This window comes from Euphorbia lathyris, chromosome 8, assembly GCF_963576675.1.
Source record: "Euphorbia lathyris chromosome 8, ddEupLath1.1, whole genome shotgun sequence".
NCBI lineage: Eukaryota > Viridiplantae > Streptophyta > Magnoliopsida > Malpighiales > Euphorbiaceae > Euphorbia > Euphorbia lathyris.
In genome coordinates, this window is record NC_088917.1 from 17,638,078 (window position 1) to 17,699,025 (window position 60,948).

The following is a 60,948-nucleotide window of genomic DNA, read 5'->3' on the forward strand; positions in this document are numbered from 1 at the left end:
TTCACACATGTTTCTTGTAGGGAAGGTGGTTGATGAGGAAAAAGTCAATGGAGACGAAGATAACGATGTCGCTGAAGCCGATGTTGCTCCTGATGAATCTGAATCTCCCGACCTCGACGACTTCCCTGAAGCAGATTTTGCTTTCCTTGCTCAAGTTAACTTTGAAGATTTAGATTTAGATTAAGATGAGAGACTCTTGGAAGATGATTCTCCTCCTTTAAAAAGGCAAAGAATAGACAAGTCCCCTGATATTCCGGCTGACACCGTTGACCTAGGTGATGAAGGCACTCAGGCAGAGCATGATGACGTACTTTCTGTAGCACAAGTTGATTGTACTTCACCATCAGTAGGTGAGATCCCTGCTTCAGGCGTGGTCAATATCCCTCAACCTCCATCTTCTTCTGATCTAGCCATCATAGACCATGTAGGGGAACTTCCATCAGGGAATGACACTCCCATTGTTTCTAGATCTGAGGTAAATGAAACCAACTTCCAACTTTAGGATTTTTTTTTTAATAGATTTCTTTACTTTTGATCAGGCACTCCTGGATAGAATTGCTGGAGTGAAAGCTTTTCCCCTTGAGGATCCTTCTTCTAACATTGACTTCTCCTTTCTTAAGGATGACCCTCATAGTGATGCACCTGATAAAGACCATACTTCTGCCTCTAAGAATATGATATGATCCATACTTGATCTTGATATATCCTCAATTTGTACTCAACATTTGACGATGCTCTTCTCGATTATTGATGATCTTATTCACTGCTCCTCTTCTGCTGAGTTTAAGAAACGCCTGACTAGATTCAAGACTCAAGTTCACTCATGGCATTCTGATTACTCTGCTGTGAAACCTCAGTTGGCCCTTTTAAGTGACAAGTTAGATTCATGTGCCTCCGATCACCTCCTTTACCAGAAGTTGTGTGAAAGTAACTCTATTGATGACCAAGAAGTTGAGTCTTCCATTGAATTGATCGACCAAAGGTATAAAAAGATGGAAGAAGTCAAGAAACTGTTGAAGACAGTTGAAGATGAACTGATGAGCTCAATAGTCCAAGGTGAAAAGTTGCGCCACCTCCAGAAAGATAGGTGTGAGAACAAGAGACTCATGGAAAACTCTTTGAGATCAAACTATGACCAAGCTAAAGCATGGGCTGCCGAACGTCAAAAACTTCGATCTGCTTCTCGGGCTGGTTGGGAAGATCTGAAGACCATAAATTTAGAGGATGATTGATTTGATTCCCTTCTAGATAGATTTCTTTGTTAAACATATTTGATAGACATTGCTTGATGAATAAATTGCGGCCTAGAGGCCTGTTATTATTTTATTGCCAACAGAATAGCGGCTATAAGCCAGCTTTACAATTTTCAAATTGAAATTGCTTTGCATTACATCAAATACATATTGCCTATATCCTATGGCTGATGCTCCCTCAGTTCCCAAAGGGTGGGATAGAATTTCTTGAGGTACTTTCCATTGATGAACCTCTTATGTGGCTCCCCTTGCAAGCTGGCTAATCAATAAGAGTTTCCTTTTAGAACTTGGAAGACTTTGAATGGTCCTTCCCAATTTGGAGACCATTTTCCATATGATCTATCTTTACTTCCAACTGGTAAGATGAGTTTCCAAACCATGTCTCTTTCTTCAAAGGTCTTTTTCTTCACTCTCTTATTGTATGCTTTGGTTATTTTCTTTTTCTGGGCAATCATTCGATCAAGTGCTTGCATTCTAGCTTCATCAGATCCTTCAAGTTCCATCGTCATAGCTTCTGTGTACTCTGCTGGAGTGAGTTCATTTTGTCTGGCTACTCTGAGGGATGGCACTACTACCTCCATAGGAAGCACGTCATCATTTCCATATGTTAATGAGAAAGGACTGATGCCTGTGGCACTCCTTTTTGATGTTTTGTATGCCCATAAAGTTTCTGAAAGTAAGACGTGCCATTCCCTGGGATTATCTTCGATCATCTTTTCAAGGATGTTGATGAGAACTTTGTTGGAGGCCTCAGCTTGACCATTAGCTTGTGGATAATGAGGAGTAGAGTGTAACAACTTGATTCCATAATCTTCCATGAAGTCCTTCATGTCATCTCCGGTGAACATGGTTCCTTGGTCTGTGGTAATTGACTGAGGGATCCCGTACCTGTGAATGATGTTCTCCTTGATGAACTTCACAACATCTCTCTGGTCCACTTTCTTCATTGGTAAGGCCTCCACCCATTTCGTGAAGTAGTCTGTTGCCACAATCATAAAGTTGTGCCCTTTTGATGATGCAGGATAAATTTTCCCTCTCAAATCAATTGCCCATCCTCTGAAGGGCCATGGTTTGACGACTGCGTACATCTCATCTGCAGGAACTCTTTGAATCTGCCCATAACTTTGACATTGGCGGCATCCTTTTGCATAAGACATACAATCCTTTAGCATAGATGGCCAGAAGTACCCATGTCTCCTTATGAGCCACTTCATCTTGATGCCTACCTGATGAGCTCCACACACTCATTCGTGGACTTGTTTCATAACTTCCATGCTGTCTGGAAATCCTAAGCATTTCAGCAAAAGTCCATCTACATTTTTGCGGTACAAGTCACCTTCCATCAATAAGAAGTTCAATGCTCTAATCTTGAGGGAATAAGGTACTCGTCTTCCTGGGTTCGACAAATACTCCTTGATGGGACTCCTCTAGTCACTAGCTAGATTGACATCTGTATTGAATGTCTCCACTTGAATTCCCCTCTCCATGATGGAAGGATGTCTGAGCTTCTTGATCATTATCAACTTATGGGTGAGTTCTTCTGACATTTTCAAACCAGAGGCTATTTGAGCTAGCTCATTAGCCTCCCAGTTCATCTCTCTTGGAACATGAAGAAAGGAGAAGTCATTGAATTCTTGCAGTAGTTGAACAGCGGCTGTATAATATGGAGCCAAGCTGATACTAGTGCATTTGTATTCTCCCGATAGTTGTCTCAGCACGAGTTGGGAATCCCCTTGGATCAAGACCTCATCTGCTCCTAACTCCCTCAAGATCTCCAGGCCAATGACCGCAGCTTCATATTCAGCCTGATTGTTCGTACATTTGAAATCCAGGTTGAAAGACATTGTTGTTTTGGTTCCCATAGGGGATATAATGACTACTCCTGCTCCTGCAGATGTCTCGGTGCTAGATCCATCAAATTTCAAAATCCAGCGGGATTTTTCAACACTGAAGATTGGTAGATCTTGATCTATTTCATCCTTCACATCAAGACATGGGTGATCTGCAAGGAAATCTGCAAGTGATTGGCCCTTCACAGATTTTTGAGGATAGTACACCAGAGTAAACTCTGCCAAAGCCAGCGACCACTTTCCAATCCTCCCAGTTATGAGCGGCTTATTCAACATGTACTGGATCAAGTCAGTTTGAGATACCACCAACACCCTTGCCCCAATCATATAATGCCGCAGTTTGGTACAAGCAAAATACAATGTAAGGCAGAGTTTCTCAATTGGTGAATATTTTACCTCAGTTGCATTCAAGAATCTACTCAAATAATATATTGCCTGCTCATATCCTTTGGAATTGTTTTGTGCTAACAAGCATCCAATGGAATCATGAGCGGCAGATAGATAAAGTTTCAGAGGTACACCTGGCCTTGGAGGCATAAGTACAGGAGGTTGGCATAGATACTCTTTGATACTCTGGAAGGCTTGCTGATGGTGTTCCTCCTATTTGAATTCATCTTCCTTCTTTAACCGCACCAAATCAGAAAATGTCTTAGATTTTCCAGCCAAGTTGGAGATGAACCTCCTGAGATAATTCACTTGCCCCAAGAACCGCTGAAGCTCCTTTTTTGTTTGAGGGGATTTGGACTCCATGATCGCCTTAGCTTTGTTCTGATCTATCTCCACGCCTCTTTGGTGCACCAGGAACCCAAGGAAGTTTCCAGCTTTCACCCCAAAAGCACACTTGAGGGGATTGAGTTTTAGTTGATGCTCCCTCATCCTTTGAAAACCACATCTCAAGTGATCTATGTGCTCCATTTCTTTTTTGGACTTTATGACGATGTCATCAATGTAAACCTCAAGATTTTTTCCAATCATGTCATGGAAAATGGCATTCATGGCTCTTTGGTAGGTAGCACCTGCATTCTTCAAGCCAAAAGGCATGACCAGCCATTCAAATGTCCCAATAGCACCTGGACATCGAAAGGAGGTCTTTGAAGTATCTTCTTCAGCAATGGCGATTTGATTGTATCCTGCCACACAATCTAAAAAAGATAAAAGCTCATTGTTAGCTACTGCATCCACCAACATGTCTGCCATGGGCATCACATACACATCCTTCGAAGTTGCTATATTAAGGTCTCTGAAGTCCACACAAACTCGTAGCTTGCTATTCTTCTTTACCACCGGTACAACATTAGATAACCATTGAGCATACCTGATGGGTCTTATGAATCCAGCTTTCAGCAACTTTTCAATTTCTTCCTTCACCTTCAATTCTACCTCTTTGGACATTCTTTTGGGAGGTTGTTTATAAGGATTGAATTCTGGCTTCATTGGCAGACGATGCTCCACCAACTTTCTACTAAGTCCAGGTATCTCATGATACTCCCACGCAAAGCAATCCTTGTACTCTTGCAACAATGCAATGAGTCTCTCTTTGATGTGTGGATCCAAAAGACTACTGATGTATGTACATCTTGGGTTCTCAGAAGTTCCCAAGTTCACTTCCTCCAATGGATCTCTGGCCAATGATTTGTCATCCTCCAGTGGTGAAGGAGCTGGTTTCAATTCATCTATCTGGATGACATTTTCACTTTCTTCTTCCAGAGGCTCTTCTTCATAGATTACTTCAGCACCCAGAGCCTCCAGACCTTCTTCCTTCTGCAATTCCTCCAACACCTGCTGCACTTGGGCTTTTTGTATGGCAGCGGCAGCTACTGCCATTTCCTTCTCATTATGCTTACTAATCATCGATTTCTTCGATGATCGGTTCTCCCAACGCTCCCCAAGCTTTGGATGGAATGATGGATGATGGTTAGAGGATAGCTTTCCCTTTGTTCTGACATTGCTTCTTCCAAGTGATACTTTTGGGTCCTCCTCTCTTGCTTTCACCCCTGAACTCTATTGGACCCACAACTCCATCATAGTACCTTGACTCCACGGAATCAGCTTGAGTTGTAAATGGTTTCCCATCTGCCCAGACAACTTCTACTTCATTTCCTTTCCAAAAAAGCAAGAATTGATGGAGTGAGGACGGCACACACCAATTGGCATGAATCCAGTCTCTCCCTAGCAAGATTTGATAACTTGCTGTTGAATCAACAACGAAGAATGCTGTCATAGATGTGTTGCTTCCCACAGTAATATCTACTGGAAGAACTCCTAAGGTTTTGGTGGTTTCCCCTGTGAAAGCTGACACCATAACCTCTGTGGCAATTAGATCTTCTATTGACTTCCCCAAGGTCTTCATCATCCTAAATGGCATGATATTCACTGCAGAGCCATTATCGATCAACACCTTTGATACTGGCTTGCCATTTAGATGTGCCTTGATGTAAAGAGGCCTGATGTGTTTGGTCATGCTATCTGCAGGTTTCTCAAAAACTACTCTTTTTTGTTCTCCTGGGCCACTTGATTGAATTGAGACCCCACTGGTGAATGAATATCTATTCTCAGGAATAGGTGAACTCTTCTCCTCTTCAGCATGATGATCCTTTGAATTTCCTAGGAAATCAGCTGGCAATGTCACTGATGCCATTGCACACCTGATCGGTATCACCATGTCACCTATTCGCATATTTTGAATGATTTCCTCCGGCTCCTCCTCTGAAACTATTGGTTCTGGTTCACCAGCTTGCACTTCTTATTTTTCCACCGGTTCCCTTACTTCATCTTTCTCATCATGGTGTCTTTCAACAGCTGCCCTCTTACGTTGCATCCTTCTCTTCTGTGTTCTTGTAAGAGGTTGGGGGAACTTTTTATGGCGTACCACGCGCCACTTACCAGAAGTTTCTGCTTGAGGCACCACAAAACGAGGTCTTCTCTGATTGGCAGTTGGGGAATACTTCTCTCGGTGAGATTCACTTTTTAGAGGTTTTTGATTCCTCTCAGTCTGAACTCTTCTTTCATAGTGATTCCCTCCGATGCTCTTCACTTCTACTCGAATTTTTGATTTCTGCCCCCCTTGCTCCTTGATGTTAGCCTGAAGTTCATTAGGACCTCTGAGATACTCCTTAGGGATCCAAGTATGATAACTTCTGCCTTTCTCCTTCTTGGACTCTGTGAGTCTCAAATGAAGGTCCTCTTTCTTCCTATTGAGGACATCTCGCATATCTACTGCCACCATGTTCATAGTTACCACCGGTGGAAAAGGATCTTCATCAACCAACATTGCTTCTTTCTTCTCTGGGAACTTAAGAATTCCCTTATTGATTCTTTCCTGAACTGCATTCTTGAAGCCCCAACAATTGTTGGTTGCATGATTCCAGGAATCATGATACTTGCAATATGTCTTCCCTTTGGTTTCTTCTTTTGTTGGCATTTTATGACCTGCAGGCAAAGTAATAAACTTCTCCTTTAGGAGAAAGTCAAAGAGAGCATCACTCTTGGACACATCAAAGCTGAATTGCGGAGGTTTATCATTGAAAGATTTCTTTGCTGCATCATGTCCTCCGGTGGACTGGAGTAAGGGGCAAACATGAGTCCCTGTACTTTTAAGATCTGCCACTGCAACCTCGTGGTATATTTCTTGGCAATAAGTTCCCATGGCACTCTTCTTTCTGTGACTCTCTTCCCTCAACAGATCTTCGTACTCTGTCACCTTGGCAGCTAACTCATAAAAGTCTCTGAACTCCATTCCTTGGAACTTCTTCCTCAGCTCGATGTCAAGTCCTCTCTGGGCCATCTTCACGTACTCCACCTCTGGGAGATAGACATTGCATCTGTTCCTCATCTTTTTGAAACGAGCAATGAACTGGTCTGCTCTTTCACCTCCCTTCTGAGTAAGCCTAGAAAGTTCTGCAATACATACTTCTGGCTCTGCTCTGAAGAATTGAGTGTGAAATTGCCTCTCCATATCGTGCCAACCATGGATGGAGTCCCTAGGGAGAGTAGCATACCAAGTGAAGGCTGGTCCCGTCAGAGAATTTGGGAAGAGCCTCAACTTGAGATGGTTGAAATTAGGGTAGTTGGCAAGTTCCCCACACTGGATCGTGAACCTTGCTACGTGCTCCAAAGTTGACAAACCATCTTCCCCAGAGAATAGGGAGAAGTCAGGTACTCTGTATCCCCTTGGGTAAGGATTCTCCATGTCAATCGCATGAGGGTAAGGCTTGTGGAACTCAGGACGGCCAACTTGATGAAGGCCAGGCCCATACAGCTCTTGGACAACTTCTCTCACAGCCTCCATATTGAATGTTGGAACTTGTTGAGGCATGCCATTCTGATGGTGACCGTAATGCATATGAAGAAATACAGTGTTCCTTCCATTGCCTCTATAATTCCCCCCCCCATGTCCCCAGTGATATGGTGGCCTCCTGTCTCCTCGTGATATGAAGCTGTGTGGGAGGTAGGATTAGTGTTTCCAAAATATTGAGAAACGGGTGACTTACCAGTATTTTCCCGGCCTGCTGAACTAGCGGCCTTCTGCAAGACAACTTCGTCCCTCAAGGGTGGAATTTGATACTTCTCAGCGTCGGACACCCCACGTCTCTCGTTGGACTCCGGGGAGCCTTGAGGAACATGGTTTTCTCCATTCTTGATTACCCCTGGTTCAGACAGCTTCTGGAGTATTCTATCCATCTTCAAATCTATGTCACTCCGTAGAGCTTCCATATTCTTCTCGATGGAACTGAAACGCCTCTCCAAGAATGGTGAATTTTGGATCTCTGTAGAGATCCATGATTCTCCTCTGGGGCTAGTAACCTTTTCCCCTTCGATTCGTCCCACCATCTGTGGAACATTGCCTGTTACCATGACCTCCTCTTCTTCAGAACTTGCAACTACAGGATCTTTGTTGCTCTTATCACTTTTCTTCGGCGGCATTATGATTGGGTCCCACCGAGCGTGCCAATTTTTGTTTGGCTCTTTTGTGGGAAATTGCGGGCGTGCTAGAGAATTATAGTATTCTCGAACTATGGAATGAAATTGAGTTGCGCTTTCTAACTTCTAATTATCAAAACGATTGTATGGAATAAAGAGACCGAAAAATTTCTAAAAGATTCGATTATCAAAACGATACCGACCTTACAGAAAATGATTGAACAACAAATAAAATAAAAATTGTACTGGGAAATGAATAGACTTTAGATCTGAAAATTAAATCTAAGGGAACAACTAGGAATTGTAAAACTGCTGAAGTCTAGAGATAATTTGCTAGAGTTTTGGCTTGTATGTGTTGAGTCGTTGAGTTGGTTGATTGGGTGATTGGTTTCTTCCTTTTATAGACGTTGGAGGTAACTTACTGCTTCTTTCCACTAATCCACGTTCTCCATCACATTGAGTAACCGCTTCCACTTTGAGTTCCACGATGAAATTGATTTTCACGCTTTCTATTTTTCCTGCTTTTCAATTGGCTCAAAAATACACGTTAAAATATTAATTGGCTATTGGTTCCCCTAAGTTTACTTCAAGTTTCGCCTGATGTCCACCTTGAAAAAATATACTTAGACGTAGCCAATTAATATATTAAAAATAATTAAAAGCCAAAAAATTAAATTATGGTGCAAACACTTTCCTTTATTTTCCTTTCCTTTAAACTCTAATGCATCTGAAATCAACTTTGTGTATTCTTCTTTTTTATTTTCTTCTTAATCGTTCAAATTCGTAAGCATTAGGTTTGTTATTTTTCTTGTTCTCCATACAAATAGCTTCTTCTTCTAAATTGGATTTCCTCTTCTAAAGTTTGAAGGTAAATAGTAAAGGGTAATTTAGTCATGTCCAAAGTCATAAACGGTAAAAAATCTAAGAAACAAACGGAAGGACTAAACAGTTCACTGAGAAAAAGATTAGGGACCTTACCATGTGTTTTTGAAAATACAGGGACTAAACAGTGTGTTTTGTCAAAATATAGGGATTAATAAATTAGTTACCCTATATATCTACTCTACTTATATAATTAATATGAATAATATAATTATTGAATAAATATTATTAGTAAGAAATAAATAATATTTATACTCCTAATTTACCATTTATTCCTAATTAGAATATATTTTGATTAATTAGATATTTAACTATAATCTACTCCCGCCAAAAAAAAATTTATATGTCGTTTGAGATTTTTCACTAAGATCAATGCTATATTAATGAGGCTACTAAAATGACTGATGTACCCTTAATATTTTTCTCCTAAATCTCTATTTTCAATACAAAATTTCTCTCTCTTATTAATTTTTATGGCTATCACCCATTTCAATACCGAAAGAAGTGCCAACGCCTCACACTCTTGCACCGACGGTAATCCAACCACAGTTGCGGTTCTTACAGCAACAAACCTTCCATCCTTATCTCTTAAAACAGCGCCCATCCCAAGGGATGGGCGCTGTTTTAAGAGATAAGGATGGAAGGTTTGTTGCAGCAAGAACCGCAACTGTGGTTGGATTACCGTCGGTGCAAGAGTGTGAGGCGTTGGCACTTCTTTCGGCATTGAAATGGGTGATAGAGGAGGGTTTTAGCTAGGTGGTTTTTGAGTCGGATGCGAAATATGTGGTCGATGCTATTAATTCCAAAGCTGATGATGTATCGGAGTTTGGTTCGTTAGTGTTCTATTGTCGTTCTCTTCTTCTTAACAACAATTATTCTGTTTGTTTTGCAAGGCGACAAGCGAACGGGGTGGCTCACTCTTTAGTGAAGTCCTCTTGTTCTTATTCTTGTCCCATGTTTTTTGATGTTGTTCCGTCTTTCTTGCAATCTGTACTTAACATTGATTGCCCGGTAGAGGCTTATTAAATGCATTTTTTTCAAAAAAAAAACAACAACTATACCTTTCTCTTACCATAAATAAGAGCAAATTAGAGAAAGCACTGTAATTTTTTTGTCTCACTTTATCTTGTATGAACACTTTATGTACTCCATAATCTATGGGCCTTTTATCTTAATCTATGTTATATGATAAAAGAATGTCTCTTAATAGTAATTCATAACTATGTAATAAATTAAACAAGTATGAAATGAACACTTTATTAATAAAATATCCTAAAACATATTGTCTTTTTTTTTTACATAAAAAATGCTTATAACTTCATTAGATCAAAACATATTGTCTCTAAGACATTACACTAACGGTTAGAAATAGAACGGGCAAAGTCGGTGACTTAGAAGCTGTCACGTCCGTGTCTAAATTTCTAAAATTTATATTTTGGTATTAGTATATATTATAATTATTGAGTGTGTGAAGTTAATTTGGTGCTATTAGAAAAGTTTTATTAATTAATATTCTTAATTAATAAGAAATTAATTAATAATAATTAATAAAAAAATATATATATATTATAGAATATATTAAAGAATATATAAATAATATATAAATCGGAACTTAATATTAATATATAATAGATTAATTAATAATCTAATCAATATTATAGTAAATAATAGAGTAATATAGAAAATAATATATAAATTTAGTAAATCATATACTAATATAGAAATTAGTAAATGATATAGAAAACTAATATAGAAATTTCTATAGAAATTTTTACTATTCTATAGTAATAAAAGAAATTTTAAAAATATTTAATATACAAAATATTTAATAAATTGAAAATACAAATTAAGAAATAATTAAAGTAAACATAATAGAATAAAGTCGATGGAGTTAAATTGATGGTTTTATGTGTAAATTAAAAGTTAGGATAATTTTTAAAAAGATTATATAAAGATGGAGGATCAAACTGGATTTTTTCTAGATTTGGATATATATACCAAATTATCTCGTGATGATCATCATCATCATCTCAGTTTTTTTCTTTTGTTTTTTTTTCTTATCTTTCTCTGCCTCTTCGTCTTTTTTATCGTTCCTGAACCGTTTCTCCACCGTTTCTTTGATTTACGGAGATTCAACCGTCCTAATCACTCGAAATTTAAAACATAGTATCCTTATGCATAGATCTAAATTCTAACCGAAGAGTTTTTGAGTTTTGACAATGTTTGGAGGGAAACGTCTTAGACAGAATTTAGAGAATAATCGATCGGGTCAATTAGTAGCCAAGGTAAGTAACTATCAACTATATTTTGAGTTTTATGTATATAGATATATAGTCCCGCTCAATTGGACCCTAATGACCATGGACCTTCACCCTTAGATCTAACCAATAATAATCCAACGGTGATCAAATTACTAATTAAAATATTAGTAACCACTTTAGAGAGAGAAATTCTCAAACTTGATTTTTCAGCAATAGCCAAACTCGAACGATTTTCTTCTTGGACTTCACCTCAGACCTTTATTCGTTCAATTGGAAGAACAGAAAGTTGATTAAAAGAATTTGGGGATGAAAAATCCAATTATCTCTGTTGGATAGGTAGAATAAGGAGTATGAAAAAGAGAAAAAGACATTACTTGGTGAAGATGAAGATGAGAGTGAGATGAAAACGCAGAGATAAGGTTATGAAATTGAATTGAAACAAACAGCAGGAAATCAAAGAAGAAGAGAACCTTTAATTAAAGTATTGATACAAATTCAAGAAAGAGAGATTGGAATAAACAAACCAGGGAAATCAAATCAAATCAAATGAGGCATCTCCACTAAAAGTGGAGAACATCACCCAAAAAAAACCTTAGACCTTCTTCATCTTCATCTGCTTTTTTTTTTGAATTGAAAGCCAAATAATTAAAGTGGTTAAGTAAGGTCTGATTAGTTATTGGGGAATAAGGAGAAAATAATATGGTTCGATTTTGATCAACAACAAAAGAACAAAAACCGAGTTCTTCAAATTCAATACTGTTTATGATTATAAATTCAAATTGATTTTGTGAAACGAAAATACTCAATTGAATCGTGGTTGAACGATACTAGTTGTCGAACGGAGAAAAGCTTATAAATAAAAACCAGCATCGGAAAAGTTGAACAAAAATTCCAAACCTTTTATCTTCTTTAGGGCCATAAGGATGTAATGAGTAAATTGTGCATTTCTTCCTATACTATGTTTTTTCTGTAATTGCCCGACACCGATTTCTCATATTAATTAACCAGTTTAATTATCTGGTGTTCAAAGGGAGGAGTGAATTTTTCACAGGCCATCTTAGCAGAGAAAGACGTGTAATCTGGTTCCTTTTTTAGGAATAAATTAAATATTAATACAAAAAACAAGAAAATAAATCTGTTAATTAATATTTTAATTAAATAATATGATGACCGTAGGATTCGTATTAGACTAAATCTAAGGGTAAAGGTCCAAATTTCACTTGGTCATCAAGGTCCAATTGAGCGGGACTGATTGAACAAAATGAATTTGATGATTTCTTACGAATTGTTTTTGGATTGAGAAATCTGTTGCGGTTATTGTTGTTATTATTTTGGGTTGAAGTCCAAATATGATTTTTATGATACAAAAGGGCTAATTGAAGCCAAATGATTTATGGTTATGAAATAGTTTGGAATTTGATTGTGAAAGGAAATTTGAGCACGTTATGATTTTATGATTTTATATCCATCGAGAGTTATCCGGATCGGTGGTTTTATATTTAAAGACCATGTTCAGTGAGGGATATGGCCTGTGTACACAGTCTGAAGACCTATTGGGTATGGCATCAAAGTGTTGGGTAAGACCATATGGGATAGACAATGTTAAGAGACGTCTCGACTATATATGTGGTTATGGATTGATACTTAAGGGGAGAAACTCGAGGATGGATACAATGTTTTAAGTTCATTGGATTATGTTTTCGGTTATAATTGATTTTGATATAAGGTTTTACGTTTGATTGATTACGAGTTGATTTGATAAAACATTTATTTGATTACAAGTTGGTTTGATAAAAGATTTATTTGATTATGAAATGGTTTGATGAAACGTTAAGTTTTGAGTATATTTGAGCTTTATAAAGGTATATATGTAGCTATGTTAAGTAAAGTTAGTTTTTATAGCTGATAGTTTCTTACTGAGATTTTTGTCTCACGTAGAATTATGGTTAGAACTTTGGTATTACAATTGTAATATAATGATATTTGGATAAACTGGAGACTCCTAAGTATTGATTATGATCTTTCTATTTCACGCCCGATGCCGATTGAGGTCGTTTAGGGTCGGGTGTGACAGAAGCAGTGGAATTTAAATCTTTCTTATTCATGATCAAGCGATCTCGTTATATTCATTAAATGGTAACAAATATTATAATCAACTGGGTTTTATCGTGTTTACCTCTTGAAACGTTGAACCTTTGAATCTTTCAAATGTTGAATCAACTTTGCAAAACTCCCACAAGTAAAACTTATCTGATTATGATTCACACGAACTAGAACAAAGAACGCTATTAGTGAAACCGCTAAGGATTTTGGCTAGGGTAGATGAAATTGGTGTATGATTTTTTGTCTCACAAGAAAAATCACAAAAACCCTAATCTCCAATAGTGTTATTTATAGATAAGCCTCCATATCTAACTAGGAAATCTTTTCTTCTAGGAATTTAATTCCATTTAATATATTAATTACACATATGTACAAATAATATAATAAAAATTGAGTTTCAAATATTTATTATTTTATCTTTAACTGGTTATTTAATCTAATTAAAGTTTTAGTTTCAAACATTTAGTGCTTTATGTGTAATTGATTATTTATTATAATTAAATTTTCAGTTTCAAAAATGTATTCTTTTTTATAGTTTATCATTTTGACATAATACATTTTCTTGGCGGAAGTCTATTAGAATATATTTTTATTTTAAAAAGTTATATTTACAAAAAGTATATATATATTTTTTTCAATAAATTGTAATCTATCTATATATAATATAAAACAGTAAGGATGGAACTGAGGTGTCACTTCCTTCTTTTTTAGTGATAAAAAATTTAATATATTAATTTTAATTTTATTATATATATATTTATCTATAAAAAGATTATTTTATCCGTACTATATCTAAGAGTTCTACAAAATTTAAATTAATCCCTAAAATCTCTCTAATTCTCTACACATCTATATATAATATAAAACAGTAACGATGGAACTGAGGTGTCACTTCCTCCTTTTTTAGTGATAAAAAATTTAATATATTAATTTTAATTTTATTATGTATATTTATCTATAAAAAGATTATTTTATCCCATATATCTAAGAGTACTATAAAATTTAAATTAATCCCTAAAATCTCTCTAATTCTCTACATATCTATATATAATATAAAACAGTAACGATGGAACTGAGGTGTTACTTCCTCCTTTTTTTACTGATAAAAAATTTAATATATTAATTTTAATTTTATTATATATATTTATCTATAAAAAGATTATTTTATCCGTACTATATCTAAGAGTTCTACAAAATTTAAATTAATCCCTAAAATCTCTCTAATTCTCTACACATCTATATATATAATATAAAACAGTAACGATGGAATTGAGGTGTCACTTCCTCCTTTTTTAGTGATAAAAAATTTAATATATTAATTTTAATTTTATTATGTATATTTATCTATAAAAAGATTATTTTATCCCATATATCTAAGAGTACTACAGAATTTAAATTAATCCCTAAAATCTCTCTAATTATCTACATATCTATATATAATATAAAACAGTAACGATGGAACTGAGGTGTTACTTCCTCTGATAAAAAATTTAATATATTAATTTTAATTTTATTATATATATTTATCTATAAAAAGATTATTGTATCCGTACTATATCTAAGAGTTCTACAGAATTTAAATTAATCCCTAAAATCTCTCTAATTCTCTACACATCTATATCTATATATAATATAAAACAGTAACGATGGAACTGAGGTGTCACTTTCTCCTTTTTTAGTGATAAAAAATTTAATATATTAATTTTAATTTTATTATATATATTTATCTATAAAAAGATTATTGTATCTGTACTATATCTAAGAGTTCTACAGAATTTAAATTAATCCATAAAATCTCTCTAATTCTCTACACATCTATATCTATATATAATATAAAACAGTAACGATGGAACTGAGGTGTCACTTCCTCCTTTTTTAGTGATAAAAAATTTAATATATTAATTTTAATTTTATTATATATATTTATCTATAAAAAGATTATTGTATCCGTACTATATCTAAGAGTTCTACAGAATTTAAATTAATCCCTAAAATCTCTCTAATTCTCTACACATCTATATATAATATAAAACAATAACGATGGAACTGAGGTGTCACTTCCTCCTTTTTTAGTGATAAAAAATTTAATATATTAATTTTAATTTTATTATGTATATTTATCTATAAAAAGATTATTTTATCCCATATATCTAAGAGTACTACAGAATTTAAATTAATCCCTAAAATCTCTCTAATTCTCTACATATCTATATATAATATAAAACAGTAACAATGGAACTGAGGTGTCACTTCCTTCTTTTTTACTGATAAAAAATATAATATAATATATAATATATTAGTTTTTATTTTATTATTATATTTATCTATAAAAATATTATTTAAAGTAAATGTGAAAATCAAATAATAATATTTAATTTATATAACACATTTATGTCATTAATTGTAATTATTAGATTGTATTTTTATTAATATTTATATATTAAGATGAATCCGTGCATCGCACGGGCCAAAAACTAGTATATATATTATAAATATAACTTAAATTGTAATTGAAACCATTGATAGAACTATGATATCAAAATATAAAAAAAAAGAAAAATTATATTTATAAAAGTCATCGATAGAACTATGATATAAAAATTTAAATCACCAAGCATCATATGGTCTGATTTCTTTTTTTTTTTTAGCTGAAAAAAAGAAAATAAAATTTAAATCACAAGTATTTTAATATTTTAATTTGATTGTCATGTAATTCCTCTCTTCAAGTTGATTTTTTTTAGAAACTAACACTATGTCTGTTTAAAATAGGGCCTTTTTTTTTAGGAATTCCTGTCTTTTTAGAGATTCCTATCTTTATACATACATAATTATTGTGAAATTTTAAATTACTTAAAAAATTCATTTTTTTTATTTTTTTTAAGCCAAAAACAGCCATGCAGTATCAGGCTGTGTCGACCTTCGCCGCCGCTAGCCTTCTCTCCGTCTCCTTCGCTATTTCGTCGAGAGCGTGAGAGCGTCTCTTCGCCGTCCGCCGGTGTAAGAGTGTGATTGTCCTATTGTGAGTGTCGTTATCCCTGCTGTGCTTGGCTGTGTTTCTGTTTTCTACTGGTGTCTGCGATTTAGACATTGTGCAAGTGTTCCGGTTGCGAGGCGCTCCGGTGGGAGAAAACCATTTCCTTGCGAGGCGACGGATCTGAGGTGGTGCTCCCACTTTTCAGGTGCATTTCATTCCTGGTTTTTGAGGCACGGGTTTCTTAAGGTTCCTCCTTTCTCCCCTGCTCTTTTAGTTGGATTGTCGCATCGGTTGATTGGTTCTTTTGCTTTGGCTGTTTCCTGCATTTTTGTTGGGCTTGGTTGTGTGATGTCCTTGTGTGAGTCTTTATTCCCAGTTGGGTTCAATTTTTGTGTGGGTTTCTTGTGTGGTTGGATACTGGCGCTCTGTGCTTTGGTAGCAATACCAGGAGCAGAATTAGGAGTGGTACTGAGGTATTGCGGATTTGCTGGTAAGTAGAATGGAAGCGGATATGGAGAAATTGGTACTTGCAGACGATGAAGTCAATCTGTTTGATTTCTCAAAGCCGGCTCAAGAGGGATTACCGGTTGACAGTGATCTGGCACTAGTAGGAAGGTTCCTAACTGAACGGCCTGTGAATTTTTTAGCCATGAAGATGAAATTGGCAGATATATGGAGGCCAGGTAGAGGGGTGGGCATTGCTGAAGTAGAGCCGAATTTATTCATATTTGAATTTTTTCACTGTGTGGATAGAGACAGGATCCTGGCTGGAGGACCCTGGTCGTTTGATAACAATATGCTGGTACTGACCAGGTGGAAAAGTGGCACTCTGCCGGAGGACGCAGATTTACATTGTGTAGACATGTGGGTGCAAATTCATGACTTACCAATAGGCTGTATGACAGAGAGTATCAGTAAGCAGATAGGAGATTTCATTGGCTCCTTCATTGAATACAACATAAACAATAACAGTGGTATACGACGTCAGTTTATGAGAATTATAGTAGCGGTGGATACAAAGGTACCGCTAAAGAGATGTAAGAAGATAAAGAAGTCTGCTACTGAATGTGTCTTCATTCGCTTCAAGTATGAACGGCTGTGCAATTTTTGCTATATCTGTGGGCTGCTGGGCCATACGGATAGGTACTATGAAAAATTGTTTCGGACTGCACCAAATGAAATCACACGGGAATGGGGGGAGTGGTTACGTGCGCCGATAAGAAGAAATAATGAACCAAAGGAGTCAAAATGGTTGCGAGAACTGAGCTGTAATATCGGCACTAGGGCAGCGAAAAAAGGACATGTAACAGAAGGTCGTTGGAGGAGTGGTACGATACAGATGGGACAAGGAAGTAGGCAAGGTCCCCAGGATATGAATCGTGAGACTGATGTGGACATGGAACTGAATGAGGAACAGACTTTGGAGTTGGTGGGTCCAAAAAAACGAAGGAGGGAGGAAAAAGAAAATGTTGAACCACAAAGCAACACACTCGGACCTCAAGATACAATGACAGGGGCAGACCCTTCCAAACAAACCAAGGATAAGTCTGTCACTACTAATACTGAATTGGTGAGACCTGGTGAGCAGGTCCGCCAGGAGCCATGAATTGCCTTAGCTGGAACTGTCGGGGTCTGGGGAACCCCCAAGCAGTTCGTTCTCTTGGGGAGCTTCTGAAAGCTCACGCTCTGAGGATAGTATTCTTAATTGAGACGATTGTTAACAAAGAAAGGATGGAGTCTTTGAGGGTTAAGTTTGGTTACGCAGGTTGTTTCGCTGTAGAAGCCAGGGGACACAGTGGGGGGTTGGCTTTACTTTGGAAAACAACAAATGACACTAGTATCAAGTCGTTTTCGGATCATCACATCGAGGCTATTGTTCAAGGTGGTGACCAGGGGGACTGGAGATTAATCGGTTTCTATGGTTTTGCTGATAGGCAAAGACATAAGGAATCTTGGGTTCTTCTGAATAATGTTGTGAGTTCTGACTCTCTACCTTGTCTGGTGGTAGGAGATTTTAATTGTATTCTTGATCAGAAGGAGAAGCTAGGAGGTTTGGTGTACCCACAAAGTCTAATCAACCAATTCTCCGAAGCTATTTCCAGAGCCGCTTTATCTGATCTGTTTATGAAGGGTAGCCCTTTCACGTGGGAAAGGGGGAAAGGAACTGTTGCATGGATCCGAGAAAAACTAGATAGAGCCTTTGGTAGCCTGGAGTGGTGTAGCAAATTTCCACAGTATACGGTCACGAATCTGATATCAGGCTACTCTGACCATTCCCCTATATTAATTGAGCCGGGGGGATCTTCAAAAAAGAAAACGAAACACAGATTTCGATTTGATAGAGCTTGGACTAAAGAAGCTGATTTCGATGATCTGGTGACTGACACATGGCAACTGAATCGACAATGTGGTATTGTAGACAGGCTTGGTTTATGCTGTAAAGCAATGGCAAGTTGGGGAGACCATTTTAAAGCCCGTTTTGATAGAAAGATCCGCAATTGCAGAATGGTGTTGGAACGAACACGAGATCAGACTGATTCAAACAGCATTGAGCGATTTTTACAAGCCCGGAGGGCGCTAAATGCGCTTCTGGAGCAGGAGGAAAACTATTGGTACCAGAGGGCTAAGGCCTTTTGGCTGAAAGAGGGTGATCGTAATTCAAAGTTCTTCCACGCTAGTGTAAAGGCACGTAAGAATATGAATAGAATTTCTGGCCTAGAAAACGATGAGGGTATTGAGGTTACGAGTAGAAAGGACCTGGGAGACGTGGCAAAAGCTTATTTTGAGAAGGTTTTTTTAGGTGGGGAGGAGGTAAGCAGAGAGGAGATTGCTCCTCTCCCGGTGAAGGTGTCGATGGAGATGAACGATGCTCTTACCCAACCCTTCTCCTTTGAGGAATTTACTACAGCGGTTAACCAGATGCACCCTGACAAGTCCCCTGGACCTGATGGGCTGAATCCAGGATTCTTCCAGCATTTCTGGCCAGTAATTGGAAGAGAAGTTTTTACTACGTGCGTGGAGTGGATTGATAAGATTGAATTCCCAAAACATCTAAATGACACAATCATTACCCTGATACCCAAATGCGATAATCCACGTCGGATGACAGAGTTGAGACCGATTTGGCTTTGTAATGTCCTTTATAAACTGATCGCCAAAGTTCTGGCAATTAGACTGAAAGTAATTCTTCCTGAGGTAATTTCGGAGAGCCAATCTGCTTTTGTCCCTGGAAGATCACTAATTGACAGTGTACAAGTGGCTTTCGAAGTAATCCATTTTATGAAGCGAAATAATAGACGTGTCAAGGGTCATGTGGCCCTGAAAATTGATATTAGCAAGGCCTATGATAGGGTGGATTGGAGTTTCCTGAAGGAAGTAATGGAAAGGATGGGTTTTTGTGACAAATGGGTTAGGTGGATTATGCTTTGTATTAGTACAGTCTCCTACTCTGTGGCGGTAAAATCTAATCTGATAGGGCCTATTAAGCCTGGAAGAGGACTTAGGCAAGGGGATCCTCTATCCCCATATCTTTTCTTATTATGCGCTGAGGTCCTTTCTCAGATGATTCAAAAAGCGGAATTGGAGGAGCAGATAAGTGGTTGTCGAGTTTGCAATGAGGCACCCAGTATAACACACCTCTTCTTCACTGATGACAGCTTTTTGTTCTTTGACGCTTCAGTGGAAGAGGGGATTCAGATCAAAAATCTCTTGACAAGTTATGAGAAAGTATCGGGTCAGGAAGTAAATCTGAGCAAATCTGGAATTTTCTTCAGCTCGAATGTGAAGAGAGAAGTAAGTACCGCTATCTGTAATACCCTCCAGGTCCAGACTCCATTGGATACTGGGAGGTATCTTGGCCTGCCTTCTCTGATTGGTAGATCGAAGAAATCCATTTTTGGTTTTTTGAAGGAGAGATTGTCAAAGCGCCTCAGTAACTGGACCTTTCGTTTCCTGTCTGCCGCAGGCAAGGAGGTTCTTCTGAAATCTGTAGCTTAGGCCCTTCCAACTTTTTGTATGAGTATGTTCCTACTCCCTAAATCTACTTGTGAAGAGCTACAAAAAATGATGAATTCGTTTTGGTGGGGTACGAAGGGAGATGGGAGTAAGCGGATCCATTGGCTAGAATGGAAACGCATGTGTGGTAAGAAGAGTACAGGTGGTTTGGGCTTCCGTGATCTGAGAGATTTCAATGTAGCACTGCTAGGGAAGCAAGGATGGAAGTTAATTGATGAGCCTAACACTTTGGTGAGTCGAATGTTCAAAGCTAAATACTATCCTGGAAGGACTTTCCTTAATTCCAAATTAGGCAATAATCCTAGTTTTGTTTGGAGAAGTATTTGGAGCTCAATTAATTTGTTGAAAGTAGGTCTGCGCTGGAGTATTGGAAGAGGTGATCAGGTGGTGGCACACCAGGACACATGGGTATGGAACCAGGACAGCCTGGTGCCTGGCCCCTTTGACAATAATACAAATAGCGAAGTTAAAGTGGAGGAATTGTTTGTGGAGGGGTTAAGGATATGGGATCGTGGGAAACTGGGGAACTATTTTAATGAAGAAGTGGCAAAGAACATTGGTCTAATGGTTATTCCTTATTCAGAAAGAGCAAATAGATTGATCTGGCACTACACGAGAGATGGGTTGTATTCATCAAAATCGGGCTATAACCTGCAGGCCGCGAATCATATTAATCAGGGAGATGTTGAAGGGTGGAAAGCCCTCTGGAGACAGGAATTACCACTAAAGATCAAACTGTTTGCCTGGAAGCTGATGACTGGTATTCTTCCCACTAGAACCAGATTAGCCGACAGGAGAATACCTATATCAACCAGTTGCCTTCTGTGCCTAAACGATATAGAATATGGATGGCACCTTTTTGCTGGGTGTGAATTTGCCAAATTATGCTGGCGGTATGTGAAGTTGGCACCACCGGGGGAGGAGTGGGAGCATATCGAAGAATGGGCATTGCATATGTGTGCGTCATCCAATAGTAGTGTAGTTAAGCAAAGTTGGGCTATGATGTGGGCGATATGGCAAGCAAGAAATAGTGCTCTATGGAACCAATTGAATTGTAGACCCGAAGTGGTCATGTCATCTGCCTTACGCTTCGTTGAGGAGTGGATAAGTGCCCAAGGGGAGAGGAGGAGGGTTGTGGGTACAAGAGTTAATGGAAGAGGTAGTTTGGAGGGAAGGGGAGGTGGTTTGGTTGAGGAGAATGGAGCAGTTAATGGTATTAACACTACCAGAGATGGAGAGAGAGGCGTTGGTTCAACCGATACCGGGGCCAGCTCCTCTCGCACTAGCGATTTTTTTCTAACTAGCTACGGTTTTACAGGTACCACGGGAGCCATACATCAGAACACAATACCGCACACCCGAGCCCAGCCACCTGGGATTCCGGAGGGAACTGCCGCAACAGCTCAAACAGCGCCGCAGCGGACCCAACTCGGAGCAACATCCGACGTGGCCAGCGCTGCTGCTGGGTTTTTTAATTTGAGAGGTGGCTGGGCAATCAGGAACATAGAGGAGGGCGCCGGAGCAGCAAGGGACAGACCTGCTGTAGCACATCCGACCCAACTCGGAGTACCACCCGACACGGTCAACGCTGCTGCAGGTTCATTAGTCACTAGTGGCGGCCGAACACATGGAGATAGAGAGGAGAACGCACCTGCGGACAGGAGCAATGGAGATGCACAAATCTACTGCCGATGCGACATAGACGTGGTAGCAAGAACAGTCAGATCTGCCGGTAGCGAGGGCGAGAGGATAAGTGCAGCAACGAGCTTGGACAGTATAGACGACACTGCTACAGCAGAACAGGTCCCATGCGAAGGCGGTCGTTACGCCAGGATCAGAAAACCGAATGCAAAGTGCCTTCCTCCGCCTTGTAATTTTGTGAAGTGCAACCTAGATGCAGCCATGTTCTTGAACGAAGGAATTATCGGTGCAGGAGCACTCATCCGCGACTGTATGGGTAATTTTATTTAGGGATATAGCACACACACAATAGGTGTAGTATCAGCTAAGATGGCGGAAGCACTTGCGTTAAAGGAAAGCATGGGTTGGTTAATATATATCCTTAGGCTATACGTCAGTCATTTTTGAAACAGATGCAAAAGCTGTTATAGACTCCATCCAAGCACAACGAAGAGATCTTACCGAATTTGGTGAGATTATTAGTGATGTGAGAGCTATTCTTAGAAATCACCCTAATTTTAAGGTGACATTTGTTACAAGGTTAGCGAACGAGGCAGCTCATGCCCTGGCACGAAGTGCACGTTCCTATGCTAATTCTTTTATTCATTGTTCTAGTCCTGTATTTATTTGGAGTATCCTACAACGGGAGGCTCCCCATTATTCTTAATAAAGTCTGGTTTTTTTGTCAAAAAAAAAATTCATTTTTTTATTAATACATAGCTAATTAATGATGAATAGTTTTTATTATCTAATAAAATTTTAGCATTCTCATAAAAAGGTAATTAATTTATTAGTCCCTATATTTTGACAAAACACACTGTTTAGTCCCTTTATTTTTAAAAACACACGGTAAAGTCCTTAACGTTTTTCTCGGTGAACTGTTTAGTCCCTAACGTTTTTCTCGGTGAACTGTTTAGTTTCTGCCATTAGACTCTCATGAAGATTCTGTTAGTCAATTTGGATTTGCGTTCTTCTTTTCCTTTATTTTCCTTTTCTTTAAACTCTAATGCATCTAAAATCAACTTTGAGTGTTCCTCTTCTTGATTTTCTTCTTAATCATTCAAATTCGTAAGCATTAAGTCTGTTCTTTTTCTAGTTCTCCATACAAATAACTTCTTTTTCTAAATTGGATTTCATCTTCTGAAGTTTGAAGGTAAATAGTAAAGGGTAATTTAGTCATTTCTGAAGTCATAAACGGTAAAAAAATCTAACAAACAGACGGAAGGACTAAACAGTTCACTGAGAAAAAGGTTAGAGACCTTACCATGTGTTTTTGAAAATACAGGAACTAAACAGTGTGTTTTGTCAAAATATAAGAACTAATAAATTAATTATCCTAAAAAAAATTAGACCAATCTAGTTAGGTAACGCATTTTGACCGGACTTGGAAGACAAACCGATTCAAAAATTATGAAAATTTTATTTATTGAAACCGGTTTAAAAATTGTTGATCCATGAGGTTCAACCATTAACTCGGTTACAGGTTTATTAGGTTTCAATGGATCTAAACTATTGTTCTTAATATATATTAAGAGAACGTTTGGTTACTTACTTTTCTTCTCTTGTTTGCCTTTTCACTTTAAATGGGAGAGTTTTAGTTGTTTGGTTAGACATCTCTTGTTTGCCTTTTATAGCTGAAAAGTAGCTTTTTAGAAAAAGTATGGATTCTCTGCTTTTTGGAAAAGCAGTTTTTTCCAACAACAAACAACTGGTAAACCAAACGGGTCTAAAAGAAGAAAAAAATAGCATAGTAAAAGTTAATAATGCAAAAATTAATTATTTGAATTAATTAATTTGGAATTACTTAAACATCTGTTATGGAAGGAGCCTATATTTCAATTAGAGTATTTTTCTTAATTAGGAAAACCTTCCATTTTATTTTATTTTATTGTGTAATTAGAAGTAATGTATTTCAACTCATGTTAAAAAAGTCTAAAAATTTTAATAATTTTCACGGATCAAATAAGATTTTACAATTAGAATACATTCTGTCGGTTCCAATCTCCACTTAGTTTCACACAAGCTTCATCCTGGTCATGGATAGATCATCCAGGTTCAGGTCCACAAGCAGTGACAAATTGCTCTATGAAGACTCGCTTTCGCTACAGCTCCGATGGGTTCCATTAACCAAGTCACTGCCTATTAGTCACTGGCCCATTCTTCAACAGACATGCGGTTAGAGCCCTAGGCTCCTTCCACTGCTTGGGAGCTAACAGTTTCATGTTCTATTTCATTCCCAATGGGGGTTCTGTTCATCCTTCCCTCACGGTACTACTTCGCTATTGGTCACCCAAGAGTATTTAATATTAAAATAGATGATTCAAAACTGACACATTTTATCTAAATAACTAAATAAATTAGAAAGGTTCTTTTTTTTATTTCGATTGAAAGAGTTTACTCTATAATAGGCTTGTCGTTCGAGTGCTAAAAAAAACATATACCCGCTGCTAACATAAAAGCTCATTTGGTTCGCTCCGAGGGTTAGGAGAAAGGGTTGGTCGATCAATCAGTTGGAGTCAACTTGCCCTTATATTTCCGGGACTACTTCTTCTTATATGGATTCTATCAAAGCAATTTAATCCATTTTGTATCGTACAAATACAAATCTAATTTATTTGTGTTGTGTATGGGCTACCGGAAAAGATATGGTACTTGAATTTATTTCATTATATGGGTCGAGAGTAATCGAAAATTCCAAACGAAGTAGAGTATTTTTGAAATATTGAATATGACGCTACTAATAATTGTACTAATTGATGACCAATTGTTTGACGGATAGTTTTTCTGATGGAACTCCGTCTGAATTTACAAATGGAAACATATCCGCTAGAAGTTTCCGACAGTATTCAAGAATTTTTAAAAGTGTATTTTTTCGCCACTCCCTCCCTAATAAACATTTCAACATGCTGCCATATCATCAGTCGATGACGTGTCAAGCCAAGATTTTTCCTTATTTTTTTCACCACTTTGTCCATAATAAAAGCTGAATGGTTAAATCACATTGATGGAATTAAATAAAATTAATGGTTGTTATTAATTCTATAAAATGTTTTAGTGGTTACACCGGTTTTAATTGTCATTAACATGAATTAGTTCAGTAAGATTAATTGTTCATTAAGTGAATTCATTCTTGAATTAATTGAGAAAAAAAATGTTCCAACGATGTGCTTGTAAGAGTGATTTTTCCTCATTCAAAACAGTTAGACCGTGTATTTGAAGGAAATAGAGAAAAATCGAAAGTTTTTGCTTTAAATAATCACAATAAGAAACCATCAATTCCTAATGAATGGATCACTTATGTACATTTTCATGTGCTTGTGTGGTTCATCAGTTTCCATCACTCCTATATTTATATAGGCTCTTGCATTTTAGAGCATTCTTCATTTCAAAACTCCAATTCCTGAAGAAAAAAAACCACTAAGTGATTGCTTTCCTACTAAGAGGCTGACAACTTATAGTGGTTTGTATTTTAGTGTTTTGCTACTCCATTTTGGCTTGCTATATATAAAAGACATATGATGAACAAATGAAATGATGTGTGTTACTATTTCATACATTTATGCCAATTTCTATAGCTAATTTAGATGTATAGTTGGGCTCTTTCGGTGGAGGTGGTCAGCGATTATCATAATCGGTTATATTATATAATGACAAGAGATCGAATTTCATCTATGTTAATTTCAATATGTATTAGAAATGAGTGAGTTTCTTTTTTTTTAAGACATTAACTGACCAAATGAAAGGATATGTAATATCATTTTATACATTGAGGCAAGTTTGTAGCTAATTCAGATGTGTAGCTGGTTTCTTCGGTGGTGGTGGTCAACAATTATCATAATCAGTTATATACTATGATGACAAGAGATCAAATTTTATTTATATTAATTTTTTTCATACTTTGCCCTAAGATTAATGCACGAGAATTAAGAAATGCAGTTAATTATAACTAAAAGACTTTGTTAGCCTTGTATTAATTGCATACACTACTTATTTTTTATTTATTTCCCAAAGTAAAAAGGCAACTTAAATAGGGGTATTTTTGGTAAAAAGCAATTAATATGCATGGATTGAATCAAAATGACATGTATTGTGGAACAAAAAAAATTCTCTACAAAGACATGTAGTGTAGTAAGTAAGAAAAAAATTGGTAATTATAAAAATCACCATCCTCGTGGGAACGATACTCCACTTTCACTTTATTACTTGATACATGATTAAGGTGTACTTGCCTTCACACGAATGTATACGTAAAATACGCATCAATAAGCTATAAAAACAAGTCATATCATCAACTTGCTTCCTATGGAAAATTTGCAATGTCAAACTCATTTTGAAAGATTGCATAAAAGATTTCCTGATTATAAACATCTTAGAGTTTTTGGTTGTCTATGTTTTATTTCAAATTTGCATCCATACAAGGACAAATTTGAAGAAAGAGCCGTTAAAGAAACTTTTATGGATATGCAGCTCGATAGAAAGGGAATTTGGACTATAAAGAGTATATAAATAAGTTTGTCACAACTAGAGATGTCAAATTCCATGAAGGATATTTTCCTTTTAAGGAATCTACTTTAAAGAAAACTTATACAATACCACCTAAGTTCCTAATTCCCAATTCATTAACATATAGATGCTTGAGTCTGCAAATGAAATTGCATCCATTGGAGAACTTAAGCTTGAAATTACAAGATCATGTAGAACCAGGAAGAAACTAGGATGGATGACAGATTTTATGGGCAACATTAACAGTCAAGGATATAGTGAAGGTATTTGTACAATACCACAGTTTTCTAAAAAGCATCAAACATTTCTTACTAATTTAGTTGATGAGCAAGAGCCTAAATCTTATAAACAAGCAACACAAGATGATAGATGGGCGAAAGTAATTTCACAAGAGTTACAGACTTTGGAAGAAAATAGTACTTGGGCACTTACGAATTTACCATGGGGGAAGAAGAGTATAGCTGTCAGACGGGTTTTTAGAATCAAAAGGAAACTAGATGGTAAAATTGAACTATTTAAGACAAGATTAGCATCTAAAGGCTACAATCAAACACCTGGCCTTGATTGTATAGAGTCTTACTCACATGTGGCAAAACTGGTCACAGTTAAAATATTTCTAGCAATAGCTACAACAAGACAGTGGCCACCACACCAGATAAATATAAATAATGCATACTTGCATGGTTTTATTGAAGGTCTTTACATTACACCATTAGAGGGTTACTTAAAGGTTAAACCATGTCAAGTATACAAGCTTGTTAAAAGTTTGTATAGTTTAAAGTAAGAAGGAATAATGTGGAACAAGGAAATGTCAGCTAAGCTCGTACCATTTGGTTTTATAAAAGCAACACACGATCATTGCTTTACTAAACATAATGGTGAGGATTTCACTGTTCTTGTAATTTTATGTTGGTGACTTGTTGATAATAGGTACCATAGAAGATCTCATCATGGATTTGAAGAAGTTTTTACATGGGAAATTCAATATCAAAGGATCTTGGATATGTGAAGTTTTTTTTTTTGGAGTTGAGGTTGCAAGACAAGAAGCAGGAGTTGTGTACTACAAATGAAATACATTAAAGATATGCTAGCAGATACACATAGCCATGAAGCAAATGTAGTTAATTCACCATTGCCTTCATGGTTCCAACCTAAGCAAAATATTGCAAAACTGGAAAATGCACACATATATAGAAGCCTTATTGGTAGATTATTATATATAGGTTTCACACGCCCATACATTTGCTTCCCTACACAACATCTTAGTCATCTTGAAGCAGCATTACACATACTTAGATTCTTTAAGAGAACATTAGCTAGAAGATTTTTCTATCACGTTCTATCAAAAATTGCCATTGTATGCATACTGTGATACAGATTAGGGGGTTTGCAAGGTTAGACGTTCAATAACAGGATAATGTGTGTTCTTGGGAAAGTCACTAATGTCCTAGAAAATCAAAAAACAATCCATAGTAAGAAGATTCTCAACAGAAGTTGAGTATCGAAGTTTATCAACTTCAGCTTATGAATCAAAATAAATTTCATTCGTTCTAGCAGCTACAAACTTGAAATTGAGAAGCCAATTCTACTATACTGTGACAACACTTCTGCAGTAGCAATAACAGCTAATCTAGTTGACCATGAGAAGACTAAGCATTTTAATATTGACATCCACTTTGTGAGAGATTATGTGGAGCAAAGATTCATTGCAACACCTCATGTTTCATATGCACAACAACTTGTTGATCTTTTTACAAAGGTTTTAAATGGAACACAAGACAGTTATTTTTATTGTGCAAACTTGGTGTTATTAACACAATTACATCAAGTTTGAGAGGGAAATGTTAAGTTTAGTAATTATAAATCTTTTATTAGAATTTAACCACAGTAAGAACTTAATATAATCAACGTTAAATTGTTAGTAGGTAGTTAGCTATTAGAATTAAACTTAAATAGGAAACAAAGTTCATTTTGTAATTAATTCAATTTTTTTGTACTCTGTAACTTTCTCAATATTCTTTCAATATATTTGACTATATTTCTCTTCATCTCAGTTTTCTCTAGAAAGGGAGAAACACCTCTGTTTTCTGATCTGAGAATGGAACTATTTGATGGAGAATTATTGACTATCAAATCATTTACCAGAGTGATTTCTGATCATTCGACTTCAACAATAGCATTTCGGTTTCATGAAAGATTTAATTTAAAACCATACCTGCAACTTAGAATAACCTAAACTTGAATTTAGCAAAAACTACACTTTAACAAATACCAAGATCATTATTAGTCTCGTTTTTATTACAAATAAGTCCTTTAACAAGGTAAAAAAAGGAAATTTACATAGAAATTCAATTTTAAAAATTTATCTACAGTTATGTTAAGTAATAATTTAGATTACGGTTTATAATTTGAGAGTTTAAGATATATTTTTTAGGGTCTAATATATGTTTTTTAGGATTTAGAATTTACGAATTGGAGTCTAAAATTTATAAATTAGGATATAAAGTCATATTTTATTTGTGATATATAAAAAATCGTGAAATATTTAGAATTAATTTTTTTTAACATAATTTGATTATTTTATAACTAATTACAGTTAAACATCGATAAATGAATATTCGATAAAGTAATAACCTCGATTATATAATAAATTCTTCCAGTCCCGATTTGGGCCAATGGACTAAAGTAATAACCTCGCTAAATGCATTAAGTAATAAAAAATATTTAAATCCTTAAGGCCCAGTGAAAATATAAAGTAATAATTATTAAATTACATACAATATATATATATATATATATATATATATATACACCAAAATCTTTCAATCAATCAACTAGAAGTCATTTCTTCTGAAAAAAATGCATCTATAGTTGATTGTTTTTTCTTTCCACCTAAACCAAAATGAACACCATTCTTAACTTTTTGTAGTGCAAACACAACTTCTGGTATATTTTGCTCATGTTGTAGCAAGTAGTTGTGTAAGGTGATCATTGCTTGAAAGACCTCTTTTGACGATACATTTGCGACAACGCAACTATCATCTGGCTCTGGATCATTTCCATCATCATTGTTCATTATTGACTAGATAGAGGTAATAGTTGGATGCTCCTTCTTATGCTCACAAATTGCACCCCTCATTTTGCCAGTTAAAGTTGATTTTTGTACTCCTTTCAAATGATGAGAAGCCATTGGGGGAGAAAAGAATGTGTACTTGGAATATATCTAATAGAGGTAAAACCCTTAAGGATTTCTATTGATCAATATAAATACCCAAGAGTTTACAAAAAAACAAGACCTATAATTGTGCCTATAATTATGCCTATAATTATTTGATTGATTTGTAATTATGCTAATGTGATAATTACAAATCAATCAAATAATATATTTCCTAAACAAGATAATTATATATCTAATGAATATTTATCGATAAATGAATAATTTATTAATTTATCGATAAATAAATAATCTCGCTTAATAAATATTTTTCTTCGGTCCCAAGGATATGCATTTATAGAGGTTTTATTGTATGATTTTTTTACGTAGAAAAAACCAATAAAATGCTGAAGTCGAGGCCCATTAATAGGAAGCCCAACATACCAGGCCCATCAGAAGAAAGGGAAATTAATTCCCGCTCGTATTTCACATTTTTTAAAACCCCGCCTTAGCCTACGGCTCCCTCTTTTATTTATGTATTTTATTTTTATTATTAATTTTAATTTCGTCGTCTTCAAGAAAATGAGAAAAAAAATCCAATAATGAAAATACATAAAAGCCAAAATATTTTCCGCACTTTTTTTCTGCAATTCCTGTAGAGAGAGAAGTGAAGGGTTGAGTAGAGGTAGAGAGAGAAACAGAAGATGCAGATAGTGGCTTATTGGGCGAAGTCAATTAGGGCTACTTTCCATGGATTCTCCTGAACCTGCTAAGACTACTAGCACTGCCGCCGCTTTTATTTCTACTTCTGTCACAGCTTCATCCGATTCTCCTGTTCAAGTAATCGGCACTTGCATTTGCATTTCCATTTTCATCTTGCTTTTCAATTTTTGTGTTCGCGTTTATTTTTCATTCCAACTCTTTTTTGCTTAATCTTGAGTAGGTGTTGTTGATGTCTGCATTTCTTATTTTGCTGAAATTTTTGATAATTGTCTAGATCCCCTCAGTTCATTTTGTATCATTGTTGATGGATATAATCTTTCTTTGTGTTGGGCATGCGTTAATTCATGCTGTTGGATTTGTTTTGTTTATGATTTTAATCTGGTTAGGGTTTTATTGGTAATGATGAGATTCGAAGTGCGCTTAGGAGGATGTTGATGAAGAATGCATTGCACATACTTGCCTCTGGAGATGGTTATTGGATTCTAGATTTGGATTAGGATGTTTCTTTGGTCCGATTTTTAGTGTTGGGTGGGACTGGGATGTAATTTGAAGTGCGTTTGGTGAGTTCCATTGCTTTTCTTTTCCACCTGATATGGAGATATGCTACTTGGAGTTCTCCATTTCTCACACATTTCTGATGTGTTTGGACTGAGTAAAATGACATGTATGTCAAAGCTTTTTTAGTCTCATTTGTGTGGTAGATTAGTAAATAGGAGATGCAACAAAATGAAATTGAATTTCCTTGAGTAAATGTCTGTTATTTCGCTTCCGTTCTTTGTTATGTTTCCCCTATTATTGATTGTTTTGAGTAAGTAGTGAGAATTTTTTTCTTTTCTTGACATAGACATATTGGAAGATGATCACTTTCCATATACAACATAATAAGCTGTGTATGGATATTGTATTTATATTCATTCCCTCGTTTCAGGAATCTCCTTTTTCAAATTACATAAGCAGTCTATCTCCAATAAACCCTGTTAAGGCTGCACATGTACCACAAGGATTCTTAGGGCTCAGTTCTCCTCCTCTTGTATTCACGTCACCGCGTAACATACTGAATCAAAGAACTAGTTTCTTGCAAAGGTTTGATACTATTTACTTTTTTTTAATAATTTTTCTATTTTTTTTATCTATTAAATAGATATGAGATTGTGGCCTGAATGATATTTACATGAGAATGTTTTATGATCCTTCTTAGGTCACAACTCTCACACATATCCAGCTTAGAAATACCTGAGAAGGATGATGGGAGCAAGAAGTTGGATGATCTTTCACATGATTTGAAGGAAGCCAAAACTTATTGCAGGACGTTGATAGATGACACCCATGGGGACAATGATATTAGAAACAACATGCAGGACCAACCTGGCAGTTTGTCAGGGTGTGCTGATGAATACCTAAATGATTCTGGGGATGTGGACTGCATAAACTCTGCAAGTCCTGTAGACCAAAATGTGAAACAATCTAATGATATACTCCAATCATCAATAAGCAGTTTATCCAATGCAAACTCTGATGACAAATATCACACAAGGGCTGAAGTGGATACATCTTCAGCCTTGTCTGGGCCAACTAAAGAGGATCTTCAGAGGCAGTCTTCTAATGAAATTAAACCGGTATACATTGAAGAGGAGCAAACTGGTAGTAAACATCCACCTAATGAATCTGGTTTGTCAATAGACCATGATCCGGAGATAAATCAATCCGATGCTTTAGAGCGTCAGGTAATAAAATACTTCATTTTTGTTTATGAAATTATGGGACATGTCCATGTCATGCGGGTCCTTGTTTAAGCTGCACATTGTAAGTGGTTTATTAACCTCCATTGCTGCCGAAACCTTTGCTGATTGTTCAGGCAAGTGAAGAATATGTTGAGAACATGAAGACCACCTTACAGGGCTCCGTTCAGAATGTAGCACAATGTGATTTAGAGGTAGAAACTAGATTATCTAAACTTGATCTTTTCGGTTAGCTGTGTAAGATACTATTTATGGTTTACTTTAATTCATAATATCAAAATCTCCACTCATTCTTTGTTGGGAACTGCATTAGATTCCATACCTTCTTATATTGATAGAACGTGGATGGCTCAGTTAGAAAGAGCTCGTAAAGCCAACAGATTGGTATTTGTTATGATTTTACTCTCAAGTGCAAGGGGAACTGGAACTTTTCTTATGGAGGACACTTAACACTTGAGTTTTTCATTGTTTGCTTCTTCAAAATCAAACTTATGGTCATATTATGGATTCTGTGTTTTTTTTTTTTCCATTATAAATGATGTACGATTGATCTGCTATCCCATATGTTATTTTGGATTGTCAAATGGCATATTTGCTGCTTACTCATGCATTGTGAAGGCAAAAAGAATAGAGAAAATTATTGATCATTACTATTTCTTTGGCTTTTCAGTCCTTATATTTGCCTTTTGCTGTTAAATAATTGCAACAGTAAATGCAGGTCAATCAACTCCAACGTGGCTTGAGTAGACGCTGCCTTCAGTTTGAAGAAGCTGGAAGGAAAACTAATGTAAGACGCATCCCTTCTTCAAATCAAACAGACAGTAGCATTGGTTCAGTATCACTAACTTCTGCAACAGAAATGGAGAGCTTGGGTTCAACTCGCGTGGACTTAACTGCCTCTTCTAACAAGAAGCAAATGCTTAACCTCTCTCAACTAGCAAATTCTGTATTTCCTCCTCGATCTACTGGAAAATCTCACATGGTTGTGCCCAAGCCTTCAGGTATTGGATTGCATCTGAATAGTGTTGCTTTGCCCATGGGTTCTCATATTTCAGTGGCAATCATTAAATCAACGCCTACCACGGACTCCCATCATGTGGACAACAAAGGATATAGTGAAAAACTATCAAAACTAATTGAGAAAGTTGCAATTGCTCCTGAAGATGGGATGTCTGAACCTTTGTCTTCACTTGCTGCTGCCCCTTCTGAATCATGCCAAACTGTGAAGCCTTTGGATACTATTGACCCAATTGATCATGCAACTTCACTAAATAAGAGGAAGGTTAGCTTAGAGCATGCTGACAATTTTGAGGAGCTTAGCCAATTAAGCCCAACCAAAAAGAAAAGGCAAGTTTATATGCAACTTTCTTGCTTTCTGTTTTCTCTATATATTACAGCATCTGAACTATTTCTGGTATTTTTAGGAAGACATCATCAAGCGCTGACGGTGATGGTTGCAAGCGTTGCAATTGTAAGAAGACCAAATGCCTGAAATTGTGGGTGCATTCAAGTTCTCCCTGGTTAAACTCATATATCAATTTTGCCGCTTGTCATATTCATTAACCACTCTCTTTTTTGGCCAGATATTGTGATTGTTTTGCTGCTGGAATATATTGTGCTGAATCTTGTGCTTGCCAAGGTTGCTTTAATAAACCAGAATATGAAAACACAGTTCTGGAGACACGTCAACTAATTGAATCCCGTAACCCTCTTGCTTTTGCTCCGAAGGTTGTGCAGCATGTTGCTGAGCGTGCAGCAGTCAACAAGGTACTTAAACCTTCATATTTTCTTCCTAATCCTTGCTTGTTTGGAGATATCATGATGATATTTAGATTCCACAGGAAGGTGGAAGCAGGAAGATGCCATCGTTAGCAAGGCATAAGAAAGGTTGCAATTGCAAAAAGTCTATGTGTCTGAAAAAATATTGTGAATGCTATCAGGTATTGTATTATGTTTGTTTAGAATTTGCCATAATTTATCTGCTTTACAATATTTCCTAGCTTTACTTATTTCTGCTTTATAGGCAAATGTTGGATGCTCTAGTGAATGCCGCTGTGAAGGGTGCAGAAATTCTTATGGCAGGAAAGAAGGTTAGTCTCCCAATTCCTTATAGCAACATTATTGGTTGTAAATTTTCTAAAACAATTGGGGAGCTGGCGATTTTTGAGGAAAGAGAGTGGGAGTACTCTATTCATGCATTAGTCTCAATGGATTCTTTTTACAATATAAAGGTCGGTTACTTTATGTTTACTGTTGGTTATAGATGATTTCTGAATGCACTTTGGAAGGTACGATATGTGTGTGTAAACACTTTAGAAAAATGAATAATGTAGAAGAAAGTCAGATACATTTTTTGTTACTTTGGTGATGGATTGGAGGAGACCCATCATAGGAAATTGCTTGCCTGCACTTAGAATAAGGTTTTGAAATGAATCACTAATATGCAAGTGAAGAATAATCACTGGAGCCATTTTGCTGTGTTATTCTCTTCAGAGTATCATTCTAGTGAGGAAATTCTACACAACAGAGTTTGCAAAGAAATTTTGGGACACAGAGGTGATCATAAGCTGGGAATGGTAGCAACCGATAAAGGTCCCTTGCAAGGTGGGTTACAGGATCCACACAGCCTTACACCCTCCACACCATCATTCCACCATTCAGAGTAAGTTTGATTAAACGTTTCATTCTAAGGAGATTTTATGTTTATCTTTTATTCTTTTTCTGCTCTTATTTTCAAGTTGCTTATTCTGGGTTTCCTGCTTGTTTATTGATGTATAGCCATGGAAAGGATGCTGCAAAATCTCGACTTAATTCCAGTACACATGTCCCATCACCCGAGTCAGACATTTCCAATTTGCCATCTTATACCAACCCTATAAGATCTCCAATAACTTCACTAAGCAACGACATGATTCCAGAAGGAAATGAAGATATACTTGATATAGATTCTTTTGGACAAGAAATGGATTATAATGTTTCTGAAATGATGGACCAATTCTCCCCAAGAGGCAATGCGCTAGCTGATATATGTGATCTTACCTCCTCTCAGAATTCTATAGCAACTCTGGCTTCTTCAGCTTCGTCCAATACAAAAGGATGTGTGAGTGGTTCACGACTCCAATTGTGCTCTGGAAGTAGTCAATTCTCGTCTGGTCGTTCCCTCCGGTGGCGCAGTTCACCAATCACACCAATGCCTCAGTTAGGGGAGACCAAAAATCAAGATCATGATTCTGATAGTGGGCTTTATGACATTTTGGGAGATGAAACTCCAGAAATATTGAAGGAAGCTTCAACTCCTATTCCGTCTTTGAAAGCAACTTCCCCAAATAAAAAACGAGTTTCTCCACCTCACAATCATGTTCATGGTATTAGACCAAGCTCTGCAGTTGGCTTGAGAAGTGGACGCAAATTTATATTAACAGCTATTTCATCTTCCCCATCTCTTACCCCCTGTGATCAATCCAAAGGCAAAACATTTGATAAAAGTAGCAACAAATAGATGGTAAAGGTAACTTCATTGCAGTTAATAAAAATACTGAATCGGCATTATTTATTTACATACTAATCCGTTGCAATTTCTTACTTGACAGTGCATATTCGGATTGCCAGGGAATTCAATATACTTCTGGTTGGGAAAGCAAATATCATGTTAAGATTTGAGGGTTTGAATTGTTCCAGGTGTGTATATGGATTTCCTCTTGATTCTTTGTGTTTTTAATTTAGGGTTGGCATTTCGTGTAGTGGATCGTGTTCGTATCATGACAATTATTGGATTAAATGAGTCAATCCTAACCCAGACTCTTTTGTGTCGTAATCATGTCAACCCAATTGGATTGCTGTCGATTTCGTGTCATGTTCGCATATTAGTGTAATTTTATTACCTTGTGACATTCAAAGATATAGAGGAATATAGTAATACTTCTAAGTTTTTATGTCATTTTTGTATTAGCAAGTTAACTATGACAGTCCAAAACTTTGATCCAAAATCTACGCAACAAACCCCTAATCTGCTTATACTAAGTTGGGTTCCTGTAATGTGATCACATGTCACGTGTAATTTTATTATCTCTATCAAGGATGACATGTAAAATATAGTAGGTTTTCAAGTTGTGTTCGCGTGCAACAATTACTTCTATGAAGGTGACATAAAAATATGAGAGGATACAATAATAATTTTAAATATTCGTGTCATTTTCGAGTTAGCAGGTTAACACTTACCCTATTCAAAAATATGCATGTCAATCCAAAAATGACCCATTATGTGTTTAATAAAACATCAGCTCCTCGATCGTGTACACAATTGTCACCTCTTAGTTTTTATTATATTTGTATAGTCATTAGAGTTGCCCTTATTCTGGTGGCAGGTCAAAGGATTATGGCTTCAAATTTGCCAAAAAAGATGCTGCTTTTAGTATGATCAATCTTCTCTCTGCTTTTATCTTGGATTTCATTCATTGCCTGTAGTTGGAGATAAGTATTGAAGTTTTATAGCTGTTTATCAAGGGAAAAAAATTATTAATGTGTTTTGCAATTGACTTTTTAGTCTCAACACAGCAGTTTTTCAACTACCCAAAGTATGATGTTGTATGTTTCAATGCCTACAGTCAAGCCATGTAACAAAAATATGAGAAAAACAATGCATGGTTTATGGAAAGAAATTGTTGTTTATTAATTTAAGGTGGTCTTTTCGGTTTTCGTGTTATATTTTTTATATGTGCAGGAAAAGAAAAATGATAATTATGTCATTTCTATATCAACTGGATTATTTTTGTAAATTGTATTGTCATATAGAAATTACTTAGGGTGTGTTAATGTAATGGAATGGAATAACCATTACATTACTATGTTTGGTTAGTAAAATTTTACAATTGATGTAATGTAATTACCATTACATTATCATGTTTATTTTACTATGTATAATAATAAATTTCTATTTACTCTTATAAATATATATAATTATATATAACAATAGTAATAATAATAAATTAATAATAATGTGATGTAAAAAATGGAGTAAATGAAAAGGTTAGATTGAAGGAATTAGGAATACATATTGGAATGTAATGAGAATTCCTAATGATTTTTTTGGTATTCCTTATTACAAAACTTATTGAAGAAAATTGAAGTCATAGAATTCCCATTACATTCCAATAAAACTATAAAGCGTATCCAAATATAGTAATGAGTTTTTAATGTAATGAGCATTCCATTACAAAGCCCATTATACTAAAAAAATACTATTATTTTAAATTTTAAAAAATATATTTTTTTTTGTACAGTATTTTCTCTCTTTAGTTGACCGCTTTTTGTCTTTGTTCTTCAATGGCGGCTGCCAACCTAACCCTCTCTAACCTTTCATGATGATGAGGAAGGCAGAAGTTGAGCTTCCAGCCATGGCTGCAGATCCTCGAACATTGTTATTTGAGTTGAGTTTGGTTGGTCGATTTTTAACTGAGAAGTTGAGTAATTTTGTAAGTATGCGTAAGTGTATGGCGATCCTTTATCATCCTTTCGATGGAGTTTTTGTTAAGGAATTGGAGGACCAACGCTTTCTCTTCTAGTTTTTCTATGAGGAAGATCTATAAATGGTTTATGATACAGGGCCTTGGTCCTTCGAGAACAAAATGTTGGTTCCCACTCGCCTCCACATCCTCGTATATAAGTTAGAATCTATGAGTTGCCGGTAGATTTAGAAAATTTCATTGGTGAGTTTGTTGCGTATGATGCCTCCAACAACACGGGTTTCTGGAACTTGTATATGCGGATTTGTGTTACAATAAACGTGAGCAAACCCTTTTAAACATTGGAAAAAAAAATTAAAGTTGTTAGTGGGGGGAACAACATAGTCCAGTTCAAGTATGATTTGTAAACGAGCCGTTCGTGAGCACGATTTACTGGCTCGGTTTGTAAACGAGCCGAGTTTGAGCAGGCCAAAACTCGCGAGCAGACTCGATTAGAACATTTATGAACAAATTTTAGTTTTGTAGAAAACTATATAGTTTTGTGTTAGTTCACAAATATCTAAACTTAATATTATTTCACTTAATATTATTTCATTTGTTATTAGATGAGTTCATTTACAAACATAATAAATGAGTAATAGACGAACTATTTGTAAGCATCTTGTTTATTTATTCACGAACTTTGCTTGTAAGCTTGTTTAAGTACACAATTAAAGAGTTATTTGTGAGCAAATTTCACAAATATAATTAACGATTTACTCACAAACAATTCATGGTTAGATACTTTTTTTAATGAACCAAGTCCAAAGAGGATTTTGGGCTCGAAGCTCGGCCCAGGCTCGAGCTCGTTAATTTTATAGCAAGCTCGGTTCGGGTTCGTTAATTTTATAACGAGCCGAGTTTGAACAGGTCAAAGTTCGGCTCGGCTCGACTCGATTACAGCCCTAGTCTTTGGAAGGCATTGGCCTTGAGTCTTGGAAGACTGTAAGAGAAAACGACCCTTTCTACAACTCACCCAAGCATGTCTACTACTACCAACCCCCGTACAATATCTGACTCAAAGAAAAAATTAGACATCCCAATTTGGTTATAAAATTCTACGTCGGCCAACGTCGGACCTTAAAATTAGGTTAGATTCCATTTTCTCGAACCTCAAGCCTAATAAAGCCTTAAAGAACTTCAGTTGATCAGAGGGAGGGACATCTGATAACAAAAAATTTACCACACCATACTTAGACCAATAGGCATGCATCCAAGGAGGTTATAACTGTTTAGACATGTGGACCAATGAAGAGAACTGTCAGCTTATAAAGATGTCATCGCTATAGCACACAATTTGCAATTAGAAAATGCCAAATTCTAGTAGGCCCACCACGAGTAACATTCCCGTTTACACATATACATGTGTGCATGGTACATCTAGCGCACAGTAATATGAAACTATCCCTATGTATCTTATAAATAATATAAGATGACTGCATAAAGTAAGTACACCATAATTGAATCCCAAAATTCATTCTTCTTACTCTTTTTTTCCTTTAAATACTCTGCTAACTTAGGCATCAGATGGGGTCATCGGTTCCTGGCCACTTTTTGACCTCTTTTGTATCTTATCTCAAGTGATTCGTTGACTAACAGCTCATCCAAGAGCTTACATTGAGATCCTCCCACATCGGTATGTGTATAAAAATGTGATGAGATGTTGAACATGATTGAATTATTGAGTAAGAAAATTTGTTGTCCTGAACCCTTTGTCCCTTTCTCTGTCTCTCTCATAAAAAGTGGTAACCACTTAATTAAATAATATATTGAATGAGCTAGGAGGACTCACACAAGAAAAAGATGATATTTTTTTGTGAGAAAGACAGAGAATGGGGGATAACAGATTCAAAACAACAATTTTTTTTTTGCAATTATTTATATGTTTGTGATAATCCTTGTTACGATGAGAAGTTGATGATGACATATGAACAAGTTGAAACCCGGGATGTTATTTGATATAATGTGAATTGTTAGTAGTATTCATGTGGATCCTAATGACCAAATTCATCACTAGATCTAGAATTATTAGAATACTATTAGAATATTAGATCCTAGTATTCTAATAAGCCTAGATCTAAAGATGAATGACCAAATCCATATGAACACTACTGTGAATTGTTATGAGAATCAAATGAGAATGAAACGAGATATATGCTAAATGAAATGCAGTTAGTTTAAGTAGGTAAGAGCAATGAGCTTAAGGTTTATGAATATGTGATCACAACACTCGACTCGATATGGAGCATCTCGATATTGGGGCAAACTGGTGAATTATATTTCTAATGATATGGGTACCGGGATAAGTCCTGATTGTCACTGAATTATTTGAACTAAGCTTAAGATGATAGTTAATACCCAATAATGTTTTTCTTGTAATCTTGACACTCCACTACATGCAAATGCCTATTGGGCTTGAAGCATTTACAACACAGGCTCATCTTACCATGTGTTGAAGTTCCATCAATAAATTGGGTTGCTAGGATTCCAACCCTCGACAACTTGATCTAAGAGATATGATACCATGTAAACAAAGGTTTACCTCGTCATAAAATGTATTTTAAAAGATTAGGATTGCCTCACATATATAGGGAGTTATATAGCTCTCTCCGTAAGTAATATAATATATTTAATATAGCTCTCTCCGTAAGCAATATAAGATATTTAACATACCTCTCATGTCCAATCCATTTGGTGTGTAACACTAATATCAGCAAATGACCCAACATTGAACTATGGCTCTGACACTGATATGGTGACAAGTACACGTGGTTACTTTGATATAGTGATGTATGTCGATATGGACGTGAAAGCACGACGGATTATCAAAAGACCATTAAATTTATTATACTTAAGTTTTAGTCGAACCCTAATTAATTAAATTAATTTATAACTTGATCTACATGTATTGTATAGTAATGTTTTACATATGATGGATAAGTTTTATGATAAGTAAGATTTGTTTGTGCCTTATTTTATGTGATATATTGATATTCTATATATGTATATGTAAGCATTGTGTTTTTATTAAGTAAACAGTTACCCTTTACCATGTTGAACATTTCAGATTGGAATTCGAGTTGACGAAAGTTATAATTTTCATTTAAGATTAGAATTCGAGCGTCGGATCATCATTCTATGACATTGCATTTTTTATTTTCCGATTAAGTACTGTTGGATTACAACCTTTATTGTTTTGGATTTGTATTTCACGGACAATTAATTTATGTTTCGCTGTTTTCTTTTCTACAATTGAAAGAGAATATGAATGGATGATACATATACATTTTTAATGTGCACCGAAAAGAGAGTTACATGTGATGTATTGATTTAGGATCGAATTGAGCGACAACTAGTAGGCATGTAATGACCTGATCTTAAAAGAGCGACGTTGAGGTGAAAAGCTTAAGCAACAAACAGCCGTAAAAGATACGGATAAGGGCAGAAATAAAATGAACCCCATATTAGAAATAGAAAGTAGCTGTGCTATATTAATAACGTATATTCATACATGTAGACACATTTTAAACTATAAGGCCCAGAAGAATAAAACTTAAACTTAAACCAAAACAGATAATGTCTACGTAGTATTGGATTAAACTTTTATTAGGCACCAAATGCAAACTAAAACCATTCTCACATTTTTCACAAAATTTCTTGGATTGAGGAAAAAGCAGTTTTATTTATTAATACCAACATAAACAATGCATATTATAGGAAAATTTCTACTATGGTCTCGACCCGATCACACGAGTCTTGGATCGCTGAGATACTGACACGTCAGCACCACTATTAACATGTCAACATCTGAGCGACGGAGTATGGTCCGGAACCACAGCAGAACCACGTATGCTATAGCCTATACCCCCCACCACACCTTTCCATCTACTCTCCAGTTCCTTGGCTAACCCAATTCGAGCGTTTACGGTCATGGCCCCTCCAGTCCTAGCCATAGGGTTAGCCAATTACAAACTTCATCCATTTCTTGGGGGATTGTGTAGTGACCCAGCCTGTGAGAGATTCAAGTATTAGCATGTATACACTAGGACTCGAACTATGAAGAAAGATATTCGGATATATATATACCCATTGAATGTTCGGAAGGCGAGATTTCGAAATCCAGCTGAATTTAAAGCCTGTGCTGATTTCTCTCCATGCTTATAAGCAACAACATCATCACCTGCAGCCAAAATGTAAGATAAGAAATGTGTAAACTTTGCTTCAACTTCAAATTTTGCTTATTATTGCCATGAATTCAAAGACAGCCTACATAGCCATTTTGCTTAGGGCTGTCAAAAATTGACACGACAACACGATTTATAGAGACAACTTGCTTGACACGACCAGTTTGATACCACGGCTATGACGTAATAGTTAAATAAGAAGTAATGTTTAAGATTTTATGGCTGAAATGAAATCAGAAAGTGATAAATTTCACTTGACATTTTATGGCTGAAACGTGCCCGGAAACTTGTCGTACTGGTTTCCGGGAGTTTCTGTTTCCGAAACGGACACAAAATGCGGAAACTGTAACATCCTGGCCAGTACCATGTAGATATTGACCGCTTTGGCCAAATCCAACACCTTGGGCCTCACGGCTTTAAAACCAATTTCTCTCCATTTCTGATGTGGGATTCAGTTCATTCTTACCCCATCGCCACCCCCTTAGGGTCGCTCCTTGCTCAGGCCTTCTACCCCAGCGCCACCCACTCCGGACGGGTCGTTACGGAAACGCTACTCAAGCGGAGTTTCCGTGCAACATAGGTGACTTGTATTTTATTTACACGTTGTCCCATGTTTCCGTTACACGTTTTCCAATGTTTCCATTCCTATATATTTTACAAATATCTCTTTTTGGTGTCCATTTCTGTTTCAGTTTCTGTATCCGTTTCAATTTCCATATAACACAGAGGGGTACCAATTAAATTTGTGAGCTGAATGTTAATACTCAAACAATCATATCAACAAAATCTAGAGATGAATAGTTATTACCTAAACCATGGCACAGCAGAACGGGCAAGGAAGCCGCACGCCTTACAGCTTCGTGTGACCCTTCCATCTGATTTTTTAAAGACCTGCATTTAAACAACACTACTTCTGAAATTTAAGCACAACCATGTCTGATACATTTTTTTGCATTATAATCATCACATTTCAGAAATTTCAACTTCATACCATACCTTGAACATGGAAGCCAGCCACTTAGACCAACAACTGCACTTAGATTGACAGTATATCGGTTTCCATTTCCGTATTGTCCTAAAATTCGGCATGTTGCTGAGTAGAGCGCGGTTGCAGCACCCATGCTGAACCCACCAACTCCGAGTTTGACTGCAAAACATTGATTAGAGCTGTCAATTTCTGACACGAAAACACGAATTACAGAGATAATCCGCTTGACACGATTATCATTTTTATATTATTTATATCATATATAATCATGTGGAATATTAGATCACATAACAACCCGTTTTGACATCCCTAATATTGATTTACAAGTTACTTAAGAACAAAAAGGTCACTGAAGTTTGAGGTCCGTTTCAAAATAGTCTTTTTTTTATTTCAAGAGTCATTCCAACTAATTGAAACAGAAAAAATCATTGGAATAATGGCATGAAAACCACGTTGGAAAGAACTTAATTTTATGTATAACATAACATGACAGTCACGTGGCAACCAAGTGTGTGACACGAGACAACAAACAAAAAAAAACATTTTTTTGGCTGCCACGTGACAGTTTCAAGCAGTTGAATGAACTAAATAAAAAATACTATAATTTTCACTTCTTTTTTGTTGTCATGTAGCTATCATGTCATACATAAGAGTCGGCCATTTCCAATGTGGCTGTCACATCACTGTTCCAGTGATTTTTTCTGTTTGCAATGGCCGGAATGACTTTATTGCAGCGCTGCTATGAATTATGAATTACTTTGGAAGAGCGGATATTTACATCTTGTGCTTTGAAAAACGGATGTTGATAGCTATTTTTGTAGTAAAATAAGCTAATATCTACCGGCAAACAGCTAACAACAACAGTTGAAACAAACAAGCATAGAGTAGAAAATGGAGAAGAACGAAACTTCGCGACAAATTGAGCAAAACACTTTTATCGTTTGGAGAAATAATAGCCTCTTTGATATAGTGAAAACCTATGTTGCACGGAAACGAAAACTGAAACGAAACGCACACAAAACACGGAAACGCTATTGAAGAGGAGTTTCTGTGCAACATAGGTGAAAACTACTCTAAGTATATACTTAACAAGCATAAGGTCTCAGAGAAGTATTAAAATTGCTTACTATCAGCAGGCTCTGTGGACAACAGATTGGCAACATGTGCTGCTGATGCATCCAACCCCTCCAAGTCATCAGGAGCATCTTCGGAGATATCCCCCGAATCAAACCCTGAAATAAAATTATGAACCTATTTGTTAGAACCTAACTAAGACTCTGATATCACTTGTTAGGAATTAAATCGGTTGTGATTACAATAAGCTTGATATGCGAACATGAAATTAGATATGTAATCACAGGAACAAGAGATATGCGTAGTTTGGTTATTTTTGCCTACATCCACGGACGAGGAGGAGCACATAATTCATTAATAATCTGCAAGTTAGTACAACGTGAAGGAAATCTCATCATTTACCCAAGTCTCTAACTCTCAAATCTCATGAGACCCGGTTAAACCAAAACTTTAAAAGGGAGAGTTTTAGGTGTTTGGTTAGACACCTCCTGTTTGCCTTTTATAGCTGAAAAGTGGCTTTTTACAAAAGCAGGAATCCCTGCTTTTTTGGAAAAGCAGCAAACCGTAACAGCAAACAATAAACAACAACAGCAAACAGTAGGTAAAACAAACGGGCCCTAAGGCTCTAGATCTTTGTCACTTTTACACATTGAGCCCCTAATATTTTATTTTAACATATTGAGCCATTGATCATTTATAAACTTATAAATTGAACATTTGATCTTTTGTTTTTGACACATTGAGCTCTTGATTATTTAAAAATCTAGACATACATCTCGCGAAATTATAGTTTTTAAGGATTTAATGTGCAGGTTTATAAATGATCAAGTGTTCAATGAGCAAAAGAAAAGATGGCTCGCTGTATAAGTTTATAAAGGATCAAGGGTTCAGTGTGTCAAAATAAAACATCAAAGGCTCAATTTATAAAAATAGCAAAATTCAAGGACTCAAAATAATTTATACCAAATAAAAAAAAAAAATCCATGAATGCTTACAAGCAGTGCATGGAAATCCACCAAATATTGCAACTGGTCTTGTTGGAGCAGTTGGGCAAATCCATTTTATCTGCAAGGGTATTAAAGCGGGTTGTCGTGTCATAATAGTGTTATATGATCCATATGATTATATTTGATATAAATAAAATAAAATAAAGACGACAATTGTATCAAATAGGCCGTGCCAAGTGGATTGTCTCTATAAATCGTGTTATCATATCATAAATTAACAACAGTTCTTACATTTGGAAGAGGAAGAGTTTCCAGAAGCTGGGACCAGCTACAAAAAAACAAGAAACACACAAAGTAGAAAGATACAAGTCAACTCACAATATCAAGCTACTTAATGCTATCATGGGGTCAAACACTGAAGAAATTTTTTAATAAAAAAAAGAAGTCAAACACTATTCAGCTTAAACAAAGGGTAAATTACATTTATGGTCCCTGAACTATAACGCTATTAACATTATGACCTTCTTAACTTCATTTCTTGACATAAAAACCTTGAACTTTACTTTTTGTAACATTAATGTCCAAATCAACAAAAATCTGTCAACAAACTAATCAAATGATGAGGGTAAAATAGGTATTTGACCATAATTTTTGGTGATATGAAAAAAAAAAGTCTATGGTGTAGTTAAACTTTGTTAATTTTCTTTTATGGATTTTGGTTGATTTGGAGTAATGTTCAAGAATGTAAGTTTGGGGGACCACACTCAAAGTAGAGAACCAGGCCTCTGATTTGGTAATCATACATCCAATCCAAGAATTAGACAATTAGTAGTGTAATTATGCTATATCTTCTGGAAATAATATAAATTTCCCTGCAAATTGAAAGGTCAATGAGGCTAGTGAGTGAGGCAGTGGTCCCCTATTCTAAAATAGCTTAAACAAATAGAGAAGACAGCAGAAAAGACAAGCAAGTTTCAGAAATGAACTCTGGAATCTTCTAGAAATTTGCAGAGTTTAATTAAAAAACAAGTTTTACAACAGAACAAGACAAGGCATTGACATTCTACAGTTTCTTGGATTCAGGAATTGCTACTTTGAATAGAAGCAATAAGCACATTTAAATAGACCTCTAACCATTCAAAAAATTATGTTTTTATTATAGGGCCCTTAGACTTGAAGCATGTACCAGCCCACTTATAGGGCTCTTTTCGGAAAGACGGATCAAGAAGACACATGGGAAGCTTCGGATTCCAAAAGACACGCTTAACTCTGCTTTACTGCGGAATTATAGGGTCGGAAAGCTATGAGGAGCTGACATGTTATCACACAAGCTCACTTGTAAGTAATAATTGCCTATAAATAGCTTAGAAATGAGAGATACAGTTATGTAACTAATATTCACTTCTCTATCACTAAACTGCTTTCAAGTTGGTACTCTTCCTAAGATACCTCACTCACTGACTTAAGCATCGGAGAGGGTTTGCCGGACTCCAGCCCAGACTCCAGCCCACAGGTCACTAGAAGTAGTTTACAAGGAAGATTCCGATATTCCGATATCACTAGGATTTGAAATATAGACCTCATACACCATGAGGTTTATGATACTACAATAACGAACTATTCGACCCAAAAACTTAAGTTAAAGCTCATATATAAGGTTCCAAAAACAATATGAACAAGCTCAGAATCTCAATGTCAAGCTCATAAATGAATGTATGAAAACAGAGAAATATAGCACATGTCATGGAACCAGTTGAATTAAAAGCTCAAGCTGATAGTTAAAGGTCCACTTCATATTAATATCCGACAGCACATTACTTAATAATACCTTGAACCCTTGTCACCAAGTCCATGAAGCCAAACAATGGTGGCTTGGTGTTGTCCTTTAGGCCTGACCACATGTGTTCTACCGAATTCAAACGTTTTCGAAGCAATTCTGCTTCCTGAATTTCAGAATCCAACAATTGAAAATTACAATACAACTCATAATAATCATCGAAACACGAACGAATAGCTTGAATTGAAGCAAAAGACTAACCTGAACCAGTACTAGAGGTGTTGTTGTTGCTCATTATATCCCACTTCTTGATGATTATGAATGGTTTTTTGAACTTGAAATGAAGAAACTCAAAATTAAGTTTCCCTATTTATAACCAAATAAGAGGTTGAAAAAATAGAATGCAATGTAACTAATCAATCCACATCAACAACTTGCTTGCACCCACCACCAGTACACACTATCTGAGAGTGAAAGGCATCCCCCAAAAGAAAAGCAGATATAGGTAGAAAGTGACAATATATATATACATATATATAGGGCTAATGTTCAAATTTACCCCTAAATTTATTGGAGAAGATCAATTTTTACCCTAATCATACAAAATAGCCCAAATTTGCCCCAAATATAGAAACTTTAGCTAAATTTTGACCTCATGATATTCAATTCTACATTTTTCTAACTAAATACTGTCGAAAATTAGTGACGAAATTCCTTGAAAATGAGTAAAATTGAGTTGTTTTGAATGTTGAGGGAAAAATTGAACTTTCCCAATAATCTCACACACAAAATTAACCCTTATATCCTAAAGTTATGTATAAAAAAAGAAGCAGACCTTATGAACAAAGCATTTTAAAATTTAGTAAAGTCTGAATAGCAATGCAGGAAGGAACAGAATTTATTCCTGGTGGAGAAGTAAAGCAGTTCAACTATTACAACCCAAGAATATAAAAAATAATCTGATTTGCCATTATTAGCTTGTGAATAAAAGAAAAGTAGCAGAAGAAATCATCTAATGTATACATTTTTTATAAAATAAAAGATTCAATTCTTGAAGTTGAAATGTTCAACAAAGACAGCAGCATCAATCAACCCATGTAAGCAAGATCAGAAATTTAAAAGAAAAAAAAAGGAAGAATGAAGAATAATGGCATTGAAAATGGAAGAGTGGGGTTTAAGCTTGTAAAAGCAAGCACCAACCTTTGTGAGGAACAAAACCCAAAAAGCATTTGCGCTTTTTTTACTTTCTTCTTTCTTTCTTTCTAATTTTTCTTTTGTTTTGTTCACATTTCCTCACAGAAACCCCAAAACCTCACTCAAAAGCCGAAAATAGCTCAGCTGGTTCCAAAAGCTAGTACTAGTACCGCTTTCTGTGTGCGTTTCTTTCAGACACTATGCCCTGTTACCATATTGCCCTCCCTGGTCCAAACATGTGAATTAAGGGTAAATTGCACGGATGATCACTCAAGTTTTAGCCAATTTCAAAAGGATGGATGAATTTTATCAATAAAGTTATGCGTTAATGGAACCTGAAAACCAGGTTGAGAATAAATGATATGCATAAAAAGAAAAAGTTTATAGTTTTAATTTAGACTTAATACATCACTAGCTCCCTAAAATTGTCCATAACAGTAGATTGACTTCCTAAACTTTGCAAGTGTGTCACCAGCTCTCTAAACTTGCTTATTTCGTATCACCAACTCCCTAAACTTGTCCATACAAATTGATTAGCTCCTTGAACTTTGCAAGTGTCTCACCAGCTCCCTAAACTCCATTTTGGGTCAGGAGTAATTTTACCACTAACGTCTAAAATGGTGCAATTTTACCAATAAAGTTTGAAGCCAAAAGTAATTTTACCCCTAACATTGATAAATTGGGTTAATTTGAGAAATAATTCATCAAACTGTCTTCTCGGTCATGAATCTTGTCACAAATTTATAAATTTGCTCTTGGCTACTAATCTTATGGGTAAAATTGCACTATTTTAGATGTTAGAGATATTTTTGCACCTTAATCCGAGTTAGTATATTATGATTTTTTTGTATTTAGTTGTTACGGAATAAGCAAGTTTAGGGAGCTGGTGAGATACTTGCAAAGTTCAGGGAGCTAATCAATTTTTATGGACAAGATTAGGAAGCTGGTGATACGAAATAAGCAAGTTTAGGGAGTTGGTAAGACACTTGCAAAGTTCATGGAGTCAATCTACTATTATGGACAAGTTTAGGGAGCTGGTGATACGAAATAAGCAAGTTTAAAGAGCTGGTAAGATCCTTGCAAAGTTCAGGAAATCAATCTACTATTATGGACAAGTTTAAGGAGCTGGTGATGTATTAGACCTTTAATTTACTTAATTCAAGTGGTGGAAAGTATAAAAGAGAATGATATAATTAGGTGAAATTGCTAAATACAATATTACTCACCATGGAAATATTTTTTCCTGACTGTATATTAAATTTTGAGATATATTAATAACATTTTTCAATCTACTATGTTGTGAGTATTCCAGAATTTGGATACTATCAAATTGAATTTTAATTTAAGAAGTAATATTTGATATTATTTTAATTTTAATTATAAAAATTAATATTTAAAATTTAATTATTTAATAAATGAAGGATTAAAGAATTTAATCATTAAATCTCAATAATTAATAAAATTAATATTTACGATTTAATTATTTAATATATGAAGAATTAAAGAATTTAATCATTAAATCTCAATAATTAATTTTGCAATTAACTGTTATGATTATTGACACCTTAAGGAATAGGTCACTCCTCGATCTAGAGAATATACAGTAGTCGTTCGATCCAAGAAGAGAATATTTCTTGATGATATGAATTAAACCATTCGGCCACATGGGAAGCTCTCTAGTATTCATCCATGCAGTCATCTGATCTGAAAAGAGCAATCGTTGGATCAAGGAATATGGTTACGTGAATGAATGGGACAAGGAACAATGTGTATCAACTGACACATCATAGGCCTGAAGGCCGAAAGTCCAATGAAATCTAGCCACCTGATAATGTATGTGCAACATGGAAGGGTACACTATCTGACAATACCACAAACTGAAGATTGTAGAACCAGCCAGAGGATGCCACGTGTCGTGCGACGCAATTCTGAGAATAATAAAGAATACCTTTGGCAACTGCTATAAATAGGAAAGGTATATATGACCTAGATAAGGTACGTGAATTACATAACTAATAATATCTTCACTCTGAATATCTTCACCCCTTCTAGAACCCCTGCTAACTTAGTCATTGGAGAGAGTTCGTCGAAGGTCGAACCCTCTCTAATCGTCTGTTATTTTTATCTCAGATTAACGAAAAAAGGATCTAAAAGATTACTCGAAAACAAAGATATCAATTACAATCTAAACTCCAAAATTAAATTCAACTTGAGAGAGAATCTCAGTTCATATGAATATCTTTTCTTGTATGAAAAATATAAAGTCATAAATTTTTTTAATAATAAAAACTTAACTCTTATCAATGCAAAAAGAATCATAATTATAATTATAGTTGAAAAACTAGGTTAGCTTTAGAATAATATGATGGGACTAAAGTAGATTTCTTCTTTCCTTTCCTTTTCATGGATAATTAGAGTATAACTAATTAATTTAATAATGGCATAATTTATATTATTAAATGATTTCCTAGCAACGGCTAAAAATGAAAGATTGAAATAAAAGTGGTGAATAAATTAAGAAACCATGTCGGGTCTTTTTTAGATTTATAGATTATTAATATTAATATTACACGTGTTACTTACATTATATATATATATCAGATTCTATGTTTAATTACATTTATGGTCCTTCTTAGAATGAACATTAATTAATCAATTAAGGTCGGATTGAGTTGTTAAAGGGTTCAGTTGTTTAAGCTAGATTTCGAGTTTGAGTCCTAGCGTAAGCATAATGCTTTTAACTGGGAGATGATCAACCTAAAAAATGTCTGACGAATCAAGAAATCGTACAAACTATATAAAAAGAAAATGAAATGAACATTAATTCATAAAACTTAATTTCTTACCATCAAAACCATCCAATTTTACATTTCATGAGTTATCTTTTACCAAGATTTCGACAATAACAACCGCTTGAAAAGACCGATAGGTAACACGTAAGTTAGGTTTTTATACATGAATCAATATATATTTCAGCAAACTCAATCCGGTCAATTTGATTTATCCGGTTCCTTACAATTTCTCAAATCAATCAAACCTAGTAACGCTAGACTAGTTTTTCCTAATTCACGTGCAAAATTTGGCTTACGTGTCATCCACGTGTCATTTTTAGGAAAAATCAAATGCAAAATTTGATGATTTTGATATTAAAAAATCGTTTTGTGGTATTAGTGTTCTGAATGGATGTAATTCACCTCGGTTTTTATATTATAAATGTGTTAGTTTTGGCTTTTAAGGAACTTCCTAAATAAGTACTATGAGTAAATTGCGTCAATGGTCACTGAAATTTGAGGCATGTTTTAAAATGTCATTTAATTTAATTTAATTTTAATAAAATCATTTCAACCAATTTAGACAGAAAAAAGTCACTAAAATAGTGATGTGGCAACTAAGTTAGAAAGAATAAATGATAAATATAATTTCATTTTTTTTTTACTATCATCTTACTATCACGTCATAGGTAAGAGTAGACTTGTTCAAAAGCGCAGTGGCCCGCTCAGCCCGTCCATGCCCGCTTTTCAAAGATTGGGCTTGGACGTATAAGTTTCGTAATTAGTCCGGCCCGGTCTAAGCCCGCTTAGGTCCGTATATTGAGTAGGTTGGGCTTGGGATTTGTCTCAAAACCCAGGTCCAGCCCAGTCCGACCCGAAATTTTAATAATAATTTTAATTTAATAACTTTTATAGTTTAATAAACTTTATATTCCAAAAAAAAAATTAAAATTTCTTCAACATAAAAATTTCCAAACCATATAGTATTTTTTAGAATTGGTGAACATGTACATGTTTTTGTTACTATTTTATTTATTACTATCAAAAAAGTATTTTTTTTTATTTAGGATTGCGTTAATTGATTTTTATTGAAATAGTCCTCTAAAATTTAGTTCATTGTATTTTATTATTTATATTTATAGTATAATTTTTTTGTTTAATTTTAATTTTTAAAAAATACAAATATATTAGTTGGGTCGGGCCGGGTTGGACTTGAGAATTAGTTCTTTTAGCTTGGCCCAGTCCGGCCCAAACCCGATGTAAATATAGTGCGGGCTTGGTTGGGCTTGGACAAAGTAATTATGTAACAAGCCCGGTTAGGCCTGGCCCAAGTCCAACCCGACCCAACCCATGAACAAGTCTAGATAAGAGTCAATCATTTTGAACGTGATTATCATGTCACTATTTAGGTGATTTTTTTTTAATCTAAAATGATAGGAGTAACTTTATTAAAATAAAAATGTTGAAACAAAATGAAATTCAACAACCTTTTTAAAATTAAATCCAAACTTCAATTAACCCCAAATATTCAATGTGCCAACTCGTAATATATTGGGATTAAGTGTGCAAAGTTTAGGTACTAAAACTAAATTACACTTTCCGAGCTTATTTGATTTTGGACCAATTTATCAAAAATAATCAAAATTTAGATGAATTGATATCAAAGTTTGATTTGGACCAAATTGACTCCCAATGTATTTTCAAGGACCAATTTGATCATTTATTCATGAAACGTACCAAGAAAATTACTTAATTATTGAATTCTCTTAATGAGTAGTAAACAAGTCTTACACTTATTTTTACCAAATTAAAAGCAACAAGAAAGCACCAAGATTAGTTACAAAAGAAAGCAACAATGCTATTACAAAACTAACTAACTAAAGCATGTGATTTGAGCTTACATCTTCTAAAAACAATTTAAAATTAACTGAAATAAAATGAAACTAGCTGAAATGTAGAAATCTAAAATAAGATGTCATATGCCAACATACTATATTATTAAAACAGTTATACACAACCTGCCAAAACACATAAAATTGTTTCAGTTTATCGAAAAACTTGTTTGAAAAATCCGATATGATAGTTGAATAATTGTTAACCAGTCCATTCAAATTTTCTATCATGTAGGAACAAAAATCTTAATTGAAAAAATTAGAGATATAATTTCACCATTTTGTATGGTAAGAAACAAATATATGCACTTTCCCAAAAACAGTAGGAGCAAATTTATGAACTCTCGATTTCGGTGTAATATGTTTGACGAAATTGGAGACAACATAGAAATGAAGAATAACAAATTGAAGCATGTAATAGAAATTTGTTATATATACATCTAAGTGATTATATTAAATTGAAATTGATATAATTATTTAGTGAAATATAAACACCGGAGCAGGAAAAAGGAAACGCTAAATTAAAATACAAGAGTCAATTTTATAAATTTCTTAGGAAAAAATTATAGCTTTTCTTGTATTTTTTATAATTATTTCTTATAGCTCCAATTAGAGTAAATTATAGTAATGGTATCTAAATTATACCTCAATTCACACTTTAATATTCAAATTACATTTTGTCTCAAAAATATACTCCAACTAACGGTGACTGGACAATTTAATGCAATTTTCCGGTAAATGACCGGTCAAATCATTTTTACCAAAAAAAATTAGAACAAATCACCCATGTCATTTTTGAACTTAATTCTGGAACAAATCACCCATGTCAAATCTGGAACAAATCATTCCAAAATGAACAAGTCACCCACGCCATTTTTGAACTTAAATTTGGAATAAATCACCCAAGCCAAATCTGGAACAAATCATTCCAAATTGAATGTAAATCTGGAACAAATCACCCACACCATTTTGTTCTTGAAAATAACGAATCGAACTTGGCTCATACTCTACGGGACGGTGACCGTGAACCGAGGGAAGAGTTAACGGATCGAAACTAGAAAGAGAAGACGAAGCTTTTGTGCATCCTCCGAGTCCTCTCTCTCCATCTGTGGTTACCATTTTTCTTAACCAATACAAAATTTAGCAACTAGGCATCCTGAAGAAAATAGAGAAAGAAACTCTAACAGAGAGAGAAGGAAAATAGAGGGAAACTATGTGAAAGAAAATAAATTCGAAGAGAGAGAGAAAGACAGTAAACAGCGTTTTGGATAAAAAGAGCGGTTTTGACCAACTTTAGAGGTTTGACCACTGAAACCGCTGAATGGAGTGTTTGGTGGAGAGAGGTTTGGGAGAGAGTTTTGGGATGAAAACGCTAATTTAGAAAAACGCTCTTAAAAAGAGCTTTTTCAATTAGCGTTTTGCAATATTATAATTAATGGACTTCTTTAACCCTAATAGATAGACTCTCTCTTCTCCTGTGCCAAAATTAATGCCCTTATTCGTCTTTTTGCACAAACCGATATTATCAATCAGCTAATTTTTACCAAACAGGTCACACAAACAGCTAATCAAATCAGCTAATGTAATCAGCTAACAGCTAATGTAATCAGCTAACAGCTAACAACTAATTCCCAAACAGGGCCAAAATCTAAGAGAGAGAAATCGAAGTTTAGTTAGGTGTCGTTTGATAAAACTGAAAATTAAGTGCTGAAAAAATAAGTACTGAATTTTAAGTGTTAGAATATTATAAGTTCTGAAATTATTAAATGATATAAGTGTTTGATAAATATTAAAAATAAGTGTTGAATATTAAAATATTAGTTGATAATATTTAACTTAAAATTATAAGTTAAATATTTTGACTTAATAAGATAAGTGATATATAGCTTAATTGAATAATTTAAGTGGTTAATAAAAAAACCATTACCAAACACACTTAAACTAAATAAGTGTTTAATCTATTAATTTAAGTGATTTTTATTGTTATCAAACAAGGCCTTAGTGTATAATGGGCCAATAAAATTAGTTGTGTATAGTGTGTACAATTATTTGTTAAAAAATTGGTTAAAATCATGTTGACCGTCTTTTACCGGTTAAAAATATTTATTTGTCCGGTTACTGTTAGTTAGAGTATATTTTTGAGACAAAATGTAATTTAGGTACCAAAGTGTGAATTTGGATATAATTCAGATATCATTGATGTAATTTATCCGCTCCAATTATTAGCTTCTCCACTTGTGATTGTCAAATAACTTTGTGTTTTTTTTTTTTTTTTGAAACAATTTTTTTTAACAAATCTATCACACATATAGTAAAACCTTTAAGGTGGTCCACTTGGTTGGTTGGAGTAAGCCTATTGAAGGGGTAGTGAAGTTGAATACGGATGGCTCCTGCCTTAGCAATGACAGAATTGCTGCTGGAGGAGTTCTTCGGGATGCTGGTGGAGCTTGGCTGGCTGGGTTTACCCATAACTTGGGATTGGGCTCGGCCTTTTCTGCAGAGCTCTGGAGGACTCTGTCAGGTATTAAGCTTGCCATTCGCATGGGAATTAAGAAGCTGGTGGTGGAATCTGACAATTTGGAGGCTATCAATAGGATTTCTGCTTCCCAAGTTTCTTATCTCTCTTGCCAGAACCTTATCAAAGCCATTTTGAGGCTTCGTCCTGCTTTTGAGGTTATTAGGTTCTCCCATATTTTTAGGGAGCAAAACCGTGTGGCGGATTGCTTGGCTGCGGCTGGGCATGGGGGGATGTTAGGTGTTTCTACCCTTTCTATTCCTCCTTCTTTTATTTTGTCCTTTCTGCTTGAGGATAGGGTTGGGGTCAGCCACCCTAGGCTGATCCCGGGTTAGGCTTTCGTTTTATTTGTTTGTTTTTTTTTTTTTTCCTTGTCCTACCAAAAAAAATAACATCTTTAAAATAATATTTTTTTATCCCGATTTTAGCCAGTTCTAATAAATTAATACTCGATAAATTAACATTAAATTAATAAAATTTTATAGTCCCAACATTATTAATTTATAGAGATTTTACTGTATTTAATGAGACTATATATATATATATAGAAACTTTCTCCTTGTATATTAGTTGGTGTATCACTAGATGTTAAGCCATTTAACACAAAATGAGAAATATATAAAATATATTTATTAGTAGAAATTATTCGAATATTATAAATGCAAAATTTTAACTAAGCCAAACAAATAAAAGGAAAATATATATATTAAAAATAGAAATAAAATACAAAAAATGCAAAGAATAATTTTATCTTTAATTCATAAATGTTACAAATGTTATATCTGTATATATTCAATAAGTTTTGGCCAATTTTAGCTTGAAAAAATGAGGGTATGTATATACTGACAAGTTTGACTTATTCTTTAGAAATATAAAAATTTAAATATTTTGTTCGTGTTTTCTTATACTAATTGCATAATCAATTAGTTTGGAAATTAAAAGTTTTATATTTTTCGTGATTTTATAATAAATTTAGTGTCTGTTTTGTCACATCCGTGTCCTTAATTTTAATTATTATACCCTAATATTATGTTATACTATAGTTATTTATTGATTGGAGAGTTAATTGGGTATTATGGATATAGTTTGGAGGTTAATTTCATGTTTTAAGTGTAAAATTAAAAGTTTAGGGTAAGTTTTAAAAAAGTTAAAGTTTATAGGGACCGAAAGGGAGATTTTCCCTTATCGGAACATCAAATGCACATTCCCATACATATATTTCGGATAACAAGGTAGTTGAGCAAGAAAAAAAAAATCAAAAATTGAAATGTACTTCATCTTCCTCCCCATTAATCCAAACTCATCTAGCTTTGATCATTCCATCAGGGCGGAGCCAAAGGGAGCGGGGAGGGTCGGCCGACCCTCCGGCTCCGCCGGAAAACCCCAGGAGTGGGGTTTTCCACCCTGGCTCCGCCAGGAGCCGCCAGCCATGCGGCAGCTGAAGCAGAAAACTTCTTCTTCAACGAACTAAACACAAATGGGAAGGGCAATTTCGCCCTTCCCATCTGTTTTACCGTTTTGGGCCTTTAGGTTTCAAAAAAAAATAAAACAGATGGGTCATTTCCATCTGTTGGGAAAAAAAACAAGGCTTAAAAGCCTAAGCCTTCACCTTCTCCTTTTCTTTCTTTTATATTTGCGAGCAGAGAAAGAAAAGGAAGGTTTTGAGTTGGGTGGAAAAATATCCAAATCACTCCATTCTTTTTTTTAAACTTCAATTTTTCATCTATTCTTCTTTCAATCAACCAATTTCCAAATAATTTTTATATTTTTCATTTTGTATTTTATTTATTATAGGTTTAGTTTTATAATTTCTAAATAAGGTTTTATTATTAGGAGATTATTATTAATATATTGTTTACTTATATTCTTTAATAATTACAATTAATTTATGATTTAATTTAGAAAATCTAATTTAAGAATTTGTAATTTAGGGATTTCTATGCTGGGGATTAATTTCGTTTATTACGTTGAGAAAAGAATTTTTGTTGGTGTCGAAAATGAAGAAATTGTGTAAAATTTTCAGAAAATGACAACTCGGATGAGTAAATTGCCACTTGTTAGACATTAATTTTCTTAGTGTAAGTACACAAATACTTTTTACTCTCGTTTTATGATATATTTTGTCTATTATATTGTTCATTTTATTTTTATGAATACATTGAAGTAGCATTTAATTTTTTTTTATCCACGGTCTAGCCCCTCCGACCTATAGGTCCTGGCTCCGCCCCTGCATACCATACCATGATATCTAGATATTGAACCGTCGGATCGAGCTGATTTTTTTTACAGTAGCTTCTAAATATCCTAATACACATTGGGATCGGATATGACATGTTTGGTTCCATTTTTCGAAACTACTTTTTACCTTTTAATTCCGAGAAAATTTTGGAACAACTCTTTAAAAAAAACTAACTACTGTAATATCTACTATGCAATAACAACAGATGAAAAATTTATAATATCTTTTATTATAAAATATCTTTAAAACATGATGAAAAACTATATAAAATTTATTTTTTTTTAAGTAAGAAAGGAAAGGAAAAAAACAAAACCAACGAAAAACCTACACCGGGATCAGTCTAGGAAGGCTGACTCCAATCCTATCCTCTAGGAGAGAAGGCAAAAAAAATTTATAATATCATGATATATATTTTTTTTTGAAATAATATTTTTGATTTGTCATTAATAAATGATAATATGTATAAACGAAATAAAATGGTAAAATTTTCGGAATTGATTCACTTTGCTAATATTAGATTTTCCATTATACATGACATTAAAAGTAAATTACTTGTCACAATTAGAGTATTTTTTGTAATCCAAAAAATTAAAGGCTTAAACCATTTTTTTTTTTTCTCGATATATCAAAATTTTGTTATTTGATCCTTGATCTATTATTGGTTCCATTTGACCTTTGATTTATCCTAATTGATACAATTTCATCCAATTTATATAAAGATTTGATATAGGTGTTATTCAATTAACACGTGACGATATTTTGACACTTAAATTTGATAAATTTTAGTTTAGAGATTTGTTTTTATTTGTTATTTAATTAATTATTTTAACGTAAAAGAGTTTTTATGTGAAAAATAAACTTCAAGTCGTGTGACGTGTCAAGTTCATATGTTAAAATATCATTATATATTATATATGAGAGAGGATAACGGTTTTATCAAATCTCCGTCTAAATCACATAAAATTTCACCAGTTAGGATAATGTGACCGAATAATAGATCTGAGGTCAAATCACAAAATTTTGAAAAGTAAAAGGACTCAATATTAAATCTAGTACCATTGGAGAAACAAACCGTCATTAAGATCAAAGTTAGCATCGGTCATCTTCTTCATGAGCTGAGCAGCTTTCTCTCGAGCTATCGATGAACCTCTAACAGAAAGATCGGCGAGCACCAAAGAGAACTCCGGCAACCTCATAGCTTCTCTAAGACAGCTCTCACTTTCGTCAAACAAACGAAGGAGAATTTCCGCAGCACCTTCCTTACTCATCATACATCTTCCTTTCAAAACATCCACCATAGATTTCACAACTTCTTCACATTTTATCAGCGCCTTCAATCCTTCTTCGAATCTCGCCAGAAGTCCAAGTATAATCAGCGAAGTTCCTGCTAAATCCTGACCGTCTGAGCTCTCAATTATTTTCAGCAGAACCTCAACGGCACCTGATCGAACAGCTAGTGTGCAATTTCCGTGAAATTGAACAAGCTCAGATAATGAACTGAGAAGATGATGCGATGCAGGACAACGAGGTCCTGAAATTCCTTCGAGTAAGGCCTGGATTGTTCCGGCGACGCCGAATATAGCCTTGTTCTTGTCCAGCATCGCCAAGCTGCAGATCAGAGAGGAAGCTAGCCTGATTGATCCTGGAGAAACAGGGGAGCGGATTACTGAATTGAGGAGATGAATTGTGTCTATATCGGCTAGGGTTTGCTTTAGATCTGGATTTAGCGAGAGGTTGAAAAGGATGGCTAATGCGAGGGTTTGGATGATCGGAGATGAAGATTTGGTGAGGATAATGAAAGTAGGTATGGCACTATCTGTTTGTGCAAGTAAGTTTCTGTTCTGAGGACTTACTTTGGTCATGGAAGCTAGGGTTTGGAGAGCTTTTTGCTGGATGTCAATGGAGTCAGATCGTGCTTGGGAGAGACATTCGGAGATGGTTTCTCGAAGCCGAGTTGTTGTTGACATTGTTTTGGTGGTGTAGAGATGGCAAGCGCTGGATCCAGAGCCTGGATTTTGAAATCAAAAGGTAAGAAGAAATAGGAATTATCGATGTTTGATTTCATTGGAAAAATCTCCATTTCTTGAGTTGTTACTTGGCCTGCAATTCGGAAGTTAATGGCCACATTGTTTCGATAATCTCACAGTTTGTGGATTTTTGAACTTGGTAAGCACAAAAACGACAACCAATACTACTGAAACCATCGGTTGGATAAACTACAAGCAAAATCATATCAAATACTTTAATTAAGATATTAATGTCAGATATGAATATCAACATTTAACTATCAATTTAAACGGTTCATTTATATGGTATCAGAAACAGGTTGATCAAGAGTTCGATTCCTGACAGTCCTATTTATTGATTTAAGCTCTTACGATAATTAACATCCAATCCCATTCAGGCAAATAGATTAGCTAATCATTACATGGTAGAGGTGCTATACCGTGCTATACCATGGTGCTTTCATATTTGCTTCATGTCTCACAACCTATAGTACATGGCATCATTTGATTTGATAAGGCCTCAGATGTATGAAAAGATCTACAAGATCGTTTCTCACAAGGAGATTCACTCAGAATCGTAGAATTGAAGCAGGAAATTCAGGATCTAAAGCAAGGAGATTCAACTATTTTAGACTGTTATACTCGGTTAAAGATCTTATATGATGAATTGTGCAATCTCACGCCATTACCTAAATGTACTTGAAAGCCAACTTGCAGAAGAAGAAGAATTTAGACATGAAGAATTCCAAATGTGGAGAACGTTTCGAAATTTTGTCAAAGAGCAAAGAACAATAAATTGACATATTTTGTAAGCAATATGTCAAAACTACGTGTTGTTTTGATTTGATCTACGTTGATATATGAGCCCTATTAAAGAATCATTTTCACCATTATTTTCTTACAATACTTGATGATCATAGTAGGTTTACTTAGGTATTTCTCGTGAAAAATAAATAAGAATCCAGACCTTTATTATAACAATTTTGTGCTTATGTCAACACAATTTGATAAATACATCGAGGTTATTAAATCCAACAATGGTCGAGAATTTTGTATGCTAGAATATTATTCCATACATGGTATGATTCACCAAACATCATGTCCTCCTAATAGAATGGCAGGGTAGAGAGAAAACATCAAGACATCGTAAACCCTACAAGGGTCTTTGACTTGCTCAAACTCGGCTCAACTCATTAGAAAATAAACGAGCTCGAGCCGAGCTTTGAGCTTGTTTCGAGCCCAAAATCTTCTTTGAACTTGGTTCATTAAGAAAATTATCTAACCATGAATTGTTTGTGAATAAATCGTTAATTATATTTATGAAGTTTGCTCGCAAATAGCTCTTTAATTGTGTACATAAGCAAAGTTCGTGAATAAATAAACAAGATGCTTACAAATAGTTCGTCTATTACTCATTTATTATGTTTATGAACGAACTCATCTAATAACAAATGAAATAATATTAAGTTTTGGATATTTAACACAAAACTATATAGTTTTCACAAAACTAAAATTTGTTCATCAATGTTTTAAACGACCTTCTCGCGAGCTTTGACCTGCTCAAGCTCGGCTCGTTTGAGAACCAAGCGAGAAAATCATGCTCATGAGCGGCTTGTTTACAAATCGAGCAGATTTTTTATTAAGCCGGCCACCGAACCACTCATGAGCAGCAGTTACAAATCATACACCTGCAGTTTCTGCTACACCAGCCTTGATATTTCTGCCTATAAGGAAACTATTATATATAACTCACACCAAACCTGAACTCTCCTATATATTCAATATACTTACTCAGTATGTTGTG

At 35.1% G+C, this 60,948-nt stretch overlaps 2 protein-coding genes across 3 annotated transcripts; one reads left to right on the forward strand and one right to left on the reverse strand.

Annotated features, from left to right (window-relative positions):
* The first annotated feature begins 30,180 nt into the window (after positions 1-30,180).
* On the forward strand, positions 30,181-36,751 carry LOC136203099 (protein tesmin/TSO1-like CXC 2). 2 transcript variants are annotated; one of them, XM_065994152.1, is made up of 13 exons: positions 30,181-30,434; positions 31,246-31,400; positions 31,516-32,041; positions 32,173-32,250; positions 32,775-33,407; positions 33,485-33,552; positions 33,640-33,823; positions 33,898-33,996; positions 34,080-34,146; positions 34,550-34,718; positions 34,835-35,564; positions 35,647-35,734; positions 36,421-36,751. In XM_065994152.1, the coding sequence occupies exons 1-11, from the start codon at positions 30,345-30,347 to the stop codon at positions 35,553-35,555; spliced, it is 2,790 nt and encodes a 929-aa protein (XP_065850224.1). In that variant the 5' UTR covers positions 30,181-30,344; the 3' UTR covers positions 35,556-35,564; positions 35,647-35,734; positions 36,421-36,751. The 2 variants fall into 2 exon arrangements, with proteins under 2 accessions (XP_065850224.1, XP_065850225.1); XM_065994153.1 differs by having other exon boundaries at positions 34,835-35,558.
* A 4,468-nt stretch (positions 36,752-41,219) lies between these two features.
* On the reverse strand, positions 41,220-47,897 carry LOC136204136 (uncharacterized). The gene is made up of 10 exons (XM_065995337.1): positions 47,728-47,897; positions 46,789-46,861; positions 46,579-46,693; positions 45,042-45,078; positions 44,799-44,868; positions 43,857-43,961; positions 42,738-42,888; positions 42,550-42,632; positions 41,644-41,737; positions 41,220-41,567 (listed from the first exon to the last, which is right to left on the reverse strand). The coding sequence occupies exons 2-10, from the start codon at positions 46,820-46,822 to the stop codon at positions 41,486-41,488; spliced, it is 771 nt and encodes a 256-aa protein (XP_065851409.1). The 5' UTR covers positions 46,823-46,861; positions 47,728-47,897; the 3' UTR covers positions 41,220-41,485.
* Positions 47,898-60,948: the final 13,051 nt, after the last annotated feature.

Coding starts and splice junctions, on each gene's coding strand:
- LOC136204136 (XM_065995337.1), bottom strand. CDS start 46,822: ATGAGCAACAACAACACCTCTAGTACTGGTTCAG. Junction 42,889..43,856: donor GTCCACAGAGCCTGCTGATA/GTAAGCAATTTT, acceptor AATGTTTTGCAG/TCAAACTCGGAGTTGGTGGG. Junction 41,738..42,549: donor TCTGCTGTGCCATGGTTTAG/GTAATAACTATT, acceptor TTTTGGCTGCAG/GTGATGATGTTGTTGCTTAT.
- LOC136203099 (XM_065994152.1), top strand. CDS start 30,345: ATGGATTCTCCTGAACCTGCTAAGACTACTAGCACTGCCGCCGCTTTT. Junction 31,401..31,515: donor AGAACTAGTTTCTTGCAAAG/GTTTGATACTAT, acceptor GATCCTTCTTAG/GTCACAACTCTCACACATAT. Junction 33,997..34,079: donor AATATTGTGAATGCTATCAG/GTATTGTATTAT, acceptor TCTGCTTTATAG/GCAAATGTTGGATGCTCTAG.